We start from the raw sequence: 72,089 nt of genomic DNA, 5'->3' as shown, positions 1-72,089 counted from the left end.
ATACACCTCAGACTCTGAAAGTGAGGAGAACCATGCATTGATGGCAAATGCTGATAAAGAAAGTGCTGAGAGCATTTCTGAAGCTGCTGAAACAAAGGTACCTCAGACTACTTATGCTTTTCATACTGATGATATTAATGAGTTAAGAAGATATCTTAAAACCATGTTTGTTAGTTATAGAGATCAAACTTTAACATGTGAAAGATTAACTTCTGAAAATCTTGCTTTTAAGAAAAGAAATGATTTCCTAGAAAAAGAGTTAGTTATGTTCCATCAAACTCGGAAGGATAGAGATGATGCTCTTTATGTTAGGGATGAAGTGCTAAAAATGAATGAATCTCTAAAAACTGAGTTAGAAAAGGAAAGAGAGATAATCAGGACTAGGACTAACTCTGGCAGAACAACTCAAAATTTGCTAAGTAGTGAAAATTGGAAAGAGGGCTTAGGTTATGGAGAGGATAAGAATGATAAAGGAACTGTAGAAATTAAGCCTGTTGTTAAGCAAAAGCCAAAGTTAAAACCTGTTAAGTTTGTAACTGAAAAGTCTGATAATGATAAATCAGAAGTTAGAGAGGGATTAACTTCTGACAAACTAAAACAGGAAAAGACAGCTGAAGTAAACATAGGCTTAATGACTAAGAAACAGCTTAAGCATAAGCTGAAAGATGTTAAGAATGCAAACAAGGTAAAATCACCTAGGAAAAATAGGAATGGAAAGGAAGGTGTGAATAAAAGCAATGATTATAAACCTGTTCCTGATGCTCCTAGGAAAACATGTCATAACTGTGGAAGTTCTAACCATCTGGCTTCTTTTTGCAGGAAGAATAAGAACATTAACTCCTTACCTTCAAAATCAGGAGTTAAGAGTCAGTCTGTTAGATATAAAACACAAAATCCTTGTTTTCATTGTGGTAGTTTATGGCATTCCATTTATACTTGTAAGGAATATCATAGTTTATACTATGATTATTATCAATTAAAACCTTCTTTGAAGAAAGTTTCCATTATTCCTTCTAGTATAAATTCTGATTCAAAGTCTGATAGTGTAAGTTCTGATAAGAAAAATGTTAACATAAACTCTGATGCTAAATCCGCTGTAAATGTTAACAAACTTAATAAGGCCAAAGGATCCAAGCAAGTCTGGGTCCTTAAAAGTAATAATTAGTGGTCTTTGTGATTGCAGGGCAACAGGAAAAATATTCTAGTTCTGGACAGTGGATGTTCAGGAGATATGACTGGAAATAAGGCCCTGCTATCAGACTTTGTGAGAAAGCTGGCCCAAGTGTTTCTTATGGAGATGGCAACATTGGAAAAATATTGGGAGATGGCAATATCAATCTTGGGAATGTCATCATTAAAGAAGTAGCTCTGGTCTCAGGACGTAAACACAATCTGCTGAGTATAAGTCAAATCTGTGACAGAGGTTATCATGTTGATTTCTTTGAAGAACACTGTGAAGTTGTGAGTAAATCTAAAGGCAAAGTTGTTCTGAAAGGATACAGGCGTGGTAACATTTATGAAGCTAAGCTTTCAACAAGTACTGATGGTTCTGCAATCTGTCTGATAAGTAGAGCATCAATTGAAGAAAGCTGGAATTGGCACAAGAAACTCTCTCATTTAAATTTCAACAATATAAATGAACTGGTCAAGAAAGATCTTGTGAGAGGACTTCCAAAGTCAATATTTGCTCCTGATGGCCTTTGTGATTCTTGTCAGAAGGCCAAACAAAGAAAATCTTCATTCAAGAGCAAGACTGAATCATCAATTATTGAGCCTTATCATCTACTACATGTTGATCTATTTGGTCCAGTAAATGTCATGTCTATTGCAAAAAAGAAATATGCATTGGTCATAGTGGATGAGTTCACTAGATACACATGGGTGTATTTCTTGCACACAAAAAGTGAAACTGCATCTATCTTGATTGATCATGTCAAACATCTGGATAAATTGGTCAAAGATTCTGTGAAAACCTTAAGGAGTGATAATGGCACTGAGTTCAAGAATTTGATAATGGAAGAGTTCTGCAAAAACCATGGAATAAAGCAGGAATTTTCTGCTCCTGGAACTCCACAGCAAAATGGAGTTGTTGAAAGGAAGAATAGAACTCTCATTGAAGCTGCACGTACAATGCTTGAAGAAGCAAAGCTTTCAACCTATTTCTGGGCTGAAGCTGTGCAGACTGCTTGTTTTACTCAAAATGCAACACTCATTAACAAGCAAGGAAAAATACCATATGAGATGGTGAAGAAAAAGAAGCCAAATCTGAAGTACTTTCATGTATTTGGATGCAAGTATTTTGTTCTCAAGACTCATCCTGAACAGCTATCAAAGTTTGATCTAAAAGCTGATGAAGGAATCTTTTTTGGATATCCACTTTCCACAAAAGCCTTCAGAGTCTATAATTTGAGAACAAAAGTGGTCATGGAATCTATCAATGTCTCCTTTGATGACAAGAAGATTACTAGTCTTGAAGATTTTATTGACCATGATCAGCTGAGATTTGAAAATGAAGACTCAAATTCTGATGCTGAAAATCCTGACAGTCTAAGTCCTAATACTGTAAATTCTGATGGATTAAACTCTGATGTTATTGAAACTGTGGTAACTACGCCAAAGGAAGATGCACCTGTGCAGGGGGAGCATACTCAAGATCTTACCACATCTCAAGAAACTTCAGAGCATACGTCTGGATCTTCAAGTTCTGATTCGTCAAGTTCTGATAAGCCAAGTTCTGACAGTGCTGAAAATCTAAATTCTGAAGAATCCAACTCAGAGAGCATAGTTTCAGGGGGAGCATCAGAAAATGAAAATGAAGACATCATGGATCATGGGGGAGCATCCAGTTCTAGAGAAAACCTTTCATCTGCAAGGAAGTGGACAAAATCATATACACCTGATTTGATAATTGGAAATCCTGATGCAGGTATCAGAACTAGAACAGGTACTTCAAACGAATGTCTTTACAATTTTTTTTCTCTCAGACTGAGCCAAAAAAAGTGGAAGAAGCTCTTCAAGATGCTGATTGGGTGCAAGCAATGCAGGAAGAGTTAAATGAATTTGAAAGAAACAAAGTCTGGACCCTAGTGCCAAGACCAAAGAATAGATCTGTTGTTGGTACAAAGTGGGTATTCAGAAACAAAACTGACAGTGATGGCATAATTACAAGGAATAAGGCAAGGCTGGTTGCAAAAGGATATTCTCAACATGAGGGAATTGATTATGATGAAACATTTGCACCAGTTGCTAGGTTAGAAGCCATAAGGATATTTTTGGCTTATGCTGCTCACAAAAAGTTTACTGTCTTTAAAATGGATGTGAAAAGTGCTTTTCTCAATGGAGAATTGGAGGAGGAAGTATATGTTGAACAACCTCCAGGCTTTGTAGACTCCAAACATCCATATTATGTCTACAGGCTTGATAAAGCACTTTATGGACTTAAGCAAGCTCCTAGAGCATGGTATGAGACTTTACTCAGTTTCTTCTGGAAAGTGGATTCAACAGAGGAACAATAGACAAAACACTATTCTACCTCAACCATGGAAAAGACTTACTTCTGGTCCAGATTTATGTTGATGATATCATTTTTGGGTCTACAAATGACAGACTTTGCAAGAAGTTTGCCAAACTGATGCAGTCAAGGTATCAGATAAGTATGATGGGGGAACTTAGCTATTTTCTGGGCCTTCAAGTCAGGCAGAATGAAGAAGGCACTTTTATTTATCAAACTAAGTACACCAGAAATTTGCTGAAGAAATTTGGAATGCAAGATTGTTCGAGTGCATCCACTCCCATGGCCACTGCAACAAAACTGGATAAGGATACTGGTAAATCAGTAGATATTACTGATTACAGAGGTATGATTGGCTCTCTACTCTATCTAACTGCTAGTAGACCTGATATCATGTATGCTACCTGTCTCTGTGCAAGATTTCAAGCAGATCCAAGAGAACCTCACTTAACAGTTGTGAAAAGAATTTTTAAGTATCTTAAAGGAACAGCTGATTTGGGATTGTGGTATCCTAGAGAATCAGATTTTAAACTAATAGGTTACTCAGATGCAGATTTTGTAGGTTGTAAAATTGACAGGAAAAGCACAAGTGGAAGCTGCCAATTTCTTGGAGGCAGATTAGTTTCTTGGTTCAGCAAGAAACAAAAGTCAATTTCTACATCAACTGCAGAAGCAGAGTATATTGCTGCAGGAAGCTGTTGTGCACAGATTCTTTGGATGAAGAATCAGTTACTGGATTATGGGTTAATATATTTCAAAATCCCTATTTATTGTGATAATCAAAGTGCTATTGCTATGACAGGTAATCCAGTTCAACACTCTATGACAAAGCACATCAGCATCAGGTACCACTTCATCAGGGAACATGTAGATGAAGGTACAGTGGAATTGCACTTTGTTCCACCAGATCAACAACTAGCAGATATCTTCACAAAACCATTGTGTGAAGCCACTTTTACAAGATTGGTAAATGAACTTGGAATGGTTTCAGGTTCTTTCTCTAAATCTGCTTAGTCTTGTTCTGTTATATCAGACCTTATGATTAGTATTTACAGAATTTAATCACTTTGTGTATTCTGTGCTTAATTGACAAATGTGTTTAAGTACTGACTATTGTCTGATGTATGTTTCTAAACTCTGATAATTGATATATCTGTTTAAGTAACTATTCAATCCTATGAGGATAACTGTGCTAGATGCTGACCTAGTAGTCTTCAATAAACAAATGATCCCTTGTAAGAAGTAATTATTTATGTGGAAATCTATTGACACAAGCAAATTCTGATAATTGAGCTTAGTTGAGTTTACTTTATTTATCTTATTACTAAGTCACAAATTAGAATAATGCTACTCATCTGTTAAGTTCTGATACTAGTAAATCTGCTGAATGCACTAAGTGCTGATAAACCTCACTTATCAAAAGAAAAAGCAAAAGGATTAAAGAATAAAATCAGGTACTCCTTTGAGATCTAGAGTAAAAATGTGGAAGGGACGACCCAAGTGCATTGCCGGTGTTAAGTAAATATGCATTAGAAAAGCAAAATATTTTCTTGGTGACTTTTCACACTCTATGATTACTGGAGAAATGCTCTGATAATAGCATAAATTCTGATAAGCAGTCATGACTCACTACACTGAAAAGCCACTGTAAAATGGAATTTAAAAAGATGCATAAAATTAGCACAAAATAGTTGAGGTGGACTCAAGCATGAACTTATTCAACAGTAGGTTTCAGAATAATGACAGCTCTTTAGCAAAGTTTTAGTTATGCCTTATTTCTAAGATGTACTGAAGTGAATTAGACTTTACTCTGTGTCTGAAATTTAGCTTAATGCACACACTAATCACTCCATATGAATGATGAAAATTACTGTGGTGGTCTATGTTGTTTTAGATAAACAGTCATTGTGTCACTTTGCACAAATTCTGAGGACAAGTTCTGATTGCATGTTCTGATGATTAAGTTCTGAAGAATATAACTCAGAACTTGTATGAGGACTTACTAAGATAGGCATTCCTTTTTCGAGTTAAGAAATTATGTTCTGATGACTGTTAAGTTCTGATATAAGTCTAAGTTCTGATATTACAGTCTAATTCTTTACTTGACTTATCTGTGGATAAAATTTGATAACAGTCTCGGTTCAAACTAGAATATATTGAAGTGGAAGATTAATAGTCACTATGGTTAGGGTTAATGGTATTCGTACTTGAACAGTCAACTTTTACTTGCTTCTTGTGCGCATTAAACCATGTTTTCTCTTTCCAATGAATGTTTTTCTTTTTCCAAGTCTGGGGAGACGAGGTAGAATTAATTCTACCTGTCAGCATTAAATTTCTTTGCGTCTCCTGGCATTCTCTTGCCTATATAAGCAACCACTTCACATCAGCCTTCCCATCAAATCCTTTCTCACAAACTCATCTTACCTTCATCCTTTTTCTTTCAAAAACACCATGGTCAAATACAACATGTTTTTGAACTACGAAACATTCAATATGGAGCTAAGCTGTGCCGATTGGCAGCAGGAATGGCACGTCACTGCCATTCCTGATGAGATATGGGACTCTGTCCCACATGAGGTACTCACCCACCTTCTGTTCTTCTATATGGATTACCATCGCCATCTGGAGCGATTGGAGGAGGAAAGGCTGGAAGCTCTCCGCCAGCAAGAGCGAATCATTCGACTCGCCATTCTGTTTGTCGAGAGTAGGAAGAAGAAATGATTTATTTTTTTCTTCCTGTTTTTCTTCATCGTCAGCCTTGCCCTGCTTCTTGAGCTAGGACTAAGGTTGTTGATGTTAGGTTTAGCAACTTAGGGAAATCTTGTACTAGTACTGATGTAATTTCAATTTCATGAATGTATTCACTTGATATATTAATGAAATTTGTTTTTGTTTCAAGATTTTGTCTCTAAGTTCTTTTGTAATGCATTGATAAATCCTGATACATAGTCATATTCTGATGACCATATAACTTCTGTTTTAATTTAAGTTCTGATTTTCCTTTATCAGTACTTACTCATCTGATTTATCTTGGTCATTTTCACTTGATTTATTTTCAGAATATTAATGATGCAGTGAAAAATAATTAAATAAGTGGGAACGGTTTCAATTTTGAATTAAAACTGTTTCACCTTGATTAATGGAATATCTGGGTAAGTGGAATGGTTTTTCCTTGAAAAACGGCAAGTGGGTAAGTAATGATTACTGTTTTCTCGAGCCCAGTAACTATCCGTTATTACTGCATGTCTGACAGGTGTCCAACGGTAACATTTTTTTTAGAGTATAAGTAAGAAAGAGAGAAGATTTTTTTTAATCTTTTATTTCCTTTCATATTTTTCTCTCCTTGCTTTTACTCTCTTTCTTCTTCTCACGTTGGTTTTTCATACATACATTTTATCAAACACCTAACAGGCACGCTTAAATCTCAATTTTTCACATGGCACCTAAGGATTTAATCATTGACGGAGCTAAGTTTGTTCCAAACAACTATGCTGCAATTCTTGATCATGCTGAAGCTCCATCTGAATTGCATTTTATGCAAGATCTTCTTGCACACAGTGAGATTGGGTATGCATTGACCCAGCCTTCAGTCTTTTCAAGCCAACAAGTTCTGACATTTTGGCGGACTGGGCACTTTGATGATGGTGGTAAACATGGCACTCCTAGTATTGTTTTCGAAGTGGGTGATTCTTCATATGCAGTCACTCCTGGTACAATACGCAAGGCTCTACATCTCCCAAAAGGATGTACCTTTTCAATTCTAGAGGAATCAGCTCTTCAGGAGTTAATGGCCAACTTGGGGTATGAACAGAGTTTGGCAAAACTTGGGCAGTTGAAACGGGCTCATATCAGAAGAGAATAGAGCTTCTTCTTCGACTGCATCACTAAAACTTTTGGGAACAAATGTTCGAATTTTGATGCTATCCCAATTTTGAGTCAGCACATCGGGTATGCTATTATAAACCAAACTCATTTTGATTTTGCAACTGGTATAATTGGTTTTATTGGGGATAGGATGACAGAGGATAGGAATGTTGTGTACTTTGCTAGATTCTGTCAACTTATATATACTTTTTGTACTGATGAACCTCAATTAGTCAGTTCCTCAACTCCACCTTTTAAAGTTACAAAACGCTACTTTAATGACCTGGTAAATGCTGACACTAAGAAATCAGTGGTTAGACCTTTACAGATTCCTCAGTCTGTAAAACAGATCTTAGTAAATGATGATCCTGATACTTATTGTTAGGTCCCAATTTGTTTGTAGAAGGGGGGGTTGAATGCAAACAATACCGTTTCGTCGAATAAAATGCGGAATAAAATTGTGAAACAAAATTCAAGTTAAATAAAACTTTTATTAAACTTGAAAGGTGTTACAACTACGGTATCAGTTACAAGGGATTAATCTCAAATCAATTATTACAAATTTAGAATAAATTCGACATGAACTTTTTCTATTTTTGTAATTAAAAGATCAAATGCTAAAAGCGATTTGAGATTAAGTTCTAGGGATTTTAATCCGCTAGATAGATACACAAGAACAAGATAAGTATTTCTAGTTGATTGGATTTAACTTTACAATCTAGAAAATTGATCTTGAAGTTGCAGAATAGATGTAATATTTTTCTGCTTCTTTTTCTCTTTTGTTCTTCTGTATGTTGTGTTCTGTTTGATTGATTGATATTTTGAATTGCTGCTTCTTCTTCTATTTAACAATCCAACCGAGAGAAAAAGAACTGGAATGACAATCCTTTTTAGCTTGAAAGACTTTCGGTGAGACAATCTATTAGAGCTAGCAAGACAATTAAAATGAACTAGCAAGACTTTCGGTATGACTATTGATTGTCATACCGATTGTCATATTAGTTCAAATGAAATTGTTTTACTGAATTAATAATTGATTTTAATCTAAATAATAATTCTATCAATACAATCAACTGAATTAGCATGACATTCGGTATGACTATCAATTGTCATACCGATTGTCATACTAGTACAATCAGTTGTCTTTTTTAGAATTATCACAGATTTTAATCAATTAACATTCTGAAAATCCTCATTTATTAATTCTAAATTAATTAATCAATTTAATTCAATTAATCAATAAATTAATCCTTGCAGATATAATTTATTCTCTTAATTAAATTATATGACTTAATTAATTAATAGAGAATTAATACTATCCCTGAGCAGCATCCATTCTTCTGACAATCTTCTGAAAGTCTCTGAGACTTATGAATCAATTCCGTCACTTTAATGCTGACACTCGATGTACTGTCTGGTTCATGAGTGACTAACTTTCGTGACGTTTCTTCATGTCTTGACTTTGTTGTTATGATTGAATCCTTGTAATAAATGATACCTTGACGAGATCTCTGTCACTTGATTAAATCCACGATCTTGATTTATATCACTGAGGCATGATCAAATTCTTGAACTTCTTCCAGTGAATCTTCAAGTCTGTAGATGAACAATGTTCCTTTATTCTTTGACAGATGTTACTTTGTGAGATCTCTCTGATGCTTGATCCACTATTTACTTATTACATTCTTATTTGAGTTGAGTTAAATACTCGAATAAACGAGTAGGCTATGACATATGCCTTTCAATCTCCCCCTATTTGCTTGTTAGACAATAACAGCAAATACCTAGAGGATAACTCAACTAACAAATAAGAAAAAGATATAAACAGTAATGTAAAGTAAATAGCAGAAAAGTTCTGGATTATATTTAACATTTTCCAGATTCCAAATGAAATTTACAAGTGAATACAAGATAGATGTTCCTCTAGCCTGAACATATAACTACATTAGTCTATCTTGATTCATAACGCTCTAATCATATTACATTGAGTTTTGAGCTAATTGACTTTAGTTGTCTTCTCTTCTGACTTCACCTTCTTCTAAATCTTGAAGCAATTCCTTGTCAAAGATACGATCTTTTTCTGAAGTGAAGCTTGCAGGTCTGACTGGTTGAACTCCAACTGTCTTCAACTTATTCTTGAGTTGATTGTACCTTTTAACATTCTTCTCACAATAAGCTTGAATCAAGTCAGCAGCTTGAGTCTTCAACATGGATGAATATCCAGCAGTTCTCAAATGATGTTCCATCCAGACCAGATGCTTAGCTGAGTAGTCTTTAAGAGATTGTACATCTAGCTGACAGATTTGAAGACAATCAGACTTAAAGAATCTCACTTGATGAGGATTGTTGACCACTTGAGGACTAGCCCTGCTGGCAAACTCTTTAAGCCTTTCCCGAAGAACTTCATTCAACTCTGAGCTTCTTTTCACTTTGTTTAAAAGAACCCAAATCTCTGACAACGAACGATTCTCAAATAGATGAAGTGACACCTTGAATGATCCTTCACTCTGACAATATACAAAAATGCTCATCTCATTTAGGGATCTATCAAAAGCAGCTGTGATCCTTGAGACTTCAGTCTTGATAGCATTCATGTACATGTCATTGTTAGGATTTGAGATTTCCAGCTTGTCAAGAAGATGTAAGAACTGCCTATCATTGTTAGTGCATAGCTGAGGCATATCGAGTACTCTCCTAGCTTCATCCCACTTTCCACCAATCTTTAGTCTGACATCTCTTCTCCTTTCTTGAGCTTTAATGTCATGAAGACGTTGCTTTTGAAGAGTTTCTGTTCTTTGTATGTCTTTTCTCCTATCAATGATCTGTGAGACCTTCTTGAGTTCAGCTTCTTTTCTTTGCATCTCTGACTGCTCTTTCTGAAATTCTTTCTCAAACCTAGGATCCACTGTATCTTCTTCTTCCCAATCTTCAAAATCACTTTCTTCTTCAGCTTCAAATAACCCATCTTTATCTTCCTGAACTGGTTCAGTGGGAATGTCAAAAATATCGAAGTCATCCTGTTCTCCACTGTAGTAGGCATCATCAGCCTTTCCTTTATCTCCAGCAGAAGTATCTTTTTCTTTCCCTTTGGAACTACTCCCTTTCTTCTCCCCCTTAGTTGAGGGATCCTCTGCTGACTTTCCTTTGAAACCTCCACCACTTCCAGAGCCTGATCCTCCACCAGACGGTCCTTCAAAATAAGCTCTTTGTTCTTCATTAGGGCAATGAGAATTCTTGATCATGTAATATAAGTGCTTCATGCCTTCATTTAGATGTTCCATGCCCGTCTCTATCTTTAGAAATCTTGAGTTGTCCAGTGAATGATTCATCTCAACGAGGTCTTCAAGAGAAGTCATTCTTGTATGTAGGGAGCAGAAGTTGGATATGTCATCAGCTGATAAATTTGGAGTGTCCTGAATAGAATTGAGCTTTGGTATTACAGTAGTCTTTAAATCTGAGATGTCATTCCTTATGATTGCAAGCTGATTGTCGACAGAGGTGGAAGAAGAAGACCGTTCAACCACTTGTGCTTTGAATGCTTGAGCTTCAGCTTGACTTTTAGCAAGTTCTTCTTTCAGGGCAGCAATCTGAGCTAACAGGTTGACAGTATCAGTGTCTGTGTGTGCTCTCACCTGAAGTTCACTCGTGTTTGGTTCACTCATCTCACGTGCATGTGTTTCTCTCAATATGATTGCTCGTGAGGAGTCTTCCAATTGCTGTTCTTGTGTACCTGCATTAAAAATCACCCTAGCCTCTTCAAGAGAGGTCAGTGGTGGTGCAATGGGAATTCGCGAGTCCCGATCCTCAGTCAATGCTATCAAATCTTTTGGAATAGATGTCTGAATTGCTTCAGGGATAGATTGACCGAGTTGCCCTCCACTTTCTCCAGATAAATCTGTGAGTGGAGAATCCCATAAGGGAGCCAGAGTTGTTGGATCTGGGAGGGGAGAAAATGACTCTATTAAAGATGGCGGAGAGTCAGATTTTCCCTCTGAAGCATGTGACTGCTCTTCTGCCGTAACTATGGCAGGCACTGTAACCGACTCTACGTGCACTCCTCGCTGTGTGTCCTGAGTATTATCTGGGGAAGTGTATGGTTCCATTGTGAGTAATGGAATTGTGCTTGACTCAGTACAAGATGCCATGGCCCTATGGCGAATTTCAATAGATGCATCCTGTTGAGAGAATGCCTCTAGTAACTGTTCATTGGCCATTTCAAAGTCCATGTCCTGTTGGGAGGACAAGGATGGGCTTTCAGATGCCTCAGAATAGGTTTTTCTTTTCTTAGGAGGAGGCAGAGCTGAGGGTTCACTCGTATTTGACATTGTACTACTTCCTAGTAATCTTCTGGGTAACATTTTAGACAGTGGGGGAAAGGTTGAGATAGAATGAGACTCTGTGTTTGGCTCTATGACCTGGGATTGAAGCTGTGGTTCTACAACTTCATGGTCAGCCCTATCAACCACTGAGGGTCTGTTAACAGAAGTAGGAAGAGAGTGAGAGTGAGGAGTTACTACCTGTAATGGAAGAGCCTGGGTGGCTTGAACCACTGGAGGTTGAGGTTGCTGTTCATGGCCGGGTAGATTAAAAATAGGTAAGGGAATATAATTGGCCATGAAAGCAGATACAAGTACTGGTACTTGCATAAATTTGAAGGTTGTGTCTTGACGAGTGTAAATCTTTTTGCTAACTGGTGGGGGTTCGGTTACAGCAGAGTTAGCAAAAAGTGCTTTGTGTTCAGGGGTGAGTAGATGATCTGCTATAAGCATAAGAAAACGAGCATAGTAACATGATACCCTACGATTTGTAGAATGATCACGTAAAGCAGAAGTTAGACGTCTCAAGAGAATGGGAAAAAGTAGTTTGCCAAAATTGATCCTTTGATTGAAAACAACCGCAAGACCAATATACTGCAGGGTGGAAGTAATGTTATGAAAATTAGATTTTGTGCAGTTGGCAAACACTTTGGAAAGTGTATCGAAGAATATATCCCATTCAGACACCAAATTTGATTTAGAAAGTTTGGTTAAATTGATCACCCCCTGATAGTGAATGGCATTGAAAAAATTTGTGATATCATTTTCAGAGGGTAAATTACAGAAATTGTCTAGTGGAAAATTTAACGCACGATTGACGACTGTTTCATCAACTACATACTGTGTGTTTGCGATGGTGAATGAAAAAGATTTTGAATCATCGGCCACAGTAGAAGTTGTGCAAATCAGTCTAAGTAGATCGACGTTTAAAATCACATTTGATTTAATAGCAGAGCTAACAATCGAATGATCATTTAAAAATCTAATCCAAGGCTTAAATTTTTCAACATCACATTTTTCCGGATTAAAATAACCAACCTGATTATGCGCGACAATTTGGAAATTGAGAGCCATTTTTTAAAGAATAATAATAAGACACAAGCTTTTCAGAATTTTAAGAATAATTTTAAGAAAATTCGAATTAATTAAATTAATTTAATAATTCGAATTAAATTAATTATAATCGAAAAATTTAGACAGAAATGTATCTCGTTAAAATTCTTAAATCACTAACACAGTTTTGACAAACCAAAAGACACAAATAAGAAATTAAAATTAAAATTAAAAGTTCAAATTCAATAACACAAATGGAATTTGAAGGGGCAAACTGATTTTAATTTGTTTTTGCGTTTTTTTTTTATAATAATTTTTATTTAAGAAAAATTCAACAGCATCTCTTTATATATATACTTGTAAGTATATATCACTAAAGTGATGATTAAGTTTGCTGAGTGAAAACTCGAGCAAGGAAATATGGTGACTGATTTTTTTTTTTTTTGTTTGTTCGAGGAGAGAGAAGAGAGAAAATGGGAGTGAAAAACTGTTCAAAATTTTTGAAATGAACTGCTATGTTGAAATGGTTTAAAACAAAACAGCAACAGCCTTTATATAACAGCTGGTATGACAATCCGGGATTGTCATACCGATTGTCATACCAGGCAAAAGAAGGAAAAGAAACAAATAAAAATAAATAACTGGTATGACAATCTGATAGTCATACCGATTGTCATACCAGTACAAAATAAAACAATATAATTCTGATATTAATTTTATTACTGGCATGACAATCAATAGTCATACCGATTGTCTTGCCAGTTATAAAATTAATCTGATTTTAAAATAAGCAATCATTATTACTAAAATGACTTTCAGCAAGACAATTTCAATTATCTTGCCGATTGTCTTTCTAGAATAAGATAAAATAAGCATTAACAGATTTATATTTACATGTGTACTGAAATGATTTTCAGCAAGACAATTTTAATTGTCTTGCCGATTGTCTTTGCAGTAGAAAAACAAAATAAATATGTACAGACCTCTAATTATGTACTGAAGCTATATTTCAAAATAGTACAACTGAAATAAACACTTAAAATTTTCACAGAGACAAAGACAATATTTCAGAATTAATTATTTTTATTCCAAAAATAGATTTCTGTTGAATTTTAGCAAATAAAATTCATAGAAAAATATCTTTAGAGGAAATAAAATATTCTGAGATATTTTAAATTAACAAGTAGAGTAAATAACATAGATAAGATAATATATATTACATAGAAATAAGCAAGAAATATGATAAAATGATAAAATAAATTTGCAAATGAATTTTTCATTTATGAAAAATTCATTTGTAAATTCATTCAAGAACAGATTCCAGATATTAATTAAATTAATCACTAAAACTATTTAACATGCCCAATTTACCAACTAATCTGGTAAATGTGGATTCGTCAAGTGGTTTAGTGAAAATATCTGCTATTTGTTCTTCTGTTGGAACAAAAAATAGTTCAACAGTACCATTCATGACGTGCTCTCTAATAAAATGATACCTGATGTCAATGTGCTTTGTCCTCGAGTGCTGCACAGGGTTGTTGGTGATGGCTATTGCACTTGTATTGTCACATAAAATAGGAATCTTGTTCAATACAGAGCCATAGTCTCGTAGTTGGTTCCTAATCCACAAGATCTGAGCACAGCAGCTTCCAGCAGCAATATATTCAGCCTCGGCCGTTGAGTTGGAAACTGTTTGCTGTTTCTTGCTGTACCATGAGACTAGCCTGCTTCCTAAGAATTGACAACTTCCTGAGGTGCTTTTCCTATCAACAACACTTCCTGCATAATCTGAATCTGTATATCCGACAAGGTTAAAACCAGATTCTTTAGGGTACCAAATACCTAGATTTGGTGTTCCCTTAAGATATCTTAAGATTCGTTTAACAGCAACGAGATGAATATCTCTAGGATCCGCTTGGAACCTTGCACATAAACATGTAGCATACATAATATCTGGTCTACTTGCAGTAAGATAGAGTAACGAGCCAATCATACCTCTGTAGCTTGTGACATCTACCTTAATGGAGTTTTCACATGGTCGAAGCTTGACAGCTGTAGTTGATGGAGTCCTTGCTGATGTAGAATCCTCTAGATTGTATTTTTTGAGGAGTTCCTTGAGATACTTGGATTGACAAATAAATGTTCCATCTAACCTTTGATTTACTTGTAATCCAAGAAAGAACTTCAGCTCTCCCATCATGCTCATTTCAAACTTGCTGTGCATTAACTTAGCAAATCTCTTACAGAGATTATCATTAGTAGACCCAAATATTATATCATCCACATAGACTTGGACTAATATAGTATCATTCTTATGTTTTTTAGAAAAGAGAGTTTTGTCTATGACACCTCTAATAAAGCTATTTTCAATAAGAAATTCAGAGAGAGTGTCATACCATTTTCTTGGTGACTGTTTTAGCCCATAGATAGCCTTGAAAAGAAAGAAGACAAAATCCATATGATCTGGATCTTCAAAACCAGGAGGTTGCTCTACATATACCTCTTCATCCAGCTTTCCATTCAGAAAGGCGCTCTTGACATCCATTTGATAAACTTTAAAGTTTGAAAATGCTGCGAATGCCAGAAATATCCTGATGGCCTCAAGTCTAGCCACTGGAGCATAGGTTTCATCATAATCAATACCTTCAGCTTGAGAATACCCTTTAGCTACCAGTCTTGCCTTGTTTCTTGTAACCACACCATCTTCATCTAGTTTATTCCTGAATACCCACCTTGTACCAACAGCTTTCTTGTGTACAGGCCTAGGTACCAGTTTCCAGACTTGTTGACTTTCAAACTGATTGAGTTCATCTTGCATAGCAATCACCCAATCTGGATCAGTCAGTGCTTCTTCAATTTTCTTAGGTTCCATCTCAGAAAGAAATCCTGAGAACAGACACTCATTTTGAGTAGCACGTCTAGTTCTGACTCCAACATCTGGATCACCAATAATCAACTCAAAAGGGTGAGCTTTATTCCAGACAGTCTGTCTTGGAAGATTTGATCTTGATGATTCGCCTTGAAATTCATTGTGATGTTGTGTCCTACTAGATGATCCTTCAGCATCTCCCCCTGAGTTGTTGCCATGTTGACTTGAAGATTCTCTGTCAGTAGCAGTGGTATCTCCATTGTTTCCAGAGTTTCCATCACTATTACCTTGAGTATTATCAGGATTAACAGGTTCTTCAACAGCAACAACCTCAGGTTCTTGACCATGTTCTGACTCTGAATCTGACGTATCATCAAACTTCAGTTTCTCAGAAGGATCTTCAGTTTGGATACTAGGGAGTTTAGTGTCATCAAATGTAACATTGACACTTTCAGTTACTTTGTGTTGATCAATGATATACACTCTATATGATCTTCTTCCATATCCAACAAAAATACCCTCATATGCCTTTGCCTCGAACTTACCACGACGATCATCTCCATCCTTGAGCACGAAGCATCTGGCACCAAATACATGAAAGTATTTGATAGAAGGTTTCTGTTCATTCAAAATCTCATAAGGAGTTTTCATGAAGTCTTTGTTGATTAGAGTTCGATTCTGAGTATAACATGCAGTATTGACAGCTTCAGCCCAAAAGTACATTGGAAGACCTGATTCATTTAACATCGTTCTTGCAGCTTCAATCAATGTACGATTCTTCCTTTCTACCACTCCATTTTGCTGAGGGGTTCTAGGAGCTGAAAATTGTCTGGTAATCCCTTTGTCTGTACAGAATCCATTTAGAAGTGCATTCTTGAATTCTGTTCCATTATCTGACCTTATTGCTCTAACAGGGACGTTAGAATCTAGCTCAATCATCTTGATATGATCAATCACAACTTGTGGTGTTTCATCCTTAGAGTGAAGAAATAAAACCCACGTATACTTGGAATAGTCATCAACTATCACAAGACAGTAACACTTCTTTGACATAGAAAGGATATTAACTGGACCAAATAAATCCATGTGCAATAATTGCAGAACACCAGTTATGGAAGATGTGTCAGTGCCTTTGTGACTTGCTTTCTTTGACTTTCCTTTCTGGCAAGCCTCACATAGTCCTTCTGGAGAGAATTCCAGCTGAGGCAGACCTCTTACCAATTCTCTTTTGACAAGAGAATTCATTGTCTTGAAATTGAGATGGGAAAGTCTCTTGTGCCATAGCCAACTCTCATTTGACGATGCTTTTGCATAGAAACAATTGACTTCAAGATTGCTTCCAGAGTTCATGTCAGCTACGAACAGATTTCCTTTCCGTATTCCCATTAAGGAGGGTTTTTCACTTTTCTTGTACAGAATATGACACTTCAGCTTGTCGAATAAAACATTGTAGCCGTTGTCACAAAACTGACTAATGCTAAGCAGATTGTGTTCAAGTCCTTGCACAAGATATACATTTTCAATGATAACATTTCCAGCTTGCAAACAGCCATATCCCTCCGTTAAACCTTTGCTGTTATCTCCAAAGGTAACCACTGGGCCAGCTTTCTCAACCACATTTGATAGCAGGGCTCTATCTCCGGTCATATGTCTTGACGATCCACTGTCAAGAATCCACACTACCGGTTGTACCTGTTTAATGCCCTGCAATACAAATGGATTAGAACTTCTTCGGAACCCAAGCTTGGCTGGGTCCGGCATACTTGTAAAATTGGCCTTTATCAGGCAAAACAACATTCTTAATTTCACTATTCTCAACATTCTCAATGACTGAACATTTGACCTTTAAAACAGCCTTATCAGATTTATGTTTAGGCTTAGGCACAAATGTCTCCTTTCTAGCTTTAGGAGGACTAGCAGTCTTAGACCTATCATGCTTTCTATTATTCACATGCTGACGAGGAGTAGTCTTATCATTAGAAGCATGCTTACCATTAAAATAAGCAAACAACAGATTAAAAGCACAAGACATACAATCAGGAACACCACATGCTTTATGAGAAGGATTAACAATAGGCAACTTATGCATGGTAGACATGGCATTTGTGTTATCCAACTCATGTGTGTCTGAGTTAGTCTCAGTTGCTTTCACAACCTTGACTGGAACTTTTGACACACTTGACTTGGAGACAGCTTTCCCATTAGCATTATCTTCAGCACGGATTCCTTCTTGAATAATAAAAGAGGTCTCATCAAATGGTTCAGCAATTGATTCCTTATAGAGGGGTTCATCAACACCCTTAAGCACATGTGGTACTTCCCTGCCTTTAGCACATACATGAGGAGGGGAGTTTATGCCTAATTTTCCAATAGCAGCATTGTAATCATAACCTATTCCATGTGTTTGATTAACAGCTTGCTTATTGTAAAACTCTTTGGACTTCGAACAAGAATTAAAGTAAGTTTTAACCTTAGCCTCAAGACCGGTGATCTTGTCTTTGAGAATAGTTTCGAGTTGTCTATAACAGTCAACTCTATTCTCTAGAAAAGATACTTGGTCTTTAAGTTTATCTTGATTAATGTGCACAAGTCTTAATTTATTGACCTCTTTCTCAAGGTCTTTGATTTGTTGATTTAACAATTCATTATCACGACGAGCACAATCTAAGTTACCTCTTAGATGATAAACCATTTCAGCATCAGAAAGTTTTACCTCTTTTCTTGACGATGAGGTGCTTGCATCACTAGCCATGAGAGCAAGATTCCCAACTTCTTCATCTTCACTGTCAGTATCATCCCAGCTTCTTCCCTTTGCCAGGTACGCCCTTTCAGATTTACTCTTCTGATTAGAATCGTAAGAGTTCTTCCTTGCTTGTTTTGGCTTCCTGCATTCTGTGGCAAAGTGTCCCAACTCATTACAGTTGAAGCATCGAATGGTGCTTCGATCAACCATCCCTGTTTTATACCCACCACTGCTGGTGTTAGAGGATGAAGATCCACCTTTCTGGAATCTGTTGTAGTTGGACTTGTACTTGAACTTGGGATTCCTTTTGAATCTGACATTTGAGAATCTCTTGACAATCAGGGCCATTGACTCATCCTCCAATTGCTCCAGTTCTTCCAAGGAATAATAATCATCTCCTGATTGATTTGTAGTAGGAGAATCAAATTCTGCTACTATCACATTATCTTCAACCTTGGAAGACTGTACCATTCTATCTGACTGTTGAGATTGTTGTTGATATAGTGGTTGTTGTTGTTGTTCATCAGCTACCAGAGCAGTAGACGTGCTAACCACTCTTCCTTTCCCGTAAACTTCCTTCTGCTGAATCTGCTCCAACTCATAAGTCTTTAACACACCATATAGCCTTTCCAAAGAAATCTCACTCAGATCTCTTGCTTCTCTTATGGCAGTGATTCTATGTTCGAGATGAGTTGGCAGTGTTAAAAGGAACTTTTTATTGACCTCCCTGATGGAATAGTATTTACCATTAATGTTCAGGTTGTTGATCAATGCATTGTACCTCTCAAACACTTCAGTGATTCCTTCTCCTGGATTGGATTTAAAGTATTCATACTCAGAGGTTAGGATTTTTAGTTTGTTCTCCCTAACTTCCTCTGTGCCTTCATTAATAATCTCAATAGTTTCCCAGATATGTTTAGAATCTTTACAATTCATCACATGTCTGTTCATTAGGGGATTAAGGGAATCTACTAAGATTAATTGAAGGCTAGCATCCAGGGAAGCTTCTTCTATTTCAGCAGGAGAGAAGTCCTCAGGATCCTTCACATAAGTTCTCGCTTTGGTGATCACCACATCATTCTCTATTACCTCTGGTTCAATAACCATAGGAATTTTTGGACCCTTCTTCAACACTTGCAAATATTTGGGATTAGCAACCTGTAAAAACAGTAGCATCTTCTTCTTCCACATCACATAATTTTCTTTATCGAAAAGTGGAATTTTAACGGTTCCAACTTTTTGTGTAGTCATTATGAATTTTTGAGTGAATAAAAATTCAAGAAGTGAAAGAAACACAAAAGTCTAGGATCTTGATTTGTACGTTAATCAGAAGGCTCTGATACCAATTGTTAGGTCCCAATTTGTTTGTAGAAGGGGGGGTTGAATGCAAACAATACCGTTTCGTCGAATAAAATGCGGAATAAAATTGTGAAACAAAATTCAAGTTAAATAAAACTTTTATTAAACTTGAAAGGTGTTACAACTACGGTATCGGTTACAAGGGATTAATCTCAAATCAATTATTACAAATTTAGAATAAATTCGACATGAACTTTTTCTATTTTTGTAATTAAAAGATCAAATGCTAAAAGCGATTTGAGATTAAGTTCTAGGGATTTTAATCCGCTAGATAGATACACAAGAACAAGATAAGTATTTCTAGTTGATTGGATTTAACTTTACAATCTAGAAAATTGATCTTGAAGTTGCAGAATAGATGTAATATTTTTCTGCTTCTTTTTCTCTTTTGTTCTTCTGTATGTTGTGTTCTGTTTGATTGATTGATATTTTGAATTGCTGCTTCTTCTTCTATTTAACAATCCAACCGAGAGAAAAAGAACTGGAATGACAATCCTTTTTAGCTTGAAAGACTTTCGGTGAGACAATCTATTAGAGCTAGCAAGACAATTAAAATGAACTAGCAAGACTTTCGGTATGACTATTGATTGTCATACCGATTGTCATATTAGTTCAAATGAAATTGTTTTACTGAATTAATAATTGATTTTAATCTAAATAATAATTCTATCAATACAATCAACTGAATTAGCATGACATTCGGTATGACTATCAATTGTCATACCGATTGTCATACTAGTACAATCAGTTGTCTTTTTTAGAATTATCACAGATTTTAATCAATTAACATTCTGAAAATCCTCATTTATTAATTCTAAATTAATTAATCAATTTAATTCAATTAATCAATAAATTAATCCTTGCAGATATAATTTATTCTCTTAATTAAATTATATGACTTAATTAATTAATAGAGAATTAATACTATCCCTGAGCAGCATCCATTCTTCTGACAATCTTCTGAAAGTCTCTGAGACTTATGAATCAATTCCGTCACTTTAATGCTGACACTCGATGTACTGTCTGGTTCATGAGTGACTAACTTTCATGACGTTTCTTCATGTCTTGACTTTGTTATTATGATTGAATCCTTGTAATAAATGATACCTTGACGAGATCTCTGTCACTTGATTAAATCCACGATCTTGATTTATATCACTGAGGCATGATCAAATTCTTGAACTTCTTCCAGTGAATCTTCAAGTCTGCAGATGAACAATGTTCCTTTATTCTTTGACAGATGTTACTTTGTGAGATCTCTCTGATGCTTGATCCACTATTTACTTATTACATTCTTATTTGAGTTGAGTTAAATACTCGAATAAACGAGTAGGCTATGACATATACCTTTCACTTATAGATCTGTTTATTCTGATGTCCAACCAACAACAAGCTCCCAAAAATCACAACAACCATCAGCACCTACCACTCATTCTACTCAACCAACCCTTAGACAATATATCAAATCCTATCTCTCCACTTCACAGACAGTTCAACCCTCATCATCAGCACCTACTGTGAAGCCTTCATCTTCCAAACCAAAGAGGACAAAGACTGTTCCTAAAACACTTCAGAAGAAAAGGAAGATCGCTTTGAGAGATGAATCTGATACTGAGGAACATGTTCCTTCTTCAGAACTTGTTATTGATGAAGCTGAGAAAGAGACTTCTCAGAAGGATTCTGGAATTGGGGGATCTAGGCTTCTCAAGAGGCTTAGAAGAATGACGGTTCCTGAAACTCCCAAGGAATCCAAATCTACAAAGAGATACAAGAAACAGAGGGCGAATAGGCCAGTTTCAGATGATGAAGAGGAAGCAGCTAAGGAAGGGGATCAGGAATCTCTGATCTCACAAGAAAAGGAATTTGCTAAAGTTACTTCTTCACCATCAACTCCATCTAAGGAAGCTGTTTCTGAAAAGGTCATCACACCATCTGTATCTCCTGTTGATCCAGGCACAAGTGCTGATATTGATGTTCAAAACTTGGTTGTGCCTGAAGTAATTCTCTTAGAAGCTCCAACAGCAACTAATCCCTCAACAACACCTGTTACTGATGCTGTTCAAACTCCAGAGTTATCTACAACACCTTCTCTGCATCTAGATGCTGATGATCAGACTTTAGGTGAGCATCAGGATATGGCTGTTGATCAGAACTTAGAACCAGATCAGCAATTAGAGGATGCTGAAGCCTCCATTGCTACTCACACTGTTGTTTTATCAGAGGATACTGATTCTGTAAGTTCTGATGCTGCAAATGCTGGAGATACTGGTGATGCTGCTCCAACTGCAGATGCTGATGAAGCAGGTCCTTCAGGACATGCTTCTCAACAAACTATTCTTAAGTCTGAACTTGTTAAGAAGTTTGTTACCAGAGAAGCACCAGTACCTTGGAGTGAAACTCCTGCAGGACAGGAGTGGACTAAGGAATGGAACTCAGTTTCCTGTGTTCCAACTGAAAAGCATCTTGCTGAGTACTTGACTAAAGCTGATAAAATGTTAAATTCTGATGATTTCAAAACCCAGCTTAGAGTCACTGCATTGAGTACTAAACATCTACAAGGTCTTCATTCAACTACTCATGCAGAGCTACACAAGATTCAGGAAGAATTTATCAAACAGGAACAAGTTCAAAAGATTGATAAGAAAAAGTTCTTCCAACCTACCTTTGACAGGATTGCTTATATTGAGAAGACTCAAGATACTCAACAATCTCAGATTGATGATACTCTGAAAAATCAAGCTTCTCAGCAATCACAACTTAATGAAATCCAAGCATCAGTGGAATTGCTTGTCTCTCTTCTACTACCTGCTGATTCCAAAAAGGGGGAGAAAGTAATTAAGTTCAAATGCAAGACTGACAAGACACTGAAAGGGAAGGATGATGAAAAGGATGATCTAGGAAACTCTGGAACGGGTAGAGGTCATAGTCAAGGTAGAGGTTTCACATCAAGAAAAGCTGTAATCACAAGTCACAGGACAAGTTCTGATACTGGGAAAAGAATAAGTTCTGCTACTAGTAAAAGGATAAGTTCTGATGAACTTTTAGATCTTGATGAGGAAATGTCAAGACAGTTATTTATTCAGGAAAATTCAGGAATGGACTTGGAGAGTTTAATGGAAGAAGAAGCCAGACTTAAATCAGAGAAAGTCACATCTAAATCTGATGCTTCTGGTAAAAAGCCACTTCCAAAACTCAAAGGCATTGTGATCAAAGAAAGGACACATACTGAAGCAACATTGGCTAAATCACAACCGCAGATAGATCCAAGATCCAAGGGTAAAGAAAAGGTTGGTGAACCTATCAAGGTTTATGTGCCTCCTGAGGATGAAGAAATTACTGATGAAAAGGATGATTTTGCTCTGACTTCAAGAAAAGTTCTTAAAACAACCTCTGACATGGCTCAAGTTGTTCAGAGTCAAGAAACTGTAAGTTCTGATATTCAGAAGAAGCAAGTAACCTCTGACATAGCTCAAGTTAACTTGATATCATAAGATAGACCAAAGACACTCCTAGCAGGATTCACTAAAGCAAAACAGACTCAACCTTTGAAGACTACTACAAGTGGTTTTGACGCTAGAGTAGTTACTGGAAAGGAAGCAAGAGATAAAACTGGATTGGGAAGTGCTGATGAAAGGAGAATACAGAACACTACCAATGATCCAACTTCCTTGAGTGAACCAGGTATTGGAGCAACTCCTGAGAGATTGAATCAACTGGAATCTGTACAAATGGTTTACCATACCTACTTGAAAGAATACATCTTGTTGTATTTCATGACAGATGGTAGGGTTTATCATATAAGGCAAAATGCCATTCCATTGAAGTATTTTAAAGAATTGGAGCATGTACTATTCTTACTTCAAGTGGATGACAGATTGACAGGAACTGCTGCAAACTATTTGAAGGATCAGATTCAGAGAAAGAAAAGGCTTTATTCTGTTAAATCTGACAGCACATATGTTCCAAAGTACAGAGATCACAAGGGTGATATAGTTGAAATGAAGCCCAATTCTGCTCATATTATAACTACCTTTCTAGGGTACAGGGTTGTGGAATTCAATCTTGAGTCTGATAAAGCTTATTTGATCAGACTGGATCAGGATATAAGAAAAGCAAAGATTAATGATCTCAGGGCTGTAATCTTTCAAATTGGTGAAGATACTGCAGAGCTTAAAGATGCCAAAAGGAGAATGATTGATGAACTTAGATATGCTGAGAGATGTTTGTTGAAGAACTATCTCAGAACAACTCTTGACATCAGAGAGATCAGAAGATGAAGCCAAGTCAAAGATCTACAACTACTTAAATTCTGATATTTGTACAGACTGAAGTTGTTATCAGAAGTTAAATATTGGTAAAGCTTTAAGGACTGTAAGTTGTAGTTATCTAGTCTAATTCTCATGCATTTGTACTTAATGTTTTTTACATCATCAAATATCTGTTAAACTTGTATATTATTCTAATTTACAAGTTGGGGGAGATTGTTAGATATATTTGATAATGTCATGGCTAATATGATTTATGTTTAGTTTTCAGATCTTACTTAACAGGACAAATCAGTACTTAACTGGGAATCAGTACTTATACTGGAAGTCAGGACTTAAGGATATCAGTACTTATATTATCAAGAGATAATCATCAAAAGTTGGATATCAGAACTTAAGTGCTGAAGGACGATTAGATAAGGAAAGTAGCTGATTAAAGGAAAGAAGATCGAGATAAACATAAGAAGAGATATGCATGAAGAAGGAGTTCCGTGAAGAATGGAATACTTGGAAGAAAAGATATCTGATTGATATATTTTAGGAAGCAGAATTATATTCCATATCAATTAGCGATTATCTTGTAAATGTGTAGTATATAAACACAGACATAGGGTTTACACTATAAGTGTTATCATATTCGAGAAGATTATTCATTGTAACCCTAGCAGCTCTCGTGATATTTGTTCATCACTGAGAGGTAACAGTTCCATATTGTAACAGAGTTTATTGTTTCAATAAAGTTTGTTTTCTGTTATTTAAGATATTAAAGTTCGATTTGATTGTATTATACACTGTATTCATCCCCTCTACAGTGTGTGTGACCTAACACACCCTCTCACTCATACTACCCTTAACATTCTTTTAACATTCTTTTAAGTCATATTCATATTATGGTCACTTCATTTTTCAAAGTATCTTGGACTCATTCTCATTATCGTCGTCGGCTCCGCTTAAGGATTCTTACGGTTTCTACTCGCGCTGTCTCGGCTCCGACATTTTTATAAAATTGAGAAATAATTATTTTTATTTGAAATTTTTATGAAAGTTAGGAAACTCAATATGTTACTCTCTATAAATATTTCATGATTTATGAATACTTTTAAGTCCATCCTTTATATTTTCAAAGTTCGTAATTCGTAGCAGTTTTTGTCGCGTAAATCACTTTTACTAAAACGACCATAACTTTTGGTCCGTAAATCGGAATCAAGCGATTCAAGCGCCTAAACGATCCTTATAACATTGTCTATCCTAAAAAAAGTTTATTTTTCAAGAATATACAGTTTACAACTTCGGGAATTTCTGCAGAAACTTAAAGTTACGATTTGTTGGTTTTAGCGAAGTTACGTTTACGATCGGGGTTTCGTTTACGCCCTAACTATCAACACAACCACCAACAATCATCATATCATCATTAACACCCAAAATTCTCTCAAGAACATTATTTTCTCGAGACAACAACAATCAACCTTAAATCTACTTAACTTAATCATCAAGATTTCATCTATAACACTTAGTAAGCTAGGTTTACTACCATATACTAAATGGATCTTAAAAATGTACCTTAAATAAAGTTGGGCCAAAGATTTTTACCTTTCTTGAAAGCTTGAGATGTGTTCTTGAGGATGGTGGAGGCTTGAAAGTGCTTGGTATGATTTTTAGAACCTAAAACCGCCATTGAAATCAAGAAACCAAAGAGAGGTTACTATTCACACTATTCACTAGTGAGTTTCTTGAATTTATCCCACCCATCAAACCTTGATAAAAAGAGATGAAAGAATTTTCTTACCTTATTTTAGTTGCTAGGAGGCTTGGGAATTAATTGGGTGATTTTACAAGAGCTTGAACTTGGAGTTTTGAATTCCAATTCCTCCCTTTTTCTTCAAATTGCCGAATGGAACAAATGGGGAGGGGGGTATTTATACTACTTGGTTGCTTTTCTTGGATGCTTTGGATAGGTTGCTTCTTGGAAGGTGAGTTGATATCTTGCAACTTGATTTTATTCTTTCTAGTATAGCATTCTAGGTTTATTCCTTGTTGCCAAATCCATGGACATATCTTTGTAGCTTGCTAGCTTACAAGCTAACTACAAGGTTAGCTTCCTTAGCACACTATTTGCTAGCTAGCTTGGTCATCCTATGGTTAGCTCACTATTTGATGAAGTAACCATGGTTACTTCCTTACCATGGTTTATTTAGTGCGTTACGTTTATTTAATCATTTACGCGTTCGCTCGGTTACTTAAACGTTCTCTGTAATACTTACTCGTAAGTGGTTCGCGATGTAATTCATTTCGTATTTATTCCTTATATTTTTATTTATCCTACTTGAATATAAATCCGTAGGATTTTAATCTCGTAATTATATTATGATTCTCGTAATCCTCGATAAGTCGTAAATACGGTTGTTTTTCAAAGTTCGTTTTCTTCGAAAACTAATAGCGTTTACATACACTCATTTGGTACGTATAGTCGTAATATCAATTCCAAAACTCATTTTCTCATGCACTACATAGTGTGGGCTCAAAAGTTTTTCCCGTCTGTCAGGGTTACTATTCATTAAACGTTTTATAAGGTCTCAAAAATTCGAGTTATTACATATTTGACTTTATGATATGAAGAACATGCATGGATGAATGAAATCAGATTCGAACAATTACTTAATCACTCATCACTAATGTTCAACAAAATTAAAGATATACACAGAAGTATCATATGTAATACCATATGTGGAAAAAAAATCAATGATGTAAGGGTGCATATAGAGGAGGAATTAACAAAATGGACCCGGTAAATAACAATAATACCTTCGTTTTTTATTCAAGTGATAGTTACTCTGTAGTTGTAAAAATAAAAACTAAAACTTTTTGGTGCCTGATAAAATAATAGGAGATGTGTCAATTATATTTCAATTTGGCCACAATTTGGTATCTATACATTTTTTTCATAATATTAAACCACATTAAGTAATTCATGTTATTTGTCTAATTTGAAAATTTTGTTTTTCTCTTATATATTAGCAACCAAAAAATTTAACTAACATCATATCGCAACTATTCGTTACAATATTATTTGAGATACTTTTATATAAACTCAACAGCATGATTTCCGGCTAAAAATAAAATATTCAAATTATAAAAAGAAATAGTAAAATAATTTATTTGGTGCTAATCGTAAAAAATAATAAAAATATTTTTTTTGGATAGCACGCGTGGCGCGGGCAAAGGTCCCTAGTATTACTACATAAAGTTACAAATTTTAAATTTTGGAGTAAATAACTATATTTTCAAAAAATATAAAAATCACTCTTCGTTAAAATAGTTCACATTTTCTTCTAAGGAAGCATGTCCGGGTGTTTACAAATATATCTTCTTTGATTTTTTTTTCCTGATTTTTTTTGTCTTTTAAAAATATTGTATTTTTACTACAACATTAAGTAAAAAAAATTAAAATTATAAGGCTATATTACGCTTTCTAATACTCCCAAAAACCTTGTTCAATGTTATTAATCGGTCAATTGGGAAAGAAGAAAAAAGGAAAAAAAAACAAATATAGACTACGCCACTTTAAGTGCATAATTTGGTCCACCACCATTCAAGGGGCGTAATGGCCTATTTTTGCAAGATTATGTTCTATTTGACTAATTTCAAAAAACTTGCGTTTGAACCCGATAAAAACACAATAAAGGTAAAAAACAGTAAACATGTAAAAGACACGTCTGACAACTCTGGGAAGCATTACATGTCTACAATTTAATCATTGCATAGTCTATTAACTTTGGAGTTTGAGGATAAATTTTAGCAACTGTATAAACTTTACACAACCTCACGATCAGCTCTATACTTCATTCTTCTCTGCTTGCTACATCCATAAATCAGCGCTGTGTAATGACGGACGAAAAAATCTTTTTTAGGGGGTTTTGAAAAATTTATAGTGCCAAATTTTCAAGTTTAATTTTTTATTTTAGTTAAATTTTGAATAAGTTAAAGAAATATTAACAAAAACTATTAAAATATAAGAATAATTTGTATGCATCATCTATTCATCATGATTTATATGTTTGGATTTAGCAGAATAAATTAAAAAAGAAGAGACATGTACGTAAAAATACAAATTTAGTAAGCAAAAGTAGAAAAGCACACAAATTTATAAAAAAAAAAAGCAGAACATAAGGGAACACTGGTTGTTGGGGAAAACTGCATCATTATCAACCAGCTAGACTAGAAGCAGAAGTGATTATCTAACTATACTATGTGTTGTCCGTTTGAGAAATCAGCGCTGATATAAATAATTTATGATTTAAAGAATGAATAACGGACCTATAAATAATAAGTAGATTGATATTTATAAATTAAATAAATGTTTGGTTAAATGTCAGAATTTTTTTTACTTAACTGAGCTAAAATAAACAAATTTTAAATATTATTATCTTAATTCGTAAATTTAAAATTAGAAAAATATGTAAAAACATAAATTTTAAAACAAAAATTAATAAAAAAACGAAAAATTAAAATAAGCTGATAATGTATACCTAATTATACATAATTATATACATGCCCTTAAAGCCTGACAAATACAAAATTCGAAAGGTTCTTAGTGTTGGATCCACTGGTATCAAGCATACAACAATTACTAATAAATCTAAGGACTTCATCAACACTTGTGAACAAAATAAAAACAACAATCAAAAATTAGGTACTGGTTTTTATGGAATCGTCAGCACATAACTCTAAAGCTTCTTGCCACTTCGGAAAGAGCCAACACTTGAGTGTTATCTCCGTCCACTTTCCATCAAATTTCAACAAATTATATAACTTATTTGAAAGTCCGCCTCCAATTCTAAATTATGGAAATAGCTAGAGTGATTTTTAAAATAAGAGGAAGCTCATCTTTTCATTTACATATATACAAATGTACAACCTTAACTATTACCAACTACTGTGTTATGTACATCTCAGTGGAATGCTTACATCATTTACTTCCAAACCTTAATGGCTGGCTCCATCTCTACTAGTTGATATCAGAAGTCTCTGGTTCAATTTGACTGAAGACAAAGAAAGAATAGAGTCACGGTGACAACCTGCAGAATCAGTGGCAACAGCTGCAAGAACTGCTTTTCCGCTCAACCTAGTTGCTAAAGGCCGTCTCTTTGCCTCCTGTTTTCCAAAAAAAAAATACAAGGTACTTAAGCAGAGCAACAACATTATAAGCCTAATTGACAATTCACTAGAATCAAACTTCTTGGAACATCAGAGTTACTAGTTGGAATACGAAGAAGATTTTTCTTTCTACAATATATAAGCCTGTTTCCTCTCATGGACAATCTAAATCCACAAACATCTTATTCAATGATACAGCAAGTTATTAGACCTCCCGTTTGTCTTGCCTTACAAAAAATTGTTAAAACGTATATTCATTACTATAAGCAGAAGTACAGTAATCTTCTTATTTGTAAGTTCCTATTAATGTGGATATATTAATGAAACATATATAATTCAGAGCAACTGCAACCATAACCCCTTAGGGCCTGGGCTAAAAATGATATGGAAAACTAAATTTAATGAATTAGGGAAAAGTTCCCAACTCCAACTATATTGATCACTTGGGTAAATTTTACAAATCTCTAAATGTGTTCTATATTTGCTAGTCAATCTCATTCTCTAAAATTATCCACATAGACTCCCTCTTTTTTTTCTTTCTCCGATTCCCTTCTCTTTTTCTTTTCTTTTTTTGCTAAATAGATAATTATATAAAAAACAACGAAAAAATAGGGGGTTGACCCCTGGCTCTATGCCAAACCATAGAGAGGACTATCTAAACACAATCTAACAAATAGATTGGGAATAGAAAGCAACAAAAGGGAGGAAGACAAGACAACCCTCAAAAGCCAAGAACTAGAACTACAACCAAGAACTAAACCTATCACCAGCTTGTCTAGTGAACCAAACTGAGTTACATAATTTCGTTTTAATATCTACAAGAATGTTGTCCAAAAGCTTAACCAGGGGAAGACAGCCCTTATTGTGGGCTCGAGCATTGCGCTCTCTCCACACATGATAAGAAAAAACCTGGGCAAAAAGCAAACACAAACTTCGATGAACCAAATCAGATATAGAACCCCAAGAGCAGATAAGATCTAACCAGGTGCCATCTACTAATCCTACTCTCCGATTCCCTTCTTAAAAATAATAATCTATTATTTCAAAATTGTACCTAACCATTAACACCTTTTCAGTTCTAAAATTTAGAGAATCATTATTATACATTATTTAAGCCTATCTTTATAGAGACAGTCTGGATCCCTATCATGCAATTAATGCAACCAACTATCGGTGGCTATTTTTTGCTGATAGGGTTAACAAGAGAATTTTTATGTTGTATGTAAACACAGGGTTCCATGTCACCCTATCCGCGCTCAAGGCAACCATTTTAGGGATTATTTAGCGATAAATAATCGTTGATAGATGGTTGGCAACAATCACTTGTCAGGACCAGCTACCTATACATAACATATAACTTATACTTATACACAATACCACTACAAGTATACACCCTTTCAGTTTCCTGCAATTTAAAGAATCAAATATTATATACACCCTCAGTCCCGGGCAATTGTTATCGTTTCTGAGAGAGTGTCCGGCATGCATTTTAAGATGAATATAAAGTATAGTTTTATAACTTTTTTTAAAAACAAATCTTTTTCTGAATAAAAATAGAAGATTTAAACTTTTATTCAGAAAAAAAAATTTATAGAACTATACTTTCTATTCATCTTAAAATGCGTGTCGGATACGTTCTCAGAAACGATAACAACTGGGAGGGACGGAGTATGATTTTAGCCAATTATTATACATGACATCATTAGAGGTGAGGTGATGTTACTTTTTAACATCATTGTTCCATTACTTTCACACCAACGGAGCAAAAAAAGCTACTATTAAATTTATTATAAGTACCAATTTACTTATCTCCCATGGTCTTAGTTATATTGGTTAGCTAAAATACTATAAAAAATTAGTTGGCTATATATATATTTTTCTATAAAGTTAGCTCCAATCATGTTAGCTAATATCTACATTTTTTTTTACGTAATTTGCTACAAATCTATACAACTATGTAGAACCAAGTCATGTTATGTAATTTTTAGCTACAGATTGGGCTTGAGAAGATGATTATGTATAAGCATAGCTACATATGTTGCCACCTAAGATTTAGCTAAGGGTTTTGTTGTAATTGGAGATGTGGAAAAAACAATTTAAAAGTAACGTTCAAAAAGGATAATATAGATATTTTGTCAAGTCAACGCACAAAGATATAACAACTGAACTAAGTACCTGACTTGTACAAAGATATAACTGAACTAAGTACCTGTTTCTTAATTTTCTGAATTCTAATCACAAGTCAAATTACTACACATTTACCCTTAGGGAACAAAAAGTTACTTTTAAATTTATTTCAAGCAATAACTTACTTTAATGGAAAAGAAACATGCCCGACTTGTTGTAAAAATTTATGCAGCTGGAAATAACTTCTGAAACACAATATACTACTGGGAACTCCACCTAGAGAGGGAAGAAAAACAGTAATTCTTTGTTTGACATACCTGCACAACTTGCACCCCGAAGCTAGATTTTGTTTCGTAAAAATCATCATCTGTTACTCCCTTAATAGTTGGTCCACAGATGCAGTAGCTTCGGTCCGGGCTGCAGTAAGGAAGATTAGGCCAATTAGATACAACAATATGGGGGAACAATAAAACAAATACAAAAAACACAGAAACCTGGAATGTTCCCATCGCCGTATTTTCAGATCTGTTCCCCCTGTTAACAAATCCCCTCCTGGTAACGGGAGTAAAGCACGGATACCAGGAGAACGGGGAGGAGGTTTGTAACCCACACTATATAGAGAACTAAATTATAAACTGAGAATCAAGAGAATTAAACTCAAAATTACTTTTACTGAATGAGAAAATACTAATGAACGAAACCCATTACAAAACAGAAGATATTTTTTCCAGTCCCCCCAAAACAATTCTCCTCTCTCTACTTAACCTGGGTGCTATGCCACGTGTCTGGATTACATTGGTAAGTTCTATATCGGATAGGTAAATAACGATATGTTACATAACTCGTAACGGTACCGTATTGCTCCCCAACGACGTAGTATAGAGTTACTAATAAATAACACTCTATTACTGACTGTGCTAGTTACAATCCCTCCTTCTTAACAAAATCCTTGACCTCAAGGATTGAAGTCCGGAAATTGTTCTTGTATGACTTTGGAATCTTCCCAGCTCGCATCTTCCGGTACAGAATGAGACCACTGAATCAGCCATTGAACAATCGCAGCATTGTTACGTTTGATCATTCTTCTCTGCAGAATTTTAACAGGAAAGACCAAGAATTGCCCTTCGGAGCCTAACTTCGGGAGGACAGTAGTAATAGTATGATCAGGACCAACCTTCTTCTTGAGTAAACTAACATGAAATACAGGGTGAATCATGCTGTCAGCTGGAAGTTCTAACCTGTATGCCACATTACCCACTTTTTCTAAAATTTTGTACGGTCCAAAGTATTTATGGGATAATTTTAAATACTTTCTCACAGCAATAGAGAGCTGTCTATATGGCTGGAGTTTAAGGAAGACTAGCTCACCCACTTGGAAGTTAACTTCACTCCTCTTCTGATCTGCAAACTGCTTATATTTATTTTGGGCATGGCTGATAGAGTCTTTTAGAACTTGATTCATAGCCTCTCTGTTGATTTGAAATTCTAACACTGTATCCACAGAAGATCGTTGAGCTTCAGGAATGCATAATTGACGTGGTTTAACGCCATAAACGGCCTCGAAAGGGCTCATATTGATTGCAGAGCTGTAGGTGGAATTATACCACCACTCCGCGAGAGGAAGCCATTTTGACCAATTTTTTGGCCTGACACTAGTCATGGCTCGTAGATACTGCTCCAAACAACGATTGAGGCGCTCCGTTTGTCCATCCGTTTGTGGATGATACGAGGTACTTAAGTTCAATTTGGTACCAACAGATGAGAAGAGTTCTTTCCAAAAATTACTAGTAAATAATTTATCCCGATCAGTCACAATTGTTTTAGGCAGCCCATGCAATTTATATACTGTATCAAGAAACAATTGGGCCACTGTTGTAGCACTGTATGGGTGCGCTAATGGCACAAAGTGACCCATTTTAGTAAGCCTGTCCACCACAACCAAAATACTGTCTTTGCCATCCGATTTTGGAAGACCATCTATGAAATCCATAGATATGTCTTCCCAAATTTGGGTTGGTATGGGTAACGGTTGTAAGAGTCCACCCGGGAAAGAGTTACCTGACTTGATTCGCTGGCACACATCACAATTCTGCACGTATTCAGTGACATCCTTCTTTAATTTTGGCCAGAAAAAAAATTGAGTGATTCGTTTTAGTGTTGCTTCCTGTCCAGAATGGCCTCCGATGGCCCCATCATGTAATTCTGCAAGTATGAACTTCCTGGTCGTGCCTCCCGACCCAATATACAACTTCCCTTTAAACCTTAATACCCCTTTGTCATACTGATAGTCAGAATATTGAGGAAGTTTGCTGGCAATCCCAGCCATAATCTCCAGTACTGCAGAGTCTTGAACATAGCTATCTTCAATAGTTGAAAGCCAACCATCATCAACTGTTGAAATTTCATTCAAAGTACCTTTGGAGCTGTTGTCATGGAGTCGTGACAGTGCATCCGCCACAGTGTTATCCCTCCCTTTTTTGTACAATATCTCGTAGTCTAGCCCCATTAGTTTAGAGAGCCATTTTTGCTGCAACATGGTAGTTAACCTTTGTTCAAGAAGATACTTGAGGCTTTGATGGTCCGTTTTAATAATAAAATGGTGACCCTGCAAATACGTTTGCCACTTCTGAGTCGCCATTACGATTGCTAACAACTCCTTCTCGTATGTGGACATAACTTGATGTTTTGGGGCAAGACTTTTGCTAAAGAAGGCAATGGGTTTGCTATGTTGCATTAGGACAGCCCCGACGCCCGTACCACATGCATCAGTTTCAACTACGAAAGGAACTTTATAGTCAGGAAGTGTGAGGACAGGTGCTGTTTGCATCGCTATTTTCAAGGCCTGAAATGCCTTCTCAGCATCATTACTCCAATGAAATGCCCCCTTCTTCAATAGAGCAGTCAATGGATTACTTATGATTCCGTAGTTCCGCACAAAGCGCCGATAATATCCTGTAAGTCCGAGAAAACTCCGCAGCTGTTTCAATGATTTAGGAGTGGGCCAATCTTTCATAACTTGTATCTTTGAAGGGTCCGTTGAAACGCCCCGCTCAGAAATTATATTACCCAAGTAATCCTCTTGTCTTTGAGCAAATAAACATTTGTTGGACTTAGCAAAGAGCTTATGTTCCCGCATGATAGACAAGACTTTGTGCAAGTGATGTAAATTCTTCGAGGGAGCTGCTATACACAAGTATGTCATCGAAGAACACGAGCACCGTTCTCCTTAACTGCCCTTCAAATACGTCATTCATCAATGACTGAAACGTGGCAGGAGCGTTCTTAAGACCGAAAGGCATTACCTTAAACTCGTATAACCCTTGGTGGGTGCGAAAGGCCGTCTTAAATACATCTGATGGTGCCACTCGTATTTGATGATACCCAGCCCGTAGGTCGAGTTTAGTGAACCATTTGGCATGCTTCAATTCGTCTAAAAGTTCATCAATTAATGGTATTGGATACTTGTTCTTGATTGTGAGCTCGTTTAGTTTCCAATAGTCAACACACATACGCCATGTCCCGTCCTTTTTCTTGACAAGGATTATAGGTGAAGCAAACGAGCTTGAGCTTTTCTGTATAATTCCCGATGTTAACATCTCCTTAATCTGCTTCTCGATTTCCATTTTGTGAGCATAAGGGACCTTATATCCTCGTTGATTTACAGGTTGGCTGCCTGCTACGAGAGGGATAGTGTGATCATGGTCTCGGATAGGGGGTAGCCCTTTCGGCTCCTGAAAAACATCCTCAAAGCTCTGTAAAAGCTGTTGTAGGGATTCATCCGGCGATTGAGACTTAGGTGGCTCTAGTGAAACAGCATCAGCCATACATATGCATCCATGAACAACCCCACTTCTTGACTTCAACAATTTGGACATGCTCTTACTGCTAATTGCTTGAAGACTTCCAGTTGGTATATCCCCTTGCAAATTAACTAAAACGCCATTTTTGCATATAGAAATGCAGAACTTATGATAATCTAGTGTGATCAGGTTATGCTGCTTTAACCAATCAACACCTAGAATCAAATCAGAACCACCCAATGGAAATGGCCTCAAGTCAGTTTGGAATTTATGGTTTTGTATGTCATAGCTGAGCTCTTTACAAATAGTGTCTATGAGCATAGTTGACCCATTCGCTACAGTGACCAACAAGGAGGGAGTCACTACCTCAGCTGTGAGCTTGAGCTCCTTGACAAGCTTATTATCGATGAAACTGTGGGTTGACCCACTATCTATTAGAATGTGCACCTGTTTGCCTCCAACATTCCCCTGGAGTCGAAGAGTGCTCAAGGTTTTGCTGCCTGCCAATGCATTTAAAGAAATTTCTGCAGGGAGTTCAAAGTTATGGCATGAAGCAGCCACATCCTCGACACTAGTATAAGTCTCTGAAAAATCTCCTTCATCCACATCTTCTCCCATTAATTTGTACAATTTGGACTTACAGTCCTGACCCGGGTGAAAGGGTTCATCACAGTGAAAACATTGTCCACGGGCACGCCTTTCAATTATTTCCTTACTGCTAAGGGTTGAACGTCCCTTTTTTATATCTTTTGGTTGAAACTTGGTCACATTAGAATGGCCATAATTGGGATACTTTGCTTCATTCAAGAGTGAACTTGTGGTGGGTTTCGGAACAACCCATTTAGGAGCAGAGAGGGTGGCTTTAGATAGCCTTGCTTCTTCCTGTTTCGCCAAGTATAGAGCATCAGCCAGAGTAGATGGTCTAAACATTCTGACTGCCATCTTGATTGAATCTTTAAGTCCACTAATAAAACTCGAGAGGAAGTAGTCTTCAGTAAATCCTTTGTTCTTATGCAAAATTAGTGCCCGTAACTCTTCAAATTGATCCTCATACGCAGCCACAGTGGTGATTTGTCTGAGTTTATTAAATTGATCTTGTACATCCACCTGCTCAGGGTTTTCAAATCGAAGTATAACATCGAGTTGGAAAGCTTTCCAAGACACAGTAGCTTTGCTAGCTTGGTAATACCTGTACCATACGTTAGCCTTACCCTCAAAATGCATTGCAGCCATTTTTACTTTACGTCCTTCATCTATGTTGACAAAATCAAAATACTGATCTGCCTTAAGTACCCATCCTTTGGGGTCATTACCATCGAACTTGGGAAACTCCAATTTAGGTAAATGATTGAAGGTGTGTGGTGTATGCGGGGGGGTGAAGGACCCTGATACCGGTGTGGTAAATGGAGTTGGTATGAACCCATAAGGACCAAATGGTGGAACAATCAAGTGAGGGTTAGGAGTAAGTTGCCCATTAGATTGTGTTAAAGGTACTGACAAAGGTATAGAGGCTTGAGTACTGGTATGGGGAAACCCACTGGGAATAGTGCTATAATATGGTGGCAGGAAATATGGTATACTACTAAAATTCAGTGAAGTGGGTGGAATTAAATTGGGATTAGGTAATTGCATAGTAGGAACAGTAGTAAAAGTAGGAATATGAGTTAAGGTTGAAGAGTTTGTAACCTTAGGAGAGGTCAGAGGAGATTGGAGTGGGCTGCTACTACCCCGATCGTAGGAGGCTCGAGATCTGGAGCCAAAATCCGGTACAGAGGCGCTTATGGTGCCATCATCTTTGTTTTGACTCTGCATCCCCAATATGAGCTGTTTAATCTCCTTCAGAGAAGCATCCATTCCTCCCATACGATTTTCCATGCCTTTCATCTTCCCATCTAACTCATTAGACCGTTTCATCGTTTCTTCTCGACCCTTGGTAACTCCATCCATTAATTCCTTCATTTTGTTCTCCTGTAAACCCAGCCTATCATCCATGTTTCTCAACCTTGTTCCTTCCGCCATAACCTTCACATAACCAAGGAGCGATGGCTCTGATACCAATTGTAACCCACACTATATAGAGAACTAAATTATAAACTGAGAATCAAGAGAATTAAACTCAAAATTACTTTTACTGAATGAGAAAATACTAATGAACGAAACCCATTACAAAACAGAAGATATTTTTTCCAGTCCCCCCAAAACAATTCTCCTCTCTCTACTTAACCAGGGTGCTATGCCACGTGTCTGGATTACATTGGTAAGTTCTATATCGGATAGGTAAATAACGATATGTTACATAACTCGTAACGGTACCGTATTGCTCCCCAACGACGTAGTATAGAGTTACTAATAAATAACACTCTGTTACTGACTGTGCTAGTTACAAGGTTCATTCAGCTCATCAATTTTATATTTAGAACTGATATTCCTTCTCAGGTCTGCTTTAGGGTTTGATTTTTTGGAAGGTCTGGCTAAGGCCCAAGGTAAGTCAGATGTTTCACTCTCAGTGTCATTATTTGCCAGCCTCAGAATCTGCAGGGCATAAGAATTTCAGAAGTGAACATGCCGATTAACGAATTAAATATTTGAATACTACTATAGGATGACAGCTCATCCCAGATATTATCCACTTTGTACTTCATTGTGAAAGACCAAAGTACCTAGACCAACTACAAAGAAATATATATTAACATATTGATGTTTACCTTATACACATTCAATAAGCTAATATATGAAGGGAAAAAACAGGATACTACCAATATGAAACCGACACGAACTTAAGCATGTACCTGGTGACAGTTCCCATTTTCTGCATTCCAAAGTGAGACTTCATTATGACCTGCAGCAACATATACAAGAGGCCTGGCTATAGTGGATACGAAAGAATTTACTGGAGGTACAAAAAGACACATCTTCTCTATAGGACATGCTGGAGAAAACTGCCACGAGTTGACAGGTATACAGAACCGGAGATCCCAAAGAGTAAGTATGCCCCTTGAAGTCCCAGAAACAAATCAATTACGACAAGGGGATGTTATTACAGACGACACGTAGCCTTCTTCAGGCATAACTTTATAAGTCCATGTATCTTTATTAGATTTCGTATCCCAGAGATGAATCCCACAATTTTGGGTGCTATAAAGAATCATATTAGAGCACTGTCATCTGCAGAGTAGTTAACTAAGCTAGTTATTGCACCTTCTCCAACACAATTCTTTTTAACATCAGCTATGCCTGAATATTTTTCAACAACATTTCCAAGCCCTCTGGAAATGTGATCAACAGAAAACATGTGTATCATGCCATCAGATGTTCCAACAATGACTTGAGCTGAACCGTGGAGCATTGCAGTACACAGAGCCCGGCTTCCTTCTAGAGAATAAGTAAGCCTAGACCTAAAAGAGATGTCCTTCTCCAACTTTCTGGAATCCCACACATTGACAGTAGAATCATCTGATGCACTCACAAAAAAGCTGTGATCTGTTGAGATGGCAATGTCATTGACAGCAGAGCGGTGTTCTTGGAGGTGGGCAACCAAAACACCTCGAGGCCTCCACCCTGCATCTTGGGTTGTTGGTACTCTTGCAAAGGAAGGAAGTCCTGCCACCTCAACTGCAGCAGAGATATCCTTGGCTACAGCAGAACTCCCTTTCATAGGACCAGACACTCCCAAATCTTGAAACTTGTTAACATAGGCTGCTTGATCCGTTTCCATGTCTTCCACCTCATGCACCACTCTGTGAAGTTGTGGAGAATTATTACCAATGCTGATTGAACCTGAAACAAGCTTTGAAGGAGGAACGTAGCTACCCAAACTGAAAGACTTATTTCCTGTGTCCATCCAAGGTATTGATGATGAGCCAAAACCTAAAGAACTCAATGGTAACGAAGAATCAGAGGCTGGAGAACTTCCGGCTTCTCGTTTACTGTCATATTTAAAGTAGTACAACGGTATGCCTTGTGATGGTTTATCAAAACTAAGGCTGTTAACCCCATTCATTGGTGGAGATGTGAAACCAGAAAACTGTAATTTCTCTGAACATAGAGGATCACGCATATCAATGGCTGAAGTTGTGTTATGCATAAAGCTCGCACTAGGTCTCAATCTAGCGTCGCTACTGTCTTCACTAAGATCAAGGTTCTGCACTGCATTTCCAACTGATTTAGTACCCTGAAGATCACGTTGCCTGTCAGACCAGAACTTCATGGAATCTAATTCTTCAGTTCCTCTTTGAAACAAATAAAGAGTTTCCAATTGTTTAGACTGTGCTGATGAACTGTACCATATCTTTCTCTGTCTCTCCAACATGTCAGAACTCCTGGAATTTTCTAAGGCTTGGTAAAATATTTGTCTTGAGACTGGAGGGTTAAGACTTAAGACATGAAAGAAGAGCTTTTTCTGAGGCTAAAGATGCTGGCTGTCTTCTAATAAAAGGGCGTATAACTGGGACCAGGAAAACATAGGAATCAACAGCTCCTAAGCTATCCCTACTAGCAGCAATAAAAGCAACTGCTGACCTCCTCACCCATTGACTTGGACAACACAACAATGGAAAAGCATGTTCTATCATCTCCAAAAGTATCCTTTTCCGCAGAAATCCACTTTTACACAGGACAGTCGAGCAATCTAAGGCATTGACGATAACAGCCTCAGTTGCATCACCTAAGGCCTGTTCAATGTATAGCAAAAGGTATTCCTCAACACTTCTTTGACCCACAAAGAAGCAGACATATATGATTTGTCCATAGAACACTGACCTAAGCAGCTCATCTCGATCATTTAAAAAAGCAGGAAGGATTGGTAACAACACATCATTACTCTGTCTCTGTCCAAAGAACCAACAGAGGTTGCCAATATCCTGCAAGAGCGCTCTCATGTTATTTGGTGTTTGCTTTGGGCCCATTACCAGTTCTTGAATGACCTCTGCTATGAATTTTCTCAAACGCGCAAGTTGTGTATCTTTGCTCTTACTATGTAATTGTCCAGAGGTCTCAGAAGACCGGGTTGAAGACTTGGGGCCTATAGTTGACTCATTAAGGAACCCTGCCTCGCTCAGGCTAATTGAATGAATCAAAAACCCATAAGCTGTTGGTGCCAACTTAGATATATTACTCGAGTAACATATCCGTACACTTTCCTCTGGATCATCGGGAAGCGTTGAAAGCATTGGCAGAATATACTCCGGAAAAATTTTAGCATCACTAGGAGGAAAATCTCGGATTAAAGGCAGAATGTCAAACAAAGTCTCTAAGGCAGCAGAACGTACAATTACAGCTGGATCAGAAAGCATTGCAATTACATAGGAAGCATGCGATGTAACCTGTCTTCGTCATCAATATATAAAGAACATGACTTCAGTAGAAGTACAGCACCCCTCCTCATATGAGGCAACTTGACATTACGAATACAAGAACAGAGCAGTGAAGCAACCAGAACCATACCTTCACAACTCATACTATCATGTGGTAATGGCAAGAAAGGCATTCCAAAGGTATCTGACTGATTATCATAGTCGGACAAAAGAGACTTCATATCATTCAGTGTGATCTTTTTAAGGAAGGGGTGGTGATTCCTCTTGAATACGTTTGATATATTTTGGAGTAAATTGTCAGGAGCTGGCAGGCTACAGTTTTCTTGCTTCTGGAAACTTGTTGAACTGATAACATCCTCCTGCACCGACTTTGCACCAGAATAATGGTTATCTTGTTTTACATCCCTCAGAAGTGTACTGATGTCACCAGGAAGTTCAAATTGGCTGTGAATAGATCCCTTTAGTTCTGTTTTTCTGGAGTTCCTTGAATCCAAACTTTGCTTTGCCTCTTCAGATTCAGAGGAGTGACCATCTAAGGAGTTTGATGCATATATCAAATCTGTACCAGTCTCTTCACCTGCTTTACTGCTCATCATTTGCTTCAGTATCTCATGAAAGGATATCTGACACATTAAAACTTGCACCAGAGAGTGGTCAATAAGCACTAACCCACAAACAAAAGATTTTTATCTTAGAAGTTAACACACATATAACAGCTCCTTACCCTTGAATCAGAATTTTATGGATTCAGCACAGTATAGAACTTGTGTAAAAACGGTGAGAAGTGGCATGGAAAAACAACAGCGGCGTAACTCTGCAAGTAGCTCTGAGCAGAACATCGAGACTCAGGATCCAGTTGAATCATATGAAGAATCATCTTACGCAATCCTGAATCTGGGATCTGCTTTATACCAGTTTATTTTATGTATAATTTAACTGGTAAAAAGTGTCTCATATAATAACACGCACACATAGGCAATCTTTTATATTCAATTTTAGATATCCGGAGTAAAACTCGTTGCATCTGTAGCAACACTGCAACAAAATGCTGAAAGCTTTGATGTACCCAGCTAATACCCACGCACGCGAGCATACATAAGTTTGGTTGGATAGATGGGTAGAGAATGCAGTGTTAGGTGTGAAACAATTGAGACTACCTTTTCCGGGTGTTGACTTGGATCATATTGTCCTCTTCGATAAGCAAGCAGTTGGGACAGTTCAAACAGTGGCTGTCCCTCAAGGAAAAGCTCCGCAATTACACACCTAAACAGAAAACACAGAGTTGATTATGCAGAGAAAATTGAGGAACTCAGATTCCTGATGTCACAGAAACAAGACAGTATGTATAAGTGTAGATAATAGAATCTTACACCCCAATTCATAATTTAAAACATTTTTTTCTTATGAAGGAAGGATCTGTATTCTCTGAATGGACTCGACTTGACGCTTTGAAATATCTCAGAACATCACAATTTTCTGATGACTAGGTAAATAGAAATCTATCTATCTATCTATATATATATATATGTGTGTGTATCTACATGAACAACATTTTAAGAAAAAAAAATTATTTTGTGGCTAATTTCAAGGTAGACACTTGACCATTGCCCATAGCATGCCCTTCTCAGAGAATGGTAATACAAATTAAAATAACAGTTTATATGTTTTTACTTTGTGGATAGGTCATAGGCATATAATACAAATCATTTAATAATGAATAATTTTGGGCATAGGTGCAATCCCATCCAATAAACATATCAAATATCTCAATTTTCAATTGTAATAGACTGTGTATACTCGGCAGCTGATTCAATATCTTTAATTCAATAAAGTGGCTCGTAAGCCAGAAATTCTCACCCTGCAGCAAAGATGTCCATAGCAGGCCTCAAAGGTGCATCTTGTGCAACCTGCATCTCACCTCCATGCTCATAAAATCTCTGGAAGTAAGATGAATATTATGTTACTATTTAGTCCATTCTCTTTCAGAACAAATTCTCAGTGGCAATAAAAAAACATACAGAACACCAAGTGTACGCGAAGGTTGACGACCAGGTGGATACATGTCATTTATAGCTGGTAATCACTTCTACATTGCTGCTTGCTATACTGAATGTAAGCATGTAACTGAATGCAATTTTTTATAGCACATAATCACATACCTTATTACTCAACCAGAAATAGAACATCTTACAGAACTAAGGTGCCATCAACGTATAAGTACCAGATGCTACTAGTCTAATCATTTTGGAAAAAAGAAGTCACTTGTAATTTAACAAATGAGCTACACAGAAATAATAAGAATAACACCGGAACCAGCATATAAAAACGATCTTTGCAGATGACATTAATTTACTGAAATGGTATCAGTTTTGGAGTGAAAAAATCAACCTAACAAATGATATTTGCAGCAATAAAGCTTGTAGTGGACAGTGGTAGTGAAGGAATCACATATTCTTGTTTTGAACTATAGTAGTTGTTATACACCATGGAGAATTGGTAATACGATTAACCTCTTATTCTGGATTTACATTTACTAAAAAGCATAAAGTGGCTAGACAAAGCATTATCATGGGACAAAGAGGCTTGAAGAAGAAGGTAGTCCATTGTAGCAACTGAGACACCGCAATACAATTTGTTTGAAGTGCTAGTCATTTTGATGAAGACCAGCACAAAGCGAAAAGCAGGAGCCTAAACCATGAAGATATTCATAACAACCCAACCCCACAACCCAATGCAGATCAGATTAACAACCCACCACAGGTCGGTCCAAAAGAGAAAGAATTGTAATATATTGTAGTTTGGTGACGTGTCCTTACAAAGGGTTTCCGACTTACTAATCTAGGCAATGTGGGATTGAGATACGTAAAGAAGTCTCAATTTATCAACTGCATTACGAGAGGAAAAAATAGAGTAGTCTGTAAATTTGGGATAATCATGATATGATCCTGCACCTATCCGACTATAAGTTGGTGCACTTAACATTTTATATTTGTTTCGTGACAAATGCTCAAATTGTCACCAAGCCCTTATTTTGTTAATCTCGGCCTTGTTTCTTTCGTCAACTTCATAATTACGGAGGTAATCTGCACTATCCTGGAACTAAGTTACAGACTTACAGCCCTTAGTTCCCAGGAAATGAAAGTGTATGTGTTTGGTTGAATATTTTAGTGGAAGATGTACACATTAAATTTTGGTAAATTTGAAAATTTTGATCAAAGATAAATGTAACTTGTGGTAACCAACCTTAGGGACAACTGGGTTCCTTTGTTTTGTAGTAAATACAAGTACCTTGGAACAACAATTCCTTTGTCTAATTTTATAATCAATAAAACAAACATAGTAATCCATTTAATTTACAAGGCATCTATGGTTGACTATCTGGGTTACATATAAACAAACAAGGTCCTCATTTTGTTGTAAGTTGTAACATAAATTTTTCAGTAAAGTCATCATCACATTTAAGAGATTGAGACAATTTATGCAAATGAAAGATCCAACACTTGAAGATTTAAGAGGGATAGGCGGAAAACAATAATGTATGATTGAATCCTATAATAAACCGTCGTTTTTTGGATATTATGGACTAGGATTATGTTATACAGGTCAGCAGATTTAGTTACCAAACACCCAAGACCACCACAAGGTAGTTGCGAACAAATGCGATAAAGGATCATCTTGATGTCATCATCTCAAATACCTCGATACAATAGAATAAAAAAAAAGAAGATAAAAGCACACAAGAGTAGATAAATCTGAGAAATCCTGACGCGGACCAGTAGCCAGGAGTGAATTTTATATAATCTAGACTTGTTCATATTCTTTGAAAAAATTGCACCTATCACATATGATTAAGTAGGCGCAAATCTTAAAGTAAAAGAGCATTGTGAACTTTCAACATGAGGACTATAATCAAAGAAATATTAATTGCAAAATTTGATGGAAGCATAGGTTCCTACAATAAAGAGAAGACATAGGGGCCAACCTCTGGCGCTAGATAACACCGCCTTCTTCCCCCAGTGTCGAAGAAAAAAGAGAAGTCTGAAGGATCATCATGTGGAATATAGGTAGGTTTAAATGATGCAAAGTCCGCAAGGCAAAGCCAATTCCATGAAGTGACCAACACATTGTCACATTTGATATCCCCTGAAAATTTGTAAAAAAAAAAAATTAGACGCCAAATCACATTTTCCAAGTCAATACCCTCAAAGACGGACCTAGTAACTCACCATGACAAACTCCATTCTCGTGGCTCTGTTTCACTGCATAAAGCAACTAAATAAACAAATAAATATTTAAGTCCAAACGAAACATGTAATTTAAAAGCTGGATGAGACCCTGATGGTGCTTACACAGAATGGATTTGAAGAATCTACCACGGCTAAGAACCAACCAAATTTATAGGAACAAGGCAAGTCGTGGAGATAATACTCTGTTGTTTGTGTTTCATACATACATGTTTAGGTGTATGTACATGGGAGGAGTACAATTAACTTTTATTCCAGGCCGGAATTCATATCCGCTGTCCTGTAGCCAAGGGAGGAGGAATTTCTTTTTTGTGGTCCCACAATTGTATTGTGCCATGTCATCGTATCAGAGCCGCTATCGTTTACCGGGTGTGAGTTGGTATAAGATTAAACATTTTTGTAAGATTCCTATTATTTTAATAGGATGAAATTTTTATATTTAATAGTAATATGAAATTAAAGATATTAACAATCAAAAGTGCGGATTGGTAAACATGTCCAATACAGACAGAAAACGGTTTTAGGGACGGAGGGAGTAAGATTTTGTGAGGTCAATTTTTTTATTAAATATTAATTTTTTGTTAGCCTTTAGATTATTTATTTTCTTGATAATTTATAACATAAGTTTAATAAATGTTTTGTTTTGTTTTGGGTAAAAAATATTTATATCCCCAAAAATAATATTCCCTCCGTCCTTCTCAATTTTTTTCGTTTGAGAGAGATAGTTCGGCATGCATTTTAACACTCCTATATAGTATATAGTTCCATAAATTATTTAAAAAAAATATATTCGGAATAAAAAATTAATGTTTAAATTTTTATTAAGAAAAAAAAAAATTAAAAATAAGTTATGAAAATATACTTTGCCTTAAAATACGTGCCGAATTGTGGAAAAGAAATGTAAAAAAAATAGGGGACGAAAGTAGTATATTATATTTTAGAAAGTATAACGTATATTTATTGTTGTGCAAGACATACTTGTACAATAACAAGACTATGTCACATTAACAATTCTAAGATTAAGTTGTTTGATAATCAATTTTGTATTCTGTAAGTGTATTTCTTGAGTCTGTAAAAATGGTTAGGAGATTATACTGGGGTATTTTTCCATGAACGGATTCAAGTTAAGGAATAAACTCTGGAAAAAGATCAAGTCATGATCATGCCTCAAAGAAAAGATGTAGAAGTTTGGAGTTGAATAAAGTTGTTCTATGAAAATATTCTAAGTCAAGATATCGACAAGTCACGGATCAAATTATATCGAGAAGTTCAAAATGACTTGTAGAGAAGTCCAAAATGGCTTATAAAGAAGTTTCAGAGATATCGACAAGTCAAATGAAGACATAGAGAACTGGAGATATCGACAAATAATTTCTGCATCTAGAGATCTCAGAGATATCGATAAGTCAAATGAAGATGTAGAGAACTAGAGATATCGACAAGTCAATTTCTCCTATAGAGATCTTAGAGATATCGATAAGTCAAATTGTGCATATAGAGATTTCAGAGATATCAACAAGTCATTTCCACATATAGAGATCTCAGTCATTTCGATAAGTCATTTCACATGTAAAGAATTAGAGACCTCGATAAGTCAAATATACCTATATAGAACTCGGATATATTGATAAGTCATTATATTTATCGATATGTCACTTCTCTATAGAACAGCTAGAGATCTCGACAGACTATTTCAAATTCAGAATACAGACAAGTTCAAGATTCAAGATTATCAGTCAAGAAACAATTCATTCACTGAATTGGAAAGTCTATAAAACAGGTTGAAGAAATACAAGATCAAGGGGTAAGATTAACTGGACAAAGGGTGGTCACAATGCCACAATATGTAAATTCATTTTTCCTGCTCAACTTTTAATTCTTCACCTATACATACATGTATGAATTCATGTTTTATTAAAAAAATATGATAATAAATAACTAGGGATGAATGGATACATGTATACAATAGATTTTACCTAATAATCACTAAATTATATAACTTAAACCAATAAACCTTATTGACGAATTATCATTTAAGTAATCTCAGATTTTTGTTAAAGGTTCTAATTATGCATATAAAGTGCAACACATTGACATATCAAACAAAATCAAATGGGACTATAAGAACTCAAAACCCAATGGCACATAATTTCATTGGTCAGAGTGTAAAATTGGTGTGATTCTAAAAAATTATGAGTTACAAAATAAAAATTGAGCTTGCTTAAATTATCAATGTTTCTAGATTCGCAACCCTTCGGTATAAAAGATGTTTTAGATACTATACTCTGTAGTCTAACCTTGGTCCAATGGATGAGCATGCTGCAAAAAAAAATCAACACTTGACCATCATCATTTTCTCCCCTTATTTCTTCAACTGCCTTATAGAGTAGTCTTAGCACTGATTATCTCTTTAAGTTTTTGAATTTTCAATCTCCTGTTTTGTCACACCCCCAACTTTAACAACAAAATAAATATAGCTATTACATCATTTTAATGAAGAATACACAACCAAATCCAAGATCTTACAGTTTAAGGTTTGGAACAGCCCAACACTACCAACTATTACATCTGATTACAAATACCGAGTCCTCACACAACTATTATACTTATTCTACCTGAGCTCGAACATAAGCATCAGCATCACAGGTCTTACGGGCAGTCTGCTTGAATCTAACCATAGCTGCTAGCTGTAATATCAGGGTAAAGTAAGAAGTGAGCCAAATGCTCAACAAGTGCTAACAGCACAACACAAAACATAAATCGAGATATACTTTTAAGAATGCCAATGGAAAGACATAACTAATGATAACGAGAGATAAAACTATGTGAGATGGCATCATTTTGCTTGTATCAAAACAATTTTAAAAATCATGTCTTAATCAAAATCATTTTATGACGCTACGGATTACAGCCGGTGATCAGCCGCGAAGTAATCCCGAACCTCGCTGGGTTCTAAAACATTAACGGGAATCCCTAGGCAACTTTTAAGCCTAATATAAGTGTGGAAAGGACTCGCGTCTCAGTCCAGATCCACTATTCAAGAAAACATTTATCCCCCTTTGGGACTGAAAACCCATATTTTATTTATTTCAAAAGCTGATGCCGAATTGTAACAAAATCTCTTTTAACAGTACACATTTTTATTAAGGGAATATAGATCAACTCGAAACACGGGAAATATGGTACTAAATCTCAGGGCCATGATTCACAAAACTTTACTCTATTAGGGTAACCAAAAGGTTTTCATATGTCAGAACTTGGACAGGAAAATATGGTGAGACTAATGGATAATATGAAGGGGTAATGCCAAACTGGGCTTAAAGCAATGGTTTCTCGTCAAGGTACAGGTGTTGGATCATTAAGAAGATAAGCTTCACGAATACTATGGGTGTTAAGGTAATGATCTCTAGCTCAGGATGAATGTATATATCAGAATTGTCAAGCTTTAGGATAGGAAAGAGGGTATCAATCAATGAGGAATCGTGTTGGTAAGTTTCTGACTATCAAAGTTCAAGGTAAGGTTCTATAGGGGTTCAAGCATCAGGATGAGATATCAATACTTAGGAATCATCATCATGTTAATCAAGAGGATCAATCAAGTATTATAACAACTCTTTATTTTATCATGGCATTTAACTATCATGAAAAGACTTTTGAACTACTTGCAATACATACTTGAGGGTTCATGGCATCTCTATGTAATTCAAAGATAAGCGAGAGATACGCTTGATTTAAACATATCAAAATGACTCAGGATAATTGCATCGATAAATATGAACTGTTTATAGTAAATATGAAGGTCAAGTTGAATCACTTGCCTTGAGATAGGCTGGTCTGGTCTGACTGGTAGGAGCAACTGGAGCTTCACTCGACTTTTATGGCAAGTTTTCCCTCGTCTCGAGATCCTACATAAATAATAATAATCCTCATTATAATATATTCTTACCATCTCAACCTATTTACAACCCGAAATTAAACACGGATGGCACTTAGGCCTATATGCACTTAATTTATATCCACCTTTATATTTCAAATGTACGCACGTAGCCACATAATCACATATCGTATATTAATACCAAATAACACCATAATGCAACACTAGGCTTGGATGATCTCGACTCACAACTTAAGTCACTTGGTCGCTAAACTAGACAAGATCTTCAAATTTTGGCTTCCTAACTCGATGTGCCTTTCCTAAATTATCCAAAACCTATTGACCCTCACTCGTGCATTTTGCTCTAGTGACTTTATACTATCTTACAACTATGGTGGTCGACCTAATACTCACTTCTAAGTGTTCTAAAACTATGTGATAAGTGAAAGTGCTCACTGGTGCAAATTTCAGAATGACAACTATGGTTTCTTGAGTACATTAGACACTCTTAAACTACAAGTTTTCCTTCAAAACTTTTACACAAGAATCTCCTGACCTAAGGGTATCTCACAAACTTGATGTGGCTCAAGGGCCTGGCTTGGGCCTTCTTGGGCCTAAGCTAAAAGTCCAAGGTTCCCCTGTTTTTCTGGGCAGAAAATGCCCTGACTTGAATTAACTTGTGACACATGGTTCTAACTCATATCCTATAAACTATGGTTGGAAAAACTTCTCTGACACTCCCTCTAAATAAGGCCCAATTGGGCCTAATGAGGGCCTACCCATGACATGGTCAAATCTCCCTATTTCTAAGTTGCAACAAAACTGTCCCCTGCTGGACAGATTTTGTTATTCTACTTGTGCAACTAACCAAATGACATGCAAACCTCCAACCAACTCCTAAAACCTTTTATATACTCCCAATACTAACTTCAGGTAGCTTGGGCCTCAAAGTGCACACCAATGACATGGTCAAAACTCACTCTAAACCTCAGGGTGCTATACTGATTTTTCTGCAGAAACTATAACTTTCTTTTTCCAGGGTTTTGACTTGACAAACTCAACTAACAACGACTCAATACTTAAACCAAGACTTATACATGGTATTCTACTGAACTAACTCCCTTATTCTCAAAATAACCTTGGTGAGATCATCCTTACATAAGGTACAATTATGGCAAAACGAAAGAGACTACACTTCACAAATCACAAATCTTCATGCTTTTGAAACAACAAGATATATATTTTTATAAAAGATAACCACGAATTATTACCATGCAACAAGAAGCATAAATCAATATTAACACATTATTCCTACTGAAATTAAGGCTCACTAACAAAATCTTTCCAAATGATCAAAATCTTACAACATTCTAAGAGAAATCCACATGCATGCATGCCTTCGGGTTTTTCAAACCAAAACAACACATTTTCTACATATGTTCTATCATAAAATTGACATGAAAACCTAGCATAAGATATACCTAGATGATCACTTAGCATGCAAAGAGTTTTATCAAATTTTCACCACAAAATTTAAGTCATTATCACATAAACATGCAAAAATTGATTTAAGCAACAAGAATAGTCTTAAGGACCATTCATTCGGCTCTCATATGGTCATGGTCGAATGAAATGGATGGGAATGGCCATTTAATCATCAAGAGTTTCCCTCTCAAGATTTGGCACTTCTCCATTCCTTGTAGTCCTCTAAAAAATAACCCTAAACTCACAAGAATCAAGGTTGTATTTTGAGTTTCACTAAAACCTTTACATGCAACCTTTAAACTTAAACTTTTCACTCATCACTCTTTGAATTATGTATGATCAAGATATAGGAAGTAACATTTACTTGATTGCAAAGTGGGAGCTTGAATGAAGAATGAAGAAAAGGGAGGGGGGTATGGCTTCGGCCAAAAAGCCGAGAGGAGAGGGGAGAGCCGAGAGGAGGGGGAGGAAAGGAGGAGTGTGGAAATGGTGGGCTGAATGTGGAGTAATAATCATGTTAGTTTGGTTTTTATTTGGCCAAAAGTGAGTGTATTTGAGATTTTACAAGAGTAACCTTCCAATATAGTTAGGTAGATTTGCATGCAAGGGTAAAGTAATAATTTGGTTAGTAGAATGAAAGTGAGTGGGGTTGGAAATGTCTTCCTTGCCCCTTAGTTGAATTGGAAGAGTATTTGCATGCAAGGGTAGCCATGTAATTTGCTAATTATAACAAATAAAATTTATAAAGATTTATTTTTTATAAAATAAAATACAAGTTCAAAAATTATAAAATTTATACCATAAAATAACTTGGATTTTTAGAGACTTTATAAAATCATTTTCAAAATTTGTGAACAAAATACCTTTTAAAAGAAAATTTTTCCAAAGCTTAGAATATTCCTTATAAATCAAAAATAAAGAAATTAAATAAACTCTTGCTTTGAAAAATCATATACTACACAAAGCAAATTTATAATGCAGAAATTTTCACTCACACTAGCGTACAATCATTGAATATATTTTCATTTAACTTTAATATTATACCCAATCCACAAATAATATTACATAAAATGCCGGTCGTAACATCCTCTCCCCCTTAAGGGATTCTGTTCCCAGAATCTAAGAGAAAAGATGAGGATGCCAGGAACGCATATCAGACTCTAACTCCCAAATCGACTCTTCGACCTTAGGGTTCCTCCAAAGTACTTTTACTAACTTTACTGACTTATTTCTAAGACTCTTTACTTGCCAGTCGAGTATTTTAACCGGTTGCTCCACAAATGACAGCTACAGGTTCATATTCTATCACATGGCTAGCGTCAGGATTGTACTTCTTAAGCAACGATACATGGAATACATTATGCACATGCTGATACTGAGGTGGTAAGGCCAACTCATAGGCCACCTTTCCCACTTGACTCAAAATCTCAAAAGGACCTATGTATCTAGGTGCTAACTTCCCTTTCTTGCCAAATCTCATCAACCCTTTTTTAGGTGACACCTTCAGCAACACAGCTTCACCAATTTGGAATTGAACGTCCTTACGCGCTGGATCCGCATACTTCCTCTGTCTATCTTGAGCAGCAAGCAACCTTTTCTGAATTAACTTGACCGAGTCATGCAACTGTTGTACCAATTCCGAGCCGAGAATTCTTCCTTCTCCCACTTCATCCCAACTTGTTGGTGATCTACATTTTCGCCCGTACAAAGCTTCGTATGGTGGCATGCCGATACTGGAATGATAGCTGTTGTTGTAAGAGAATTCAATCAACGACAAATGGTCGTCCCAACTTCCTGCAAAATCGATTGCACAACTGCGCAACATGTCTTCAATCGTTTGAATTGTCCTTTCACTCTGACCATCAGTCTGCGGGTGGTACGCCGTGCTCATATTCAACTTTATGCCAAGACATTCCTGAAATTGCTTCCAGAATCTCGAGTTAAATCGGGGATCTCTGTCTGAAACTATTGATACGGGTACTCCATGCCTTAGTACGATTTCGCGCATATACAGATGAACCAACTTGTCCAGTGACGACTTCTCATTTATTGGAAGGAAATGCGCCGACTTCGTAAGATGATCAATTATAACCCATATTGCGTCATGCCCGGATTTCGTTCGCGGTAGTCCCACTATAAAGTCCATAGCGATATTTTCCCATTTCCATTCTGGAACCTTCAGGGGCTGAATTAATCCGCTTGGTCATTGATGTTCTGCCTTTACTTTCTGACAAGTATAGCACTTCGCAACCCATTCTGCCACGTCTCGCTTCATATTTGGCCACCAAAAGTTCTTCTTTAAGTCTTGATACATCTTGGTGCTTCCCGGGTGGATTGAAAATTTCGAATTGTGGGCTTCATGGAGGATCTCATTCTTTAATTCAGGTACATGGGGAATCCATATTCTTGATGAAAACCTTAGTATCCCTTGCTCATCCCTTTGAGTATTAATCTCCTCTCCAGATAACTGATTCTTCTCTTTTTCCATTACTTCCTCTTGACACTTCTTTATCTTTTCCACTAGTGTTGGCTGAAAGGTCATTGCACGACAAACTTCCTCGACTTTCCCATAAGCACAAAGTTCCAATTCCAATCTTTCGATTTCTTCAGATAACTCTTTTGATGTTATCATCATATTCAATCTCTCCTTCCTACTCAGAGCATCGGCCACTACGTTCGCCTTTCCAGGATGGTAATTTATCGAACTGTCATAGTCCTTGATCAATTCCAGCCATCTCCTCTGCCTCATATTGAGCTCTTTTTGAGTAAAAATGTACTTTAAACTCTTGTGATCCGTGTAGATTTCACACTTCTCTCCATAGAGGTAATGTCTCCAGATCTTGAGTGCGAACACTATGGCGGCTAGTTCCAAGTCATGCGTCGGGTACTTTAACTCATGCGGCTTCAACTGTCTTGACGCATATGCGATCACTTTACTGTGTTGCATCAACACACAACCCAAACCCTTATGTGATGCGTCGCTGAATATTACAAAATTCCCTTGATCATCTGGAAGTACCAACACCGGAGCTGTTACCAACTTCTGCTTTAACTCTTGAAAGCTATCTTCACATTCTGCACTCCATTCAAACTTTTGATTCTTTCTGGTTAACTTGGTCAATGACGTGGCGATCTTCGAGAAATCCTTGACGAATCTTCTATAGTATCCGGCCAATCCTAGAAAACTTCGCACTTCCGTAGGAGTCTTTGGCCTCTCCCAACTCATAACTGCCTCAATCTTTGCCGGATCCACTTTAACTCCCTCATTTCCAATAACATGCCCCAAAAATTGAACTTCCTTTAACCAAAACTCACATTTGGTAAACTTGGCATACAACTTCTCTTGTCGGAGTATCTCCAATGCTATCCACAGGTGCTGCTTATGTTCTTCTTCCGACTTAGAATAAATAAGGATGTCATCAATGAATACCACGACAAATTTCTCCAAATACTTCTTAAATACCCGATTCATCAGATCCGTAAATGCGGCCGGAGCGTTGGTCAATCCAAACGGCATTACTAGGAATTCATAATGCCCATATCTGGTCCTGAATGCGGTCTTAGGAATATCTTCTTCTTTGATCTTTAATTGATGGTATCCCGATCTCAAATCAATCTTCGAAAAGCATTTTGCTCCCTTCAACAGATCAAAAAGGTCATCTATCCTTGGTAGCGGGTAGCGGTTCTTGATCGTCACCTTATTCAACTCCCGGTAATCTATGCATAGACGCATACTCCCATCTTTCTTCCTTACAAACAGAACAGGTGCTCCCCATGGCGACGTACTTGGTCGTATCACTCCTTTATCCAATAATTCTTGTAGCTGGCTCGCCAACTCTTTCATTTCTGCTGGTGCCATCCTATATGGGGCCTTTGAAACTGGTTCCGTGCCTGGAGCAAGGTTGATCTCGAACTCAATTTATCGATCTGGTGGTAAGCCTGGTAGTTCGTCGGGAAACACATCGGGGAACTCGTTAACTACAGGAATATCTTCCATTCTGAGGTTGCCTCTCTCTGAATCCACTACATATGCTAGGAACGACTCACAACCTTTTCTAAGTAACTTCTTAGACTGAACAACTGTAAGAAATAGTTGCTCTTGCCTCTGCCCCTTAAATACTACCTTCTCTCCACTCTTCGTCTTTAAATACACTCTTTTGGTCTTACAATTTATCTGAGCGCTATTCTTTTCTAACCAATCCATTCCTAAAATTATATCAAACTCTCCCAACTTGAAGAGTATCAAGTCGGCTGAGAACTTATACCCCAAAATATCAATCTCACACTTTGGACAAAATTGATTCACAGGAATCTTCTCTTGGTTCGCAATTACCACATTTACTACCTCACTCATAACCATTTTATCACATTGGAGCTTATCAGCAAAAGATTCTGATATGAAAGATCTTGTTGCTCCCGAATCAATACTTTAGCTTTGACATTATTGAGTAAAAGTGTACCTGCTATCACTTCCGAATTATGTACAACATCCTTCATCTTCAAATCAAATGTCCTTGCTGTTGCTTGCGGGGTTGGTGCGGGTGGTTGAGGTAATGCCAATACCTCATCTGGCACGCTTGTACTGGTACTTGCCACGTTCATCAGAGCTTTGACTAGTCCGGTTGCCTTATACTCCCTAGCCATGTGTCCAGTCTTCCCACACTTGTAGCACGTAACTCCTGGCTTCGGCATCTTGCACTCATTCGCCAAATGTCCCTTCTGATTGCACCTATAACAGGTCATGCTCAGCTTATTGCATACTCCGGGGTGCCTTCTTCCACAGTGCTTGCATTCCGGTCTCTGGAACCTGTTTTCTCCAACTTGCCCTTGGCTTGCCTGGTTGTTCCCTTTTGATTCTTGCCTTTTGCACAAATTTCCCTTCTTTTGAAAATTTCCGCCCTTCTGGAAACCAATCCTCTTTATATTCCGATCTTGCGAACTTCCAGCTTCAGACTTTTCTCCATAAAATGAAACCTTCCTCTTCTTGTTATCCCTCTCTTTCCTTGACTGCATCCCATTATTCTCAATCAGAGCAGCTTTCTGTACTACTCCCGCATAAGTTTCAAGCTCAAACATAGCCACCCTATCTCTGATCCAAGGCTCCAATCCTTGCTGAAATTTCTTTGCTTTTTCCTCCTCAGTGCTGGTATACTTTGTCACAAACCTTGACAACTCAGTGAACTTCTTCTCATACTCCAATACAGTCATGTTCCCTTACTTCAACTCAAGAAATTTTAGCTCCATCTAATTCTGCATGTACCTAGGGTAATACTTGTCCAGAAATAACTTCTTAAATCTCTCCCAAGAAACCTGCTGAGTGACTTCCATAGCCTTTACTGATTCCCACCAATAGATGACTTCTCCCTTCAAGAAGTAAGTAGCATATGACGTCTTCTGATCGTCTCCTAACTGTACCAACTCAAAAGCCCTTTCCATCTCCTTGATCCATGTGTTAGCTATCACTGGATCAGTGGTATCATGAAATGCAGGTGGATTCACATTCTGAAAAGCCTTGAAGGTGACAATTTGTCTAGGTTGTACTGGTGGTTCAGGTGGTTGGTGTGGCTCACGGTTATCTTGGTTTTCAATTCGTTATTGAAGAGTTAGTTGTTGTTGAGCTATAACATTGGTTTGCTATTGCAAGGTTTCCAGTAGTCGAAGAATATTTGGGTCTGTGGTGGAGGTGGTTGTTGGGTTCTTCTTTTTGGGAGGCATGATCCTGAAATAAGAGTTGTGTCAAAACAGATATGAATGATAAAATGATTCGAGGGTATCGCATGGCATTCTCATTTACATATGGGGTCAAGTTTCCAAATTAAGTAGATATGATGATAAAAACATAAAATAACAGTTGAGAGCAAATGGAACAATAGCACATAATTATTGGAATTTTAAAGGTCACTGTACATAGGATTGGGACATAGTCTGATTCTAGGAATAACAGGCTTATTTAAAGGAAAAACGGAAACAACTGGGGATTCCATAGAGTCTGATAGTACAACAACATGAAAGGTAAATGGAAAGAACTAAGGCTCCACTCTATCTGAACGGGGCTTGATAGTCTTTTCCTCTCGAAGCGTCTTCACAATGCTCTGGAGCTCATCTGCCACCATCTGAATGACATACTGGCTGGTACGGTCCCGGTGCGCTGGCATCTCCTCAAGCTTAGTGTTGACGTACTGAACCAAGGTCTCAAGTCTCGCAGTCATCTGCTCCTTGGGCTTCCCTTCGTAGTTTCAGCTGTCCGGATACACGTTCTTCAGTCGGTCTATCAGTCGGTCGTACTTGCCCTGAAGCATGTCGAACTCGCGCCTCAACTTAGCATACACTGTGAAAGCAATAGTGTCGTCCGACCCAGAGGATGACGAGGAATGCGCCCTTTGCTGACAACCAATAAGAGGAGTATTAATAATAATTTACTTAACCTACTCTCTCGCATAATATCTATAACCTACACAAAAATCCTATAACCTATTTGGGCTGCCCAGGGACTCTAAACCGTAGCTCTGATACCAAAACCTGTCACACCCCCAACTTTAACAGCAAAATAAATATAGCTATTACATCATTTTAATGAAGAATACACAACCAAATCCAAGATCTTACAGTTTAGGGTTTGGAACAGCCCAACACTACCAACTATTACATCTGATTACAAATACTGAGTCCTCACACAACTATTATACTTATTCTACCTGAGCTCGAACATAAGCATCAGCATCACAGGTCTTACGGGCAGTCTGCTTGAATCTAACCATAGCTGCTAGCTGTAATATCAGGGTAAAGTAAGAAGTGAGCCAAATGCTCAACAAGTGCTAACAGCACAACACAAAACATAAATCGAGATATACTTTTAAGAATGCCAATGGAAAGACATAACTAATGATAACGAGAGATAAAACTATGTGAGATGGCATCATTTTGCTTGTATCAAAACAATTTTAAAAATCATGTCTTAATCAAAATCATTTTATGACGCTACGGATTACAGCCGGTGATCAGCCGCGAAGTAATCTCGAACCTCGCTGGGTTCTAAAACATCAACGGGAATCCCTAGGCAACTTTTAAGCCTAATATAAGTGTGGAAAGGACTCGCGTCTCAGTCCAGATCCACTATTCAAGAAAACATTTATCCCCCTTTGGGACTGAAAACCCATATTTTATTTATTTCAAAAGCTGATGCCGAATTGTAACAAAATCTCTTTTAACAGTACACATTTTTATTAAGGGAATATAGATCAACTCGAAACACGGGAAATATGGTACTAAATCTCAGGGCCATGATTCACAAAACTTTACTCTATTAGAGTAACCAAAAGGTTTTCATATGTCAGAACTTGGACAGGAAAATATGGTGAGACTAATGGATAATATGAAGGGGTAATGCCAAACTGAGCTTAAAGCAATGGTTTCTCGTCAAGGTACAGATGTTGGATCATTAAGAAGATAAGCTTCACGAATACTATGGGTGTTAAGGTAATGATCTCTAGCTCAGGATGAATGTATATATCAGAATTGTCAAGCTTTAGGATATGAAAGAGGGTATCAATCAATGAGGAATCGTGTTGGTAAGTTTCTGACTATCAAAGTTCAAGGTAAGGTTCTATAGGGGTTCAAGCATCAGGATGAGATATCAATACTTAGGAATCATTATCATGTTAATCAAGTGGATCAATCAAGTATTATAACAACTCTTTATTTTATCATGGCATTTAACTATCATGAAAAGACTTTTAAACTACTTGCAATACATACTTGAGGGTTCATGGCATCTCTATATAATTCAAAGATAAGCGAGAGATACGCTTGATTTAAACATATCAAAATGACTCAGGATAATTGCATCGATAAATATGAACTGTTTATAGTAAATATGAAGGTCAAGTTGAATCACTTGCCTGGATATAGGCTGGTCTGGTCTGACTGGTAGGAGCAACTGGAGCTTCACTCGACTTTTATGGCAAGTTTTCCGTCATCTCGAGATCCTACATAAATAATAATAATCCTCATTATAATATATTCTTACCATCTCAACCTATTTACAACCCGAAATTAAACACGGATGGCACTTAGGCCTATATGCACTTAATTTATATCCACCTTTATATTTCAAATGTACACACGTAGCCACATAATCACATATCGTATATTAATACCAAATAACACCATAATGCAACACTAGGCTTGGATGATCTCGACTCACAACTTAAGTCACTTGGTCGCTAAACTAGACAAGATCTTCAAATTTTGGCTTCCTAACTCGATGTGCCTTTCCTAAATTATCCAAAACCTATTGACCCTCACTTGTGCCTTTTGCTCTAGTGACTTAATACTATCTTACAACTATGGTGGTCGACCTAATACTCACTTCTAAGTGTTCTAAAACTATGTGATAAGTGAAAGTGCTCACTGGTGCAAATTTCAGAATGACAACTATGGTTTCTTGAGTACATTAGACACTCTTAAACTACAAGTTTTCCTTCAAAACTTTTACACAAGACTCTCCTGACCTAAGGGTATCTCACAAACTTGATGTGGCTCAAGGGCCTGGCTTGGGCCTTCTTGGGCCTAAGCTAAAAGTCCAAGGTTCCCCTATTTTTCTGGGCAGAAAATGCCCTGACTTGAATTAACTTGTGACACATGGTTCTAACTCATATCCTATAAACTATGGTTGGAAAAACTTCTCTGACACTCCCTCTAACTAAGGCCCAATTGGGCCTAATGAGGGCCTACCCATGACTTGGTCAAATCTCCCTATTTCTAAGTTGCAACAAAACTGTCCCCTGCTGGACAGATTTTGTTATTCTACTTGTGCACCTAACCAAATGACATGAAAATCTCCAACCAACTCCTAAAACCTTTTATATACTCCCAATACTAACTTCTGGTAACTTGGGCCTCAAAGTGCACACCAATGACATGGTCAAAACTCACTCTAAACCTCAGGGTGCTATACTGATTTTTCTGCAGAAACTATAACTCTCTTTTTCCGACAAACTCAACTAACAACGACTCAATACTTAAACCAAGACTTATACATGGTATTCTACTGAACTAACTCCCTTATTCTCAAAATAACCTTGGTGAGATCATCCTTACATAAGGTACAATTATGGCAAAACGAAAGAGACTACACTTCACAAATCACAAATCTTCATGCTTTTGAAACAACAAGATATATATTTTTATAAAAGATAACCATGAATTATTACCATGCAACAAGAAGCGTAAATCAATATTAACACATTATTCCAACTGAAATTAAGGCTCACTAACAAAATCTTTCCAAATGATCAAAATCTTACAATATTCTAAGAGAAATCCACATGCATGCATGCCTTCGGGTTTTTCAAACCAAAACAACACATTTTCTACATATGTTCTATCATAAAATTGACATGCAAGCCTAGCATAAGATATACCTAGATGATCACTTAGCATGCAAAGAGTTTTATCAAATTTTCACCACAAAATTCAAGTCATTATCACATAAACATGCAAAAATTGATTTAAGCAACAAGAATAGTCTTAAGGACTATTCATTCGGCTCCCATATGGTCATGGCCGAATGAAATGGATGGGAATGGCCATTTAATCATCAAGAGTTTCCCTCTCAAGATTTGGCACTTCTCCATTCCTTGTAGTCCTCTAAAAAACAACCCGAAACTCACAAGAATCAAGGTTGTATTTTGAGTTTCACTAAAACCTTTACATGCAACCTTTAAACTTAAAATTTTCACTCATCACTCTTTGAATTATGTATGATCAAGATATAGGAAGTAACATTTACTTGATTGTAAAGTGGGAGCTTGAATGAAGAATGAAGAAAAGGGAGGGGGGTATGGCTTCGTCCAAAAAGCCGAGAGGAGAGGGGAGAGCCGAGAGGAGGGGGAGGAAAGGAGGAGTGTGGAAATGGTGGGGTGAATGTGGAGTAATAATCATGTTAGTTTGGTTTTTATTTGGCCAAAAGTGAGTGGATTTGAGATTTTACAAGAGTAACCTTCCAATATAGTTAGGTAGATTTGCATGCAAGGGTAAAGTGGTAATTTGGTTAGTAGAATGAAAGTGAGTGGGGTTGGAAATGTCTTCCTTGCCCCTTAGTTGAATTGGAAGAGTATTTGCATGCAAGGGTAGCCATGTAATTTGCTAATTATAACAAATAAAATTTATAAAGATTTATTTTTTATAAAATAAAATACAAGTTCAAAAATTATAAAATTTATACCATAAAATAACTTGGTTTTTTAGAGACTTTATAAAATCATTTTCAAAATTTGTGAACAAAATACCTTTTAAAAGAAATTTTTTCCAAAGCTTAGAATATTCCTTATAAATCAAAAATAAAGAAATTAAATAAACTCTTGGTTTGAAAAATCATATACTACACAAAGCAAATTTATAATGCAGAAATTTTCACTCACACTAGCGTACAATCATTGAATATATTTTCATTTGACTTTAATATTATACCCAATCCACAAATAATATTACATAAAATGCCGGTCGTAACAAGTTTTATCTATTCTGAATCTCCAATCCAATAAAGCTAATAAAAAAATCATCCATGAGACCAAACTAAACCAACCTGACATAAATCACATTATTTTTATTATGCGTATTTAAATTTAGAGGCCACAAAATCAAAGTATGATTCAAAAATACATCACAGCTCGAAAGTTAAATATCAAATAATAATAAATATATCATATCTAACCGACCGGGGGTTAAAAGAGACAACAACATATTGCAAATCCTCTGACTTTACAATCAATATATTTTCAATAAAAAGGTCAGCCATTATAACATTGTCTAAATTGTTTAGATTTAGAATGCCAAAATCAATCAAAAAGTACTACACATGAAAGACAATCTTCTCATTATTAACCTTTCTTATGTCTTACAGATAGTTTGATGGTTTATAGATTTGCATCAATTTGTTCTTTTCCTCTTATTTAAAGCTTTTAGCTGTAAAAATATTGTAATCATATGGGAAGGGACAAATGTTCTTTAGCTAATTTTTTCTATACAATTATAAGAAAAAAACTGAGTTAAATTGAAGATGTAAAAATATTGATGAATCTAGTAGTTTTAGGCTTTGAGAGGAAGGTTGGTCGTATAATGTTGTGCACGACATACCCACATTGATAGCCCTAAGATTAAGTTGTTTGATAATCAATTTTGTATTCTGTAATTACATTTCTTGAGTCTGTAAAAATGGTTAGAAGATTAGACTGAGGGATTTTTCTGTGAACAGCTTCAAGCTAAGAAATAAACTCTGAAATAAGATCAAACCATGATCATGTCTCAGAGACAAGATGTAGAAGCTTGGAGTTGAATAAATTTGTTTCATGAAAAATGTTCTAAGTCAAGATATTGACAAGTCACAAATCAAGTTATATCGAGAATTCCAAACTGACTTGTAGAGAATTTCAAAACGGCTTATAGAGAAGAGATATGCACTTGTCATTGTTGATGAGTACACCAGTTATACATGGGTATACTTTCTGCATACAAAGTATGAGACTCAATCCATTCTTCTTGATCATGTGAAGCAACTGGAAAAAGGATCAACACACATTATGAAGATCATCAGAAATGATAATGGAACTAAATTCAAGAACAACACTATGGAAGAATTATGTAAATACAAGGGAATAAAATAAGAATTTTCTGCCCCTGGAACTTCATAGAAAATGGAGTTATATTATGTCACGAAGTATCATAGAAGGGGGGTTGAATATGATACTCACTAAATTAAAAAATTCTTTCGAATCTTTTACGGATATAAAATTTAGTGTTCGGTTAGTGGTTCCGTGTTCTTGAGGTGAATAGTGTTTGGAACAATAAAACGAGGAACACAAGATATTCGGGAAAACATATATTTATATATAAATCCGTGAGGGGTGTTGCTACAGTAAATAAATAAACCGGCTACAATCTGAGAACAACAAAGTTCCTAGCTACTACAAAGATCAACAAATTAAATCTTATACAATGATGTAGTTTTTGTTTGTCTAAGGATTTAATTACCGGGTAACGTTTATAATGCCCCTATGAATATACAGGAATTAAACCGGGCATTATAATATTACTCCGGTGAGAAGTTAAACGGATATTCAAGGTGCTTGAGCTTCTCTGTATTTCTTTGCTTCTATTTTCACCAGCTCTCGTAGGAGAAGAATATAAACAGAATAATTCTTATCACTTGATCTGCTACTATGTAGACTTTATATCAATTCAAATGTGTGGCTAAAAATGAACCACATAAATAATTGATTATACAATAAAGTAGTTGATGTTAGGAATATGTTGTGAACTTGATGATAAGTTGAACAAAACACCTTAGTAGATTTAACTTGGTGTATTTGTAGCTCTCGACGGATGTTCTAATATAGTCCCGACAGATGAACTTTATAGTCCCGACGGATGACAACTGAACATTCATCGAAAGTGTAGCTTATGTAGCAATAAGTCTTGTAGCACATTTCTACAAATAATAATGTACTAGAAGATGTTGTAAGATTCTTCAAGTCATGTTGACTACTAGATTGATATGCAGAATAGGTTGGCTAATTGTAAATATAAGATGTCTTGTAATTCTGCATAAGTGAAATAGAATCAAGTGACAGAAAGACTTCCGATAGATGATCTACAAAGGCTCCCGACACATAATCAACAAGGCTCCCAACGGATGATCAACATAGTCCCGACGGATGATAATATTCAAAATAACAATTGACAATGACAACACAGTCACATGCATCGGGTGTTTGTAAATGGAATATGGCAGCCTAATTGCAGGATTTAGAGAACAAAGATGCATTACCATTTCCATGCAATTATGAAGATATTCAAAGATGCTGGATAGAGTAATGTAGCAGCATGAAGTTAGACTAGATTTAGTTTATCTTATTATCTTGTCTTACTATCATGTAACTTGGTAATATATAAACCAAGTGAAGCAAGTAGAACAACTAACTGAGTAAGAATTATTTTCAGAGAGATATAAAAAGTTGTATCTGTTAAGAATCTCTTTGTAATTTTATAAGTTCTCTTGTAAGCAGCTGTGTGCTATTCAAGCATCACAGAGTTCTCATCTTTATATATATATATATATATATGTCTGGTGGATAATTTCTAATCCACCAGAAAGTTTTAAAGCCTTGTGTTTTATTGCTTTGTGTTTTGATTTCTATTTTCATTCCGCACTTCTTGCAAAATCAAACACAGTTATATATTAAGTAAGAACATTCTTAAAATCAGAAAAAGAAGCCAAAATTACATTCAACCCCCCTTCTATAATTCTTGTTGCATTGTTTGGGAATAACAATTGGTATCAGAGCAAGCTCTTAAAGTACAAAGAGTGTAAAGATCACCACAATCAGCAAGATGATTAGAAAGGATGTTGGAGTGAAAATTCCATTTCTGGGAAAAGACAACTATCACCACTGGAAGGTGAAGATGCACCTACATCTTCTTTCACAAGATGAAGCCTATGTGGACTGCATTGAGAGAGGTCCTCATGTTCCTATGAGAGTTGCTACTGGAAATGAGCCATTAGTTCCAAAACCCAGACATGAATGGTCTGATCCAGACATTGAACAAGTTAGGAAAGATAAAAAGGCCATGAACATACTGTTTAATGGTGTTGATGGTGATATGTTTGACAACATCATAAACTGCAAAACAACAAAAGAGGTTTGGGACACAATTCAAATTATTTGTGATGGAACTGAGCAAGTAAGAGAGAATAAAATGCAGCTCTTGATTCAGCAATATGAGCATTTTCACTGTGAAGAAAGTGAGTCACTCACTGATATATTTAGTAGATTTCAAAAGCTATTGAATGCTCTCAAGTTGCATGGAAGGGTATATCAAACAAAAGACTCAAATCTTAAATTCCTTAGATCTCTACCAAAGGAATGGAAGCCCATGACAGTCTCTTTAAGAAACTCTCAAGATTACAAGGAATTCATCTTGGAAAGACTGTATGGAATTCTAAAAACCTATGAGCTTGAAATAGATCAAGATGAAAAGATGGAGAAAGGAAGGAAGAAAGGAGGATCCATTGCACTGGTTGCTGAGCAAGAAAAGGAAAAGGAGATGAAGGTTGAAGCTGTAGAATCTGTATCAAACTCAAGGGTTTATGAAAACAAGGGTAAAGGGCTGGTAGCTTAGAATGAAGAACACTTGAGTCAAGATGACATGGATGACATAGATGAGCATCTTGCTTTTCTATCCAGGAGATTTGCCAAGCTCAAATTCAAGAAGAATTTTGGAGCAGCTAAGTCAAATAGAAACATGATTGATAAGTCTAAATTCAAGTGTGGCTTGGAAGGTCATTTTGCAAGTGAGTGCAGGAAGCCTGATTCTGGTAAAAAAAAGTTTGAGCTTGTTGATTACAAGCAAAAATACTTTGAGATGCTCAAGCAAAAGGAAAGGGCTTTCTTTACACAGGAAAATGACTGGGCTGCAGATTGATTGGATGAAGATGAAGAAACAAACTATGTCAACCTAGCCTTAATAGCCAAATCAGATGAAACAGAAGTTAGTTCATCCAGTAATCAGGTAATCACCACTAACCTAGCACATTTAACTAAGTCCGAGTGCAATGATGCCATCAATGACATGTCTACTGAGCTGTATCATTTGCGTATAACTCTTAAGTCTCTTACTAAGGAAAATGCTAAAATTAAATAAAACAATTTGTTTTTAAGTGAGAGGAATAATGTGCTAGAGTCTCAATTCATTGAGTTTGAAAAATTGAGAATTGAATGTAAAACTGCCAAGGATGAATTAACTGAATCTTTAAAGAAAGAAGAGATTTTAAGAAAGCAACTTGAACGAGAACAAGAAGTAATTAAGGCATGGAAATCATCTAGAGATGTCCATGCTCAAATTACTAAAGTTCAAGGTATAAAGTCTTTTTGTGATGCAGCCTGGAAAAAGAACAAGGAGAAGCTTAATTCCAATCTGGTTGAAGGACTTTCAACGGATGTGGATTCGATGGATGATGAAAATTATCCGTCGAATAATCAAAAGGATTATCCGTCGAGAGACAATGAGCCACATCCGTCGAATGTAAGTAAGCCAGTTAGCAAAGCTAAGCTAGCTAAGTTGAATGATAAATATGGATCAGTTTCTAAAAACTTTTTTCCAGGAGAATCAAGTCAAGTGAGAAAAGAAAAGAGAGTTAATGTTGCTCATCTGTCTATCAAGAAATTGAATGACAGATTAGATAAGATTGAGGTTAAAGCAGAATCAAAAAGGATAAACAACAGAAATGGGAAGGTAGGAATTAACAAAAATAACAACTACACACCTGATAAATATGCTCCAAGAAAAAATTGTGTTAAGTGTGGTAGTGTTAATCATTTGTCTGTTAATTGCAAACTTGTTATGCCTACTCCTATGTCTGTACCTCCTTCATTTTCCAGCATGCCTACAATGCCTGTTAATGTTATGCCTGCACAAAATTTGAATGCACAATATGCTAACATGCCATTTGCACCTAATCCTTATTATGTTGCATTTGGTATGCCTCAAATGCCATTTAGCATGCCTTACTGGAATAACATGTTTGCACATAGCATGTCTCTTCATGTTAATCAAAATGTGCATGATAATTATGCTTCAATGAATGGTTTCAAAGGTCCAACTCAAATGACAAAGGATGAATCTGAGATACCCAAGTCAAATGAGATCAAACCTAAGAAACCAAAGAAAAAGGCTAACGAGGCAGGACCCAAGGAAACTTGGGTACCAAAATCAACTTGATTTGATTTTCATAGTTGCAGAGAAATAGAAAGAATCTTTGGTATTTGGATAGTGGGTGCTCAAGGCACATGATAGGAGATTCTACCTTGCTCACTGGGTTCAAGGAAAGAGCTGGCCTAAGTATCACTTTTGGAGATGACAGCAAGGGTTATACTGTGAGATATGGCTTTATTTCAAAGGATAATGTCATCATTGAAGAGGTTTCCCTAGTGGATGGACTCAAGCATAATCTGTTGAGTATCAGCCAACTTTGTGATAAGGGCAACTCAGTCACTTTCAATTCAGAAGCCTGTGTTGTGACTAACAAGAAGAGCAACAAAGTGGTTACACTGGAGTGAGAAAAGACAATGTGTATCTAGCTGACTTCAACTCAACAAATGCAGAATATGTAACTTGTCTTCTCATTAAAGCAAGTCAAGATAAAAGTTGGCTATGGCACAAGAAGCTGTACCATCTAAACTTCAAGACCATGAATGAGCTAGTCAAGAAAGAATTAGTTAGAGGTATCCCTCAAGTGGAGTTTTCAAAGGATGGATGGTGTGATACCTGCCAGAAAGGAAAGTAGATTAAAACATCATTCAAAAAGAAGCTTGAATCATCTATTGAAGAACCTTTACAGTTACTTCACATGGACTTGTTTGGACCAGTAAATGTGGTCTATCTCAAAGAAGAGATATCGCCTAGTAATTGTGGATGATTTTTCAAAGTTTTCTTGGACATATTTTCTAAAATCCAAAGACGAGGCTAGTGAAATTATCACCAATCAAATAAGGCAAGTTAACAATCATCCTGACTTCAAGGTTTGATGAATCATGAGTAACAATGGAACTGAGTTCAAGAATTCTGTGATGAGAGTATTTTATGAAGAATATGGAATCATGCATGAGTTTTCTGCAACAAGAAATCCACAACAAAATGATGTAGTGGAAAGGAAGAATAGATCACTTATTGAAGCTGCAAGAACTATGCTTGAAGAATCAAGGCTGCCAACTTACTTTTGGGCAGAAGCTGTGAATACAACATGTTATACTCATAATATATCCTTGATCAATAAAGCAAAAGGCATGACTCTATATCAGATATTCAAGAATAGGAAGCCAACTCTAAATTTTCTTCATGTCTTTGGATGCAAATTCTACATTCTAAGGAATCAAACTGAACAGCATGGAAAGTTTAATTCTAAAGCAGATGAAGGAATTTTTGTTGGATATGTTGTTGGAAAAGCATATAGAGTCTACAATCTCAGAACAAACACTGTCATGAAATCTTTACATGTTGTGTTTGATGATAAGAATATTGAAGGACTAAAAGATAAAGGTTTCCATGATAGCCTGAAATTTGATAATGTTGAGATGATTAGTGATGACAGTGATGATGATAGTGATCAAGAAACAGTGGCTAAGGATAATGCAGAAAAGACTATTTCTAATGCAGCACAAAATTCAGCATCAGTCGAGTTACATAATGCTTCATCCATCGGTAGACAATCAGCTTAATCCGTCGGGGTATAAAGTGCATCATCCGTCGGAACAATGAGAGAAGCTGAGAGTCAAAACAGATCACTTACAGAAAGAACTCCTTCTTCAAATCAAAGATTCACAAACTCAGGAGGAGTTTCTTTTAATCAAAACTCAGTCACACATCAAGACAATAATGAAGCCTCTTCATCAAGAGCTAATCTACCACAACAGAGAAAATGGACTAGAGATCACCCTTTTGAGCTCATCATTGATGATGCATCTTCTAGAGTTTAAACAAGAAAAGCAACTTAAGAAGAATGTCTATATAGAAGCTTTCTCTCAAAAGAAGAACCAATGCAGGTAGAAGAAGCTCTGTTGGATCCTGATATGGTTTTAGCTATGCAGGAGGAGCTAAACCAATTTGAAAGGAACAAGGTATGGAAGCCTAAGAATCCAATTGACATCAAGTGGGTATTCAGAAATAAGATGGATGAAAATGGCATAGTTATCAGGAACAAAGCTAGATTGGTTGCTAAGGGCTACTGTCAACAAGAAGAAATAGATTTTGATGAGATTTTTGCTCCTGTTGCAAGACTTGAAGCCATCAGAATTTTCTTATCCTATGCAGCCCATGCCAATTTCCAAGTCTATCAAATGGATGTCAAAAGTGCCTTTCTGAATGGACATTTAGAGGAGGAAGTCTATGTCAGTCAGCCTCCTGGTTTTGAAGATCCAAATTTTCTAGAATATGTCTACTATCTTTTGAAAGCACTTTATGGATTGAAGCAAGCACCTAGAGCCTGGTATGATACTTTGTCAAAGTTTCTCTTAAAAAATTACTTCACAAGAGGTACTGTTGACAAAACTTTATTCTTTAGAAATATTAATGGCTCTAGTATACTTGTTCAAATTTATGTAGATGATATTATATTTGGCTTTACAGATCAAAAACTTTGCAAAAAGTTTACCAATTGATGCAAAGTAAGTATGAAATGAGCATGATGGGAGAACTAACTTACATTTTTGGTCTACAAGTTAAGCAAGTTAGTGATGGAATTTTCATTAGTCAAACCAAATATATTTATGATCTTTTAAAGAAATTTGATCTAATGGATTGCACATCTGCAAAAACTCCAATGGCTACTGCAACTAAACTTGAATTAAACACTACTGAAAAGTCTGTGGATATTTCAAGCTATAGAGGCATGGTTGGCTCACTTTTGTATTTAACAACTAGTAGGCCAGATATAATATTTGCTACTTGTCTTTGTGCTAGATTTCAGGCTGATCCTAGAGAATCCCATTTAATAGCTATAAAGAGAATTTTCAGATATCTCAAGGGAACACCAAAACTTGGCATTTGGTACCCTAGAGATTCTAGTTTTGATCTAACTGGTTATTCAGATGCAGACTGTGCAGGGTGCAAGATTGATAGAAAAAGCACCACAGGAACCTGACAATTTCTAGGAAAAAAGCTAGTATCCTGGTTCAATAAAAAGCAAAATTCAGTCTCTACTTTTACAACTGAGGCTGAATATATTATTGCTGGCAGTTGCTGTGCACAAATTCTATGGATGAAAAATTAATTGTTGGACTATGGTCTGCAAGTGGACAGAATTCATATTTTCTGTGATAACACAAGTGCAATTTCCATTACTGAAAATCCAGTACAACATTCAAGAACAAAGCACATAGACATCAAATATCACTTCATTAGGGAACATGTAATGAGTGGTACTGTGGAACTTTATTTTGTTCCAAGTGAGAAGCAACTTGAAGATATCTATACCAAGCCACTTGATGAATCCACCTTCACTAGGTTGGTAAGTGAGTTAGGTATGCTTAATTATTCTTAAATTATTTGTGATAATTTTGCAAGTTGAAATGCAGCCAGAAATTTAATTGATTGTTTTGTTTTGGATGAAAATTTGGCTAAGTCAAATTTTACATCTCGACGGATGTTCCTTATCCATCAAATTTGATCATCCGTCGAAATAAAATATCTTGGTAAAAATCAATTACTTTTCTGGATTATTTTTAAACCCGACGGATAATTGATTTATTCTCATCCGTCGAATTGTCTACATCTTAGCCGTTACAGTTCTGAACATTATCCATCGAATATACTTACAGTCTATAAGTATATCACGATGGATAATTGACAGAATTATGACAGCTTATTTTACTTTTACACGGCTATTTTGGGCAATTTTCATTGGGTCTTTAATTTTACCTTTAATGTTTATCCCATTTTATCTGAGAATACATAAAAGCCTTACTTCAAGTTTATTTGAGATTTTATCTTTCTCTATTGCAATTAACTGCTCTCTTCTTCCTCAAAGCAAAATCATCTTTCTCTCTGCAAATTTCCTTGCTTTAACAATGGCACCAGTAGTCAAGATCATGTCTCAGTCAGGATTCATTTATGAGAAGAACAATTTGGTAGCTCTTGTGAACAAAGAAATTCCACCCTCTGAAGATTATCAAAAAATGATGGATTTTGTGAAGGGATGCAAGCTTAGTTATGCCATGCTGGAATCACCCACAATCTACTGTGAAGTTGTGGAGGAGATGTGGAGTACTGTTATGTATCAAGAAACTGACAAAATAATAACTCTCTCCATTAAAGGTAAGGAATTTTGCATTAACAGTGATACTATTCAAACATACTTTAATCCTGATAACACTACTACTAAACCACACACATATATTGATTTAGTTAACTTACTTAATTCTATTTTCTATGCACTTCCTACCACTAAGTTAAGTGAGATTAGGAGGCTAGGTCTTAGGAAATAGTAGAGTTATCTGTGCGATGTAGTTACCAAGGTGTTTTCTGGTAAGATAAACAACTTTGATGCTATCAACACTACCATGCTTAACATGCCCTACATGCTACTTACTGATAATTACTATAATTTTAGTGATGCTATCATGTTTGAGTTAGGTTACAAGTTAGGGGAGATCAAAAAGAGGTCTAGGCATGTTTATTATGCTAGATTCTTTATGATTATTGCTAACCATATTTGTGAGGATCTTGTGATTGAGAACCCAACCAACAAACTGGATTGTTGGGTTCAAGAAAGAAGAGTAATTTCAGATTTAAACAGGGTTGATCACTACAAGAAAGTACCGCTTATTTATTTGCCTATCATGGAGGACCCTCAGGTAAGTGAGGTAAATACTTATGTCTCTACTCCTTCCATCTCTCAAGTTTCTTTGCCATTGACTATGGCTATGACATATGTGTCATTGACCCAACAGATGCCTACCCAAGCCACAAAATCCAAAACTTCAAAAATAAAATCAAAGAAACCACACTTTGGTGTCTCTTAAAAGATGCCAGTTTCAAAAGCCACCAAAACCAAATAGGGGAGTGTGAAGGGTGGTAAGGTTGGTGAGGGACATGGTGAACATAAAAGAAACCATAAGAATAAGGATGGTGAGGTGAGTGTACCCAAACCTAGCCACACCATAGTTTGCCAACAAACTGTGGTGTTTAATAAGAAAATTAGCACATCTCTAGTTTCATCCTCCCAAAAGGATGCTACTATTGAAACAAGCTCCCAACCAAGAGCACAGGCCAAAAGGGTTAGGGACACAGATTCACCCCAAACTTATACAAGAAAGAAGAAATCTAGAAAACTTGGGGATGCACAGGGATCACACACAGTGCAAACTGCAGCTAAAGACTCAGTCACTGCACCTTCTCTTCAGTTTGATGTGGTTCCAATAAATATGGAGTCACAGCCAAAATCTTTAACAATATAAGCACCAAACACACAAAGCTCTCCCACCAATTCTCTGGATACGGACATGATTCACACATCACTTCCTGATTCTCCTTCTTTAACTCTGTTGGAGAAGCCAAAATTCAGTGCAAGTGAGCATCATCTTTTAGATGATTCGTTGGCTCACTTGCCAATTTTTTCAGGAACTGTTGAGACTTCTGTGCCTAAATTATCATCAATCTTCACAGAGTCCACAATAGTTTCCACTCCAAACTCTATCATTTCTTCTATTCCGGTGGATATTGTTCATCCGTCGGCTAGTGATTGTATCCCGACGGATGTGTCTAACAACAGTCATCCGTCGACTATCCTAACTACTACCCCGACAGATGTTCCTCATCCGTTGGTACTCACTACACAAGCTGAATTTTCAAAAACTGTTTCAAGTGTAGATGAGCTAGTAGTTGTACAAACACTCCTATGATTGAGGGAAGGTGTAACGACTGGGAATTTCGCGACGTAATTAAATGAATAAAGTATGATTTCTGTGAAGTGATTATAAATTATGTGATTAAGTGATGGTTAATTATCTTTTTTGTATATTAGTATCTTGGAGCATAGATAGATGCGTTCCAATTTAAAGAGTCAGCTTAGAGGTTAAGCTGTGTTGTCGGGCCGTCAGGTAGAACAGAGCCCGTCTTAAAAAAGGATTAAGGTGTTTAAATATGAAATATGTGTGTTTGAGTAAGTATTACGTTCTAGTGACGTGTTAGTTGGTAAATATAATTGTGAAGCGTAATTGAAACGCTGAGCGTTGGGCCGTCAGGCAGAACGTGGCCCGGTACACGAAAAGAGGAATAATAATTAAAAGTGGAAATTGTAAGGTCAATTATGAGCTGTGATGTGTGGATATGTATGTGCTTGCTTGCCTGTATGCATGAGTACGTGATCTGTTAATTTTTAAATGGATATAAGGGATTTATTTGGATTAAAATAAGGTTTATTGAACCTTTATACATTTTTATAAAATTACTCGAGAATGGTCAAGGCATGAAAATTATTTTGTTGTCTTCAAAATAGTCCCAGAGACTTTCTAAAAGTGATAAATGGATTTATTTCGTGATCGTTGCATTTTAAAATAATTT

General features: G+C 36.4%; 1 pseudogene; it reads right to left on the bottom strand.

Moving 5' to 3' along the window:
* Positions 1 to 28,840: 28,840 nt before the first annotated feature.
* On the bottom strand, positions 28,841 to 44,639 carry LOC141724602 (serine/threonine-protein kinase VPS15-like; annotated as a pseudogene).
* Positions 44,640 to 72,089: the final 27,450 nt, after the last annotated feature.

This window comes from Apium graveolens, chromosome 5 (assembly GCF_009905375.1).
Source record: "Apium graveolens cultivar Ventura chromosome 5, ASM990537v1, whole genome shotgun sequence".
In the NCBI taxonomy this organism is placed as follows: Eukaryota; Viridiplantae; Streptophyta; class Magnoliopsida; order Apiales; family Apiaceae; genus Apium; species Apium graveolens.
This window is presented reverse-complemented; position numbering and strand designations above follow the sequence as displayed.